The sequence below is a fragment of the Bacillus rossius genome, chromosome 3, assembly GCF_032445375.1.
Source record: "Bacillus rossius redtenbacheri isolate Brsri chromosome 3, Brsri_v3, whole genome shotgun sequence".
Taxonomy (NCBI): domain Eukaryota; kingdom Metazoa; phylum Arthropoda; class Insecta; order Phasmatodea; family Bacillidae; genus Bacillus; species Bacillus rossius.
In genome coordinates, this window is record NC_086332.1 from 113,078,544 (window position 1) to 113,150,632 (window position 72,089).

The following is a 72,089-nucleotide window of genomic DNA, read 5'->3' on the forward strand; positions in this document are numbered from 1 at the left end:
ACCCAGGTTAGGTTAGGCTAATTTTTATTTATTTCCTACAATTTTTCTCAAAGTCTATGCATTTGATGTAGTTCAGGTAGTTTCGGAACAGTAACGATGCAGTCGTGCGCACGTTGTAGGCAATGAGGGTTAAAAGAATAAAAGAAAAAATGGTGCATTTGATATTCAGCTAGTTTCGGAACAGCTATGATGCAGTTCGTCCTCACAGTGTAAGCATGTGCTTAGTCACTATTTGCTTGATTCTGGTATTCAATTCCAGGTGACAATATACTCAAACATATCACCACGGTCTAGGAAAAAAAAAGATTTATTCAAAATAGTGAAATACAGACAATGCAAACAACTGACAAGTAATTAATGTCAGAGAATAAAAGAAGGATATGTTTAAATGCATGTTACCTCATTAATAAATAATTAATTAATTGTGACACAAAAACAATACCCACATACTTTCCCAATACATAGCTTGATGGGGGGAGGAAATACATATACAGATGAATCACGCGAGTCCGCAATCTTTTCGAGATTTATGATATTTCACGTGGTTACACATTTTCGTTCATTAAACTTCCATTCAATTCACTAAATCCTCCGACCTCCTGTACCGAGAGCTAAAATGTTTACACATAAAAAATAGGCGTTGGGTTAAAATAACTGTGCTCTCCTTTGAAATGCTTGCTTGCATTCAGGAAATATTAGTTCGTAGCATGGTCTTGAAAAGTTTGTCAAAGTTAATTACTAATTAGATCACTGGCCAGCTCAAAATAAAAACATCAGAACCCTTCATTAAAATACTTCCCCATATGTCACACGACTGGTATTGCTGCACAGTACATGAGCAGGAAATCAAGCTCATGAGACAGGCAACTAGGACGTTGCTGATTCATGATTCCCATCCTTTGTTTGAATGTCTGTTCAGTTGCAGCAGGCAGGATTTATTTCTCAGTTTTATTTTTTGCACTTGTCAATCTTTGAGAACAGCATGTTACTATTTGCAGGAAAAAAATTCACTGAAATGCAGAGATTGTTGATACTTTACCAAGGAAGCCCAAAGAATTATTTGCAAGGAATAAATCCAGAGGAATGTGCATAGTCACTCAGTGGTTAACATACTTGGGCTAGAGATGTGGGCACACGCCTGCCTCTACTGGCCCACTGGCCCTGTGATCTGTGGCAGTCTGCTTTTGTATTTAGTTAGTTTGTGATGGAGCAATGTCATGTAAAAAAATATACTCAGTAGTGCAAGTGCCTTATCCTCAAAGTTAACAGTCGGAGGTCTGTAAGAGTACTATTTACACGAGATTTGGTCGAGTTAAGTGATGTTTGGCTGAAAACTATGGAAAATATGTGCAATTCTTTAGAAACACCTCAAACCGAAACTAGTCTTGACATTAAAATAATCGTAGACACCTCCCACCCTTCACAAAAATTCATACATTCATTTAAAGTAAAAATCCATTTCACTTCTGCCCCCCCCCCCCCCCCCCCCCCCCCCCGGTGCATCCTTTTATGAGTGACTCAGCATTAACTCTCCAGAATATAACATCCTATCTCTGGACTGACTTACTGGAAATACATATGCAAAATATATTGAAATTTAAATTATTGATCTCTTCAGTACTACAAAAATGTACTTTACACTGCAGCAAATTATGTATCTGGGAGTATTGGAGACATTACGTAACATTGTGTTAGTAATTATTCACTATTTATCAGGGCGTGAATCAAACAGCTGTAATTCTAGCTGTCATGAAAGTAGTTAAGCATGCTGTGCTTCCCATGAATAACAGTACACCTGAAGGTGAGACCCGTGGAACTGCAGGAAATTTAACCACTGTTACACCTCCATATCACTTTAACTGAACCAACAGATTATGGTACTCTTATTTAAGCTTGTGTGTCACCTATATTTGTACCAGATGATTTTCAGTTAATCCTTGCTGAGTGAGTTTATTTTCCATGACATTGCTCAACACTAATGAACCAAATGACATAAGGATAGGAATGGAAGAATAAGTTACGGTGAACATCTGGTGTTCCCTGCATAAGTAAACAGCCTGTGTCTCCCTGGCGCTCCTATCCAGATGAGGCTCTGGAAGAGATAAGCATGTACCTATGTTTTTTTAACTGCTAAAAAGTACAAGCTGACTGTTTCGGTGTTCTTACTTTTCATGGCAGGGAACATGATGCCATTCATAGTATACCAAGCCCCATTACGTATGTCGGGCTTATATTGAATTTTGAACATTAAATTTAAACCCACAGTTCTAAAATTTTCAAAAAATAAATATATTTTTATAAATGGTTTCACAGGTACAGGCAAGGCACTGACAATAGCTTATAATTACAATGTGTAATAATCAATGGATTCATATTTGTGGAATGATGTAAATTATGATACAAGAGGAATTTCCAAGTTTGAACAGCTATTCATCCGCTCAGAAATCCCACTGAGATTTAAAGTGAGATCCTTACTCCAAGTTCAAGTAAGCACTGTCACACTAAAAGCAGTGCCAAACTTTATGTTCTGCTCGAAACTGCTTGCGACACCTGCTAACCCCAGGTGGATGGACTGATAATACTTTCCACCTTAATTTCTAATACTTCCTAAATACTGCGACACGAAGTGCTACTAGACAGAGCCGTGCTTTGTGGTTGTTCGCACAAAATGACCATCTCTTTGGACACTATGCAATCAAGTAGACTAGCTATGTGCTGTTGCAGCGGCGTGCTTCTGTCTTTTTACCATGGTGTGATTTTACGATGGGACTCGGGCATTCATTTCAACTTGGAGTAGAGGAGAATCCCCAGAGCAACAACGGAGACCGCGCCCGCCACGCCTAACCCTATGAACTCCGGCGCTTGTCTGCTCAGGAGTGTTTGCAGACTGAACAGAGTGGACGGGACGGCCTTGCGATAAGACTCCCGCTTGCGCGCTCGCCGGTAGTACTGCGACACATGGGGCTTCTTGCCGCCCTCCCAGAAGTAGCCTGCCAGGCCCAGTCGGTCGAGACGGTCTAGTATCAGCGTGAGGTTGATGTCGGCTACTGTGAAGCGTTCACAGCACAGCCACCTGTCAGCCGCATCTAGAACGATAATGTAAAATGTTAACAGAAGAACTGCATAAAACATCACACAAACTTCATTTTAAATCAATTACATCAGTAGTACTTTGACAACAAAAAATTATGTTTCTGACTAAAATAAGGTTAACTGCTGTAATGGGTAGTGAAGTGATATGCGAGGATCTATAAACACAAGTTTCTGCATACTGTAATGAGTCAGATCAGCCTGGCTAAGACAACCTAACTCTATCACAGTCCAAATTCCCCTACACATGACCACGGCAGCAGGAAAAAAATTCTGCATTTCGAAGATTAATTTTTTTTACAAGGATTTAATGGTTGTAATTGTAACAAAGTTCTGAAGCTTCATGAAATTACTTTTTCACGAAAACAGTTGCCAAATACATTCTGAATACACAGTTCAAACAGGTTCTTCACTTACATTGTTCGTCGTCCAAAACAAAATTAATATGTAATTGTCCAGCGGCACACAAACAAAAGATGCAAATGGTTGTTAAAATAAAACTAAATATTTTGCTGTTCCTCACAAAGGTAGACAATTACCAGAAAAATACAAGTCGGGGCGACTGCAGCGTGGGAACTTCCTTGATTTCCCTGGGCCATAAACACAGATGTGGCCTGGCCCAGACCTTAATTAGTGAATTTCTCAGAACTTCACCACCTGCATTACATTAAGAGCTTGCCAAGCACCACAAAACCTACCAACAACTGACTAGACAAAACACCACTCAACTATATTGTAGGATACACAAGATGTTGTGTACATTTATCTTGCAAAACCATAAAAAGGACATAAATATCCTTCAAGAATGTAATTATCAGTTAAGTAAAACAATATTCTTACCATCATACATAAACTATTTTCAATGTTTTTTTTTTATTTTGTTCTGTATTACAGTGTGGATTATAGAGTATACTGTAATAAACTGGACAATATTAGTGTTATGCACTACTTATATGTTTTTTAATTCAAATTTTTGCTATATTGTAATAGGTACTGTATTTTGTACTTGACACGTCCTATACCTAATACACAGCATATTTTGATAGTTCAAAGGTTGCAAATAAGTAATTAAATAGGTAAAATCATTTCAAAACTTAAGTAATTAAAGAAAAACTCAATTTTTGGTTCAAATGCAATAAAACTATCCTTTGATCATAATACATTAGAAAAATATTACTTTAAAATCAAAATTATTTTTACACTACAAATTTTTTAAACTTACATTTTACATTTCAAAATAATAATAAATAGTAGTTACTAACTTCACCAAATAGTATCCACAACTTGAATACCACTTCAACATTAAATAAACTGTTCAACGTTCTCGCACCCAACAAAAATGACATTTTTTTTACATACAATATTGATGATGCACCACCGTACTGACTTAATTTTTTCTGATCATGGACGATGCCTGTTCAAGGGATCCAGCAAGCTATGGTTACATTTTGACCTCATCAAATATTGCATTGCTTCACTCTCCTCAGAAAATCTAACGAAACACTTATTGCATGATGATCCATGGTCACAAAATTCGTTATCATGTTTCATTAGCATTTGTACCGATTTTTCAGTAGGCATTCATACTCTTGAGAAGCATAAACAAGGTTTCACTCATTGTTAGTACATTTTCACCAAGTACAGTAAAATAATTGACAACTTTTTGTATTTCACAGCAGTTGTCATCTTGTTAAGTTTTGTTGGATGTGAAATACAAAATAAGAAAAAGAATTGTCATTTTTATATAAAAAAAAAAACAATTGGTAGCTTAAATATTTTACAAGTCACATCCATAGTTTAAATGCTGTTGCAGTTATTTTAAACTTGAAGCCAATATCACAAAACATTTAATAGAGAACATGCATCTCATGTAGTGAACGAGAAAAAGTTCTGTGACAGAAGCAATATGGAAATTCTGCTAAACTCCTTAGGCTGGCATTGTTTAAACCAAAATAATCCCTTTTGGCACAGCCTACACGTGCAGGTAGATTTCAAAGTACCTATTTCTTCTGGAATGTTATGGACACTTCTAGAAACTTATGGAACATTTTGAGAATTTAAAATACATAACATGTTTTTCAATATTCCAAAATAATAAATATAACATTTGCTCATATTCTATGCAGAGAAAATGTAAATGTTTTTAATTTAATGTATCGAGCATTGAATAACTTACAACCATTTTTATACAATGCCTACTACGGTATTTACGATTACCTTCAAACACTACATTTTATACTTTTCACTAACAAGTGGTTGTATAAAAATTTGTTTGGGCCAAGAGTTTAGATATTGTTTAGAAGGTTTAAAATAAGTTTGAAAGAATTTGATAGTGTACGTAGTAAGGAAGTTTTTAATTTTTTAAAAATATATTTTGTACAAGTAGTACAGAAGAAGTTTTATTTATTTTATCAATGACAAAATAAAATTTAGTATCTTATTAATATTCTTTTATAAGCAAAATTATTGTTTTTTTGAATATTAATTGTGTATAGAGAAAAAGCCACATGGTTTTACTAATCAGTTTATCTATGGCGGGAGAATTAATTTATTTTGTGTTTGTTTTTCAGCATTTTAATATTTTTAAATAGTCTTAAAAAAATGTTTCAGAAGAGAATGTTAAGAAAGAATTAAATGTTTTAACGTTTTAAGTGTAATGTAAGCAACCAGAAGTGTGATGCCATGGTAGGCTAGCATGTAAGAACATTTCAGTACATCGAATACAGCACTATTTGATGGCAGTTATCGCAGTTTTTCAGAGGTCACATCCTGTTAGAAGTTTTCAAAAAAAGTTTGGTTTTCCGGTTGGCTAAAGAAAAAAAAACACTTAAATTTCTTTCTATTGGAGATTACGAAATATGTTTTTTTATATAATTCTGCAGAAACATTAAGGCTAGGATAGCCTGAAATGTTTAAATTACATAGTACCTATATTCTTTGAAAATATTGGCCAATGAGCTAAACTATTCAGTAGAGTCATGCGAGTATAGGCTTTTTAGGTCGAGTCGAGTTCGAGCGAGTATTCAAGAAATGTTTCGAGTTCGAGTTAAATTTGAGTCGAGTAGTAAAATCCATAAATATCCAATATTTATATATAACTGTCATGTTTCAAGACCAGCAAATATCAAGGCCCTATACAAATCTCGGGTGTGAGGATTCTCATTGTTGCAAATATTTTCATGGTCTTTAATAATTTTGTTTCTTTTGAAAATGCAGAGTATTATTAAAATTTACTTGTTAACAAAAAAAAAAGTATAAAGGCATGTTTTAATCACCGACACCGAGCAAAATTTTATTCAAAACCATAGCATAAGTGGAAAATAATTTGTCAACATTCTTACCAGTCACCTAGCTGCAGGGTATATTAAGGATTTCCACTGTTCCAGGAAATTTTTGTAGCCATACAATAAATATCAACTTTTTTTTAGAATAGTTATACTGTATATATTTTAATATACATGCCTAAGCCTGAACATAACTCAATATTTAAAAAAAAGACAGCAACATTTTACTATAGAAATGATCATAATGAACATTTTTGTAAAAGTCTTTCATGGAGAAACACCAGCTGTTCAATGTGCTCTGGAGCAAGGTTTTCTCGGCGTGTGGATACAGTGTTTCCAGCACATGAAAACAGTCTTTCACTGGCCACTTGTGTGGCAGGTATAGCCAGATAATGCTTTGCTACACCTTTCAATAAATGAAATCGTTGCTGGTTGCTGTGCCACCATTGACAGACATTGTCAGTTCGGTCAGTTTTTAAGCTGATGTGCTTCCATCATAAAGTGTCCCTGTAAAAGAAACAAAATATCAAATAAAATTTATCTCTTATTTTAGTTATTTTGGATATGGGTTAAATTTTGACAAAAGGTAATTTAAAATAAGAAAATTATCTTGAGTCAGATTTTTTTGTGGGCAATTCATTGAATTTTACGTGAACAATATTTAAACTAAGATAGTGTGACTAAATGTATAGGACTTATTGGCTTATTGCACATTTAGTACCTGCTGAAGCAGATGAATGTATGTGCTTCATCGTGTCAAATGCAGACCAAAGATTGTGGTTGACTTTGTCAATGGTAGATGAAGAACTGGGCTGCTGTTCACTGACGGACTGCGTTGTATGAGCAGAATTAGTATTATTCAATTCTTGAATTTCTTTTGAAATCTCATGCAGTTCAAGAGTAACTTCATGGCTCTCGAGCAACACAGACTTAAACCTAGGGTCTAGCAGCATAGCATTTCTAGACAGCTTACAGCATTTGTAGTCTGGAAATATTGACATGGTACTGTTTTTCAGCTGTTTTGCAAACATAAGGCCTTCCCCACTTTCTCCTGCTGCAATATGCTTGTTGATTACATTCAATATTCCATGCAGGACTGGAATTCTCAGAGACATTGTAGGTTGTTTGTCGACACACATTTCATTGGTAGCATGGTTTATAGGCTGTAGTACTGCTACGATATCAGCAACCATTTTCCACTGTTTGGCAGACAAACCATCTTTTCCATGTTGTATCAGATCTGCCATTACAGGTTCTTTCTGTTCTAACAGTCTTGACAGCATTATAAACTCACTATTCCACCTTGTATCAACCATCTTAAGAAAGGTATGTTCTGGGAACCCCATTTGCCTTTGTTTGCTGTGCAGTCGCTCTCTTGCAGCATTGCTGTGGTTGTAATATGACACAATGTCACGAGCTGATGCTAAGAGTTCCACCACACCTAGTCCTTTATTAGCATCTTGAATGGCCAGTTGGAGGGTATGTGCAAAACAAAATATGTGGTTAAACTGTCCATTTGATAGAGCATTAATAATGTTTCGAGCATTGTCGGACACTACATACAAAGGAACACACAAATTGTTGAGTCCCCATGTCTCCAGAAGTAGTGTAAGTTTCTCCTTGATTGCACTTCCTGTGTGGCTGCCTGGGAAGTGTGATATATCCAAAATATGTTTCTTCATTTCAAATGACTCTGATATGTAGTGACAAGTGAGGGAAATATACCCATCACCAGCTCGAGATGACCACATGTCAGTGGTGAAAGAAACTGAATGTAAGCCACACTGTTTGTCATTAGAAAGTTCATTTTGCAAACAGCTTATCTCCTCATTATACAAGGCAGGTATTATCGACCTCGAAAATGTCGAGGCATGTGGTAGCTGATACTTAGGTTCCAGTACTGAGCACAGTTTCGTAAACCCTCGATCTTGGACAATTGAGTAGGGTTGCAAGTCCATAGCAATCATTTTTCCTACACTTTTCGTAATTTCTTGTGCACGAGGGTGATCCTTCGGGAAAACTAATGGCTTAGAAAAGGAATCACCTAAAGTCAACTGCTTCAGTCCACTTCCTGTTTTCCTCTTAACACCTTGATTTTGTTGATTTTGTTCACTTCGTTGTTTTTCTTTTTCGTGACTAAACGTTTTGTACAAAGCTAATTCGGTTTCGTGCAAACTGAGATGACGAATTAAAGCACTGGTTGATGATGATGGTGTCATCAAATTCTTTCCACAATGTTTGCACGTGGCATTTAAACTGTCCATTTTGTCATAAAAACTCCGCACGACAGTCTTTGAAGACCCACCTGGCAGTGATTCCACTGCTTGCAAACTGCTCATTATGTAAGAAATTAAGAACCTATAAAACGAAAAAACCAACGTATTTTATGCTCTTGAACTGGGTTCCAAACTTTGTAAACTATACGTGCTATGGTCACAAACCAGCGTGACCAACATACCGTATTTATTGATGTACCAATCGGCGAGCTATTGATATTGAAATTCAACTACGTGCGTGCACTCTATGCTGTCATCAACGTAACCAAACAGTAAACACGAATGGTGCCGAGTGCCAACTAGCGCTGAATACTGAGCAGATTTTGTATCGGCAAATTTATGCAGAAAGTGGTTCAACAGTTTTAAAATATTTAAAAAAGTGGACGTTCCAGTTGTAGATTGAATCAGTGGGCAAGTTTAAAGTGTAGTATTATGACGTGATTGCATGTAACAATATTGTACTTGAAACAGAACAAATTAATCTGCACGAATTCAATTAACGCGAATGTGCATAACGTGAGAACAATTTTTGTGTAAGGGTTTCAGATAGCGCGAAATAAAAATCGGCATAACACGAGGTGAGAGTAAAATTTTTGGTATAAAACTGCTGCCGCTGGGTGTCACCGCATCGTCGGATACATACACGTGAATGCTGCTCGGGCAGTGTCTAGCCGAGCTTGGCGCGTCCACTATCGCACGAAAAGCCGTCTCAGCTGTCATGTTATCTTACCCGCCCGCAAGAAAAGCCGCTTAGGTAGCTTCTGTGAGAGCGTGAGAAACTCGTCCGGCCAGGCTGGCGGTAGCGGCGGCTTTACGTCATACGTGACGTGACGCTTACCTCTCCATCCCCTGCTAATTCTTCAAGGCTCATCCCTCCCAGAGCCACAAACCATGTAAAAACACCCCCCCCCCCCCCTTTTCCTCCTAACATTTCAACACATTTCCTCCCTTATTACAACCTTCTGCGTGAGAAACTGTCAGCATCCTCCTCCCCTCCCACACCGCGTGCGACAAAAGCCAGGTTGTATTGTCCATTCTCGGTAAAATAAATATTTTTATGGGCTTATACGACTGTCCTTCGCCGTTAATAAATACTTTATAAGTTATTATGATACAATTTGTTTATTAGTCACACAGCAGTTTCTGCTGAATAATCACTAATACCTCGAATTTTATTGAATAGAAAAATTTAGCAGGGCCAGAAATACCGTATATTTATTTTACTGCATAGTAACTTTTCCATCTGCATTCCAACGTGGTTTTTTTATTACGCTGTGAAGGGACGTGGAAGAGATAATTGCTTGAGCTGTTAAAATAAACATCGCTGACGGCAAGGGCGGGAGCGCATCCTGTCTGTCTGTCGCTGTGATTATCTACTCCAAAAACATGTCACAGCATTTCAGGATAGCATTGTTCTTATATCTTTCGTTTATAGCCTAATGTTTCTACCTGATCCACACAAGTTCCTTCGCCACGTTTTGAACGAAAATAACCACGGCTAGCATAGCCGAACTCGCATGACGCGAATTCACTTAGCGCGAGTATTTATCGGTACCCATTGTTCGGGAAATGCGAGTCCGAGGTGTAATGGGTTTCTTTTATTTACATGCACAAACAAGGTTAGTTAACATGTAATTTTAAATATTTTTATACTTAGGCCTAACCAAAAAAGTCTGAAAAGACATCATTAAACTCGAACTCGACTTCCGAGCACTAATTAAAAACTCGACTCAAACTCGAAATTCGAGTACTCGCAGGTCTCTACGTATTCAGATCAGTATTCTGTGCACTGAATAGTACGAATACTCAATTTTGTGTTAAACTAACAGATATTTCTAGAACAAATACAAAACAGATATTGAAATTAGCTCCCTCTTTATAAATAAATTATATTGAGAATAATCTGGAAATGTACATCATTAATTCTGATGTTCATTAAAATATTACATATTTGAATATTTTCTATAAGTGACATTTTATTTGGAAAAACTTTGTCCAAATTCACCAACCTAGAGGTAGAGAAAACTAGTGTGTGCTTTATAATGAACTAGTCCTGGCAAAATCAGGTACATACATGGTTGCTGATATCCATGCAATTCTTACGGCTTGTAGATAGATAAATAAATAATTTATAGTTGTTATAATTACAGTAAAACCTCGCTCGTACGGCCCACGGTTTGTACGTACACCTCGGTCGTACGTACAGATTTTCAGAAACCGTGAAAAATGAGGCAAAAAATATATATGAAAAGTGTAACAAATACGTTAAAGTTTATTCAAATACAGTTGCAACCTGCAGCGTTTATAGCAAATGCGGGCTACATACACATTGCGTCACAGTAAAAAATTTTTAAAAAAAGGCCGCAATTTGATGTAAATTTACCGTCAATAGCGTGCCGTACGTGGAGAAATGTCATTGTACTCGGTCAGCTGTTGTTACGGCGCGGCGTGGCCGCCGGCTGGCTCTCATTGTTCGCTGAGCTGCGCATGCGCAGTATAACTCACTCTACACTCCGCCCAGACTCGTTCCCTTCCATCAGCAGCCAGCAAATAGAAGCGAGCTTAGCGGAAAAAAATATAAACTCCACCTCCCGTGTACCAGTTTTGTACAGTTCTAATACCAGTTTATTGGTATACGCACCAGTTTTCTCGCTGCCGTGACGTGTTCAAGTTTACGTTCATCTCGATGTCTTGACACCAATAATTAATTATTTACGATCCCCAGAAATAAATGGTTAGTTTAAAAATATGCGTCAACTGTACAATACTTCCGAAATTATAAAATACGTATAAAACAGTTACCAAGACTCCGCTTATTTTATCTTGTTAAGTTTATGTCTCGTACCAGTATTTCGGCTAAGTTGTGACATAAATACAGTATCAGAACTTAAGCAGCCACGTAATATTCCCATTTCGTTTATACATTCATGAGTTTACGTTTTTCCCTCGTGCATTTTAGATTGTCTCCTGCTATAATTACACGGACTTCTACATGCCTAGGCATAAATTATTATAAGTTTAGAAATAAAAGCAACTTTTCATGTTATAAAATATGTATATTTTGCGTTTTAAAATATTCATTGCCGACTATAAACGTTACGTTTTTCACTATGTTTTTAGGCCTACTAGCTAATCTTATCTACACTTAAAGTACCCACGGTATTTTTTTTATTTGAGCAAATATATTGTGTGTTAATTATTATTTTATTGATATAAAATATTAAAAATGTAAACACGGGGCTTACGATACTGCTTTCAGTGTCGAGTTTTTTTTTATTTTTACGTTTGATTAGCTCAAGTGTTGTTCCTGCACGAATAGGATATAATTTCGATCAAATAACATCAGCATAATATATAGACACGGCAGATCATTTCCCGTGGCAGCAGGACACGGCAACGACAATGGCAATTCATTTCCCGCGGCAGCGGTGGGAAAAATTGGTTGGAGGAGGGGGTGGGGGGAGCCACAAATGGACGTAATTTGGCCTCGCTGGTTCGTACGTACAACTCGGTCGTAAGGACAAATTTTGGAGAACCGTGAGTGTACGTAGAATCGAAGTTTCACTATATGAAAACTCAAATAGTGCATAAGAGTGTGTTACTAAAGAAATAACATTGATTCTAAGATTCTAAGAATACTAACTCTTGATATTAATATTTTTAATAAAAAAAGTTGCACCATGGTAGTGGCTACGATAGGTATTATTTCCTGGAAATATACCAAACAGAGCAAGTAGCACCATGGTTTGTGCATGCTGTTATTACTCTTTCTTTCACACAAACCTACCACAGCACCCATATACAACCACGGCAAGGCTGATGTGTGGCACACGCTGAGTAAACAACTGACACCTGAAGTTGCACGCCCAAGCAAACACAAGGTTGGCTAGTGCTTTGGAAGTATAATTTTGACTACAGATTTTTCAAGGGACTGCAAGACATCTCATCATGTCATGATGCCATCATACTACACCACTGGCATAGTACAGAGAGTGCTACCACCTTCGCAATCCACTAACAAATGGTTATATCCAGTGCTGTTGAAGCTCAGATTAAAGACCTATATAAGTTCACTGCCCAAAACCGATGCAACCTTTATTAAAGTAATGCACACAGACACTGGAGAGTGAAATTCACGAAATTCTAAAGCCACATATTGAATAACAGAAAATTTTTAGAAAATGATGGAAAATTAGCATGCCATGTGTTATGCTAATTTAATGAATGCGTAAACACACAAACCTAAAGAAAAATCCTTATAGCATAGAGCAGTTACAGAGCATTTACAATGAAGTATTGGAATGTTTTCACGTGGCCAGTGATTCAATAGTGCTTAAATAACACACACAGACTACTTATTCCTAAGTAACACAACACAGTTTTGACTTAAGGACAGGGCATTTCTGGGGTGCAGCAAGTTTTTTTGTTCACCATCAGAAGGGAACAAATATCTCATCAGAGAAAAGAACAATGACTTAGGAGCCCCGCCTGCCTGGGAACACATATGGTGTGCAGAGCTTCAGATAAAAACACACAATTAAAAAAATGTTCATCAAGATATCCAAGTGGGATCTGTTTACAAAAAGCAAATAATAATACACTGAGGGCAGATGAGTAGTTTTGTTTCTATATTCAATTTTTTAACTGTAATTTTTAGAGGAGAGAAAATGGCTAAAACTAGTGTCTTCAGAATAACTTTTAGGCATCAAACATTTGTTAAAGATCGTTGAAAGCATTCGAGGAACTTGCATTGCACCATCTTCATTTCTCTACATATGATGTTATACTACTGCTGGAGATGGACAAGTCGGAAAATTTTTAGGTCAAGTTGAGACGAGTCGAGTTGAGTCCACGCTTCCTAATTTTTTCGCTGAGTCGAGTCAAATCTATAAAAATCGAGCCCAGCTCAAGGAATTGAAGATATTTTGGAGAATAATTTTATGTTCCTGTTGTTTATGTTAATATACAATTAACAGTATATTAAAGTTTAATATATCTTCAAAAAGTTAGTTATTTGTGTCAACTGAATGAGCAAAATATAACTATCAATTATACCTATTTATGATTTATTTTAAAATTGAATATTTTATTTCCACTGGATTCTGTAAATCTCAGTGGCTGTGAAGGCCTTTGAATTCAAACAAAATTGTGTGGTTAAATTAATCAAATAATGAGAAAATATTGATAGTAACTTTAACAATTTTTTTTCCCCTCTTTTTAAATTTTGGATTGAAACATTCTTTTGAAGATCGATGAGTATTTTGCATGACTGTTTAAAAGTGTCAAAGCTTGAAATAGAAGAATTATGATGATAACGGTAGATTTAAGTACTAGTGTACTTCATCTATGAGCTTTGGCTACAATTTTTTACTTGCCAACTGGAATTCTACAAAAGACTGTATTCTGTGAGCGATGTGCCACTAATTAGTTTTGTGGCCACTACATGTATCTTTGAATTGATGACAGCTTAGTGTTGTTCTAGTAATATGATATCACATTCATGATTTTAAATTTTTTTTTGGTTTTAGTATTCTTTGGTGTTTCTACCTACTCTAGTGGCCTGTGGGCCCCAAAAATTGTCTTAGTCTCCCGCAGCCCCACCAGGCTTAAGCCCACTTCATTTCCTATCACATGAACATTCAACCTTCCCTTCAGCTAGCCCACGCCAGTTATTGTCTGCTGCACATGGCCGTAGAGCGCGGCTGCATGGCTGTATAGTCACGCCTTAGTCTACAGTGCAATGTGTCTTTTGCACATGGCATGCTCGGATTCCTCTTGGTGTGCGCACGGGGCAGCACTGATAGCAACGCCGAGAAATGAAACTGCAGCCTCGCTCCCACGCCAGGTAGCATTCCTAACTACCCTTCCCCCCCTCCTTTTCCACTTACCTGTACTTGGCAACACCGCAGGACAGCCCACTCGTATCCCTCCGCGAACTACTTCCTACGAAACCTGGTTTCCCCTCCCTGCTGGCCCATATACCACTAGAATGTACAATCCGCCCTCCGGTGCTACTTTTCCCCTCTGGCGGACAGATACAATTAAGCTCCCTAGATCCTTGGCTGTCGACGAGACGCCATGGTGCGAGAAATATATGGACCATCATAGTGTCTAAACGCGAGTTCCTTATTTCCGTCCGGTTTGTTTTTTAGTCAGAGTTTTAAGTGCTGATCTATTCACTAGCATGTAGTCGCCTACATTTGGGAGAGTTTCCCAAAGATTTTTTCCCACATTATGTAGAATTTGCTGTGATCTTTTACCTCTTTCTTTTCCATCTTTCGTGTGTGTGCCACGCAACTGGATTATGGATTCTCCAGCATTTCAGCTCCTCCCCGTGATGTTCTAAGGACATTGTTTGTACCCATATAATTGGTAAGTGAAACAGAATGTTGTCCTATGGCTATCCCCCCCCAATTGTTTGAATTAACAACCTTACATCGCATTAGTATCGAAAATTTTGATGCTAATTATTTTGTGCAGTGGGTCCCAGCTTCCACTGTGGTTCTATGCCCTCTCTGGTCAATTTGCTTCCAATGATTTACTGCACCTTCTTATCATCGGGGCTGAGGATATCTCTCTTAGTGCTGAGCTGATACAGATTCTGAGCCTTTTCCGATACTACCGATACTGCCGATTCTATTACCGATACTGCCTAAATGTTATTACTAGTGTGTTGGATAAAGCCAACATATTTTACTTTAGAAATATAATGCAATAACACAAATAAATGACCATAACTTTAAATATAACTTATAAAATGTTTAATAAATGCAGATTACTTACTACAAGAAAGAGGTAAAAACAGAACCTAGCCGCCATATTGGCTACACTACGAATACTTGTACCTTGCTAGAGCTATGGCAACGGTGGAAATGCCGTTGCATCTGGCAACGCTGTGTTTCAAATTAGCTACTATCATTTTTAATAGTGTATGCTATATATACATATACATATACATATATACACACACACACACATATATATAGACATATATATAGACACACACACACACACACACACACACTGCAAGAAGTTACGTTACGGTTTCTAATGAAAAAGAAGTTAGCTATACAGACGTGTTGCATCGCTGCAGGCCTATTAAACAAAAGGCTGTTACTATATTTATGTAATTTTTCAACGTCGTTGCTTAAACACGGGCCTATGTTTGGAAAGTCACTGCAACGCAAGCAAAGCTTATTTTGCATCACTTTTTGAATGCGTCGAGTTGAAATTTTACAATTCCCGGCATAACCCAAGTTAGTTCATAAACTACTTGTGCCTTTTTTATACTTTCGTATTTTGATTTTTTAATGCATAAACATACACTGTAGACTGTAACCATATTTTTTCTTTCTGTTTAGCGAAAATTTTGTAGAAAGGGATAAATAAACTCTGTTGGGATCATGAAATAAAACACAATGTTTATGTATTAATACGTACAAATTTATCGGTTTTAATATCGGCATTTTTTATGTGAATCGTACACGACTCCGATATTGATTATATCGGCCGGTTTCGATAAATGAAACCGGGTTCGGCTCAGCACTATTCGCTCTGTCACACGGTTTCCAGAACATATACCCAGCTACTGGTTTGAAGGAACACATCTAAATTTCTTTGATGTAACTGCACTGAAAATTTCTGATCTGATACCTCTTTCATAGTCGACGATCTAGTCACTAATTGTAATTTCTTATAATAAAAAAATTATGTTCAAGGTCCCTTTTTTTATGTTTTACTACAGTTTTGGATAATGTTGTCTGATCTATGTTTTTCAATATAAATGTAAGCAGAACAAAAGAAAAAGGAATTTCTATGTGAAAGTTTATTAAAGTATAGTTCATAAAACTTAATAGTCAATTTTGATTTATTTTCCTAGCTTTTATTCCTGGTCATTATAAAGACCCCGATCCATTAAACTAAATTACATTTGTAACTGGTCCCTCAACCTCTGTCTAAGAACTGAGCACGCATCCATGTTACTATCAGAGACGTTACAGCGATTATCAAGTCTTTGAGAATAAAACTGCATTCATAAAGACCAAGAATATTACTAACTACGAATGCAGATACTTACAAGCAGCACACACAAGAGAAAAGACTATGGTGGACTATCAATCCAATCAGTAACTTTAATTCACTAGGACGAACTGATTTAACTTCGAAACTACCAATGGTTTGTAAGATGTCCTCCAAAAATGGTAAGTACTTGATATAAGTATGTTTTGTAAATATGTAAGTATCTCAAGTGCAATTTGTTGATATGAGCAGTAACTTCAGTTTCAATTTGTGAATATTTCTTACAAATAACTTTCTATATTTCTTGTGTTCAAGTTAAGAAGATATCCAGAGGTTAATGGGATTAACTTTTAGATCTTCTTTGCTCTTGTTTGGCTGGTAATTTATTTGTTGAAATATCTTGAATTTATTTTTGATTCAAAGAATAACTCAAACATTAATGAATTATTTGACTGTTCGACTTAGTGTCCAAGTTGGAAACTATCACATCAAGATAGTAATTACTTTGATTTGCTAGCCAAAGTAATAATGGCAACCAATTAAATTCTACATGGGGTTTGAATATTTCAGGTTGTTCCATTAACCGTTAATTGACTAGTATAGGTTAAATTTTATTCTATTTGTAGTAATTAGTGATGGCCTGATGGGTCAATTCCTGTTTTTTTCCCGGTTCTCGGTTTGGTACCGGTTCCCAAAAATCGGTTCTCGGTTCTTGGTCCTCGGTTCTGATTTAAACAATAAAATAAACATTATTCACACATTATTTATGAGGTTTTTAAGTAATAAACTATTTATTTTTTTGGCTACAAAAAAAAGCACTTAAAAGCCTGTATCCAGACTTACATCTTCAACAATTTACTGTTTATAACACTGAAAATAATAATTTGTTTGTATTGTTCTGTCCTCAATGTTTTTTATTGTATGCTTACAAAGAAATGCGTTGGCATAACGTTTTAGTTTTTAAAGAGGCTATCAAAGCAAATAAAAAGGTTTAGTATAGTTTTCAAGCTACAGTAAACACACCAACCTATTACAAAAAATGTAATATGTATTAATAAAAAAAAATAATTCTAAATAATATAGAGAACACTTAATAAAACTAAAATTTACTATATTAATCTAGTAATTACCTCATGAAATCTACATACACCCTCCTTTAAAACATAGGAATATAAATAAAATATTACAATAATGGAAATAAATACAATGACGGTGAACATTCAAAGAATTAAAATAAATTGTCCATCGAACTTATTGCCTACATTGAATTCAGTTTGTTTGCACAGTCAACAGTAAATTACCGTATTTAATCGCATAATGTCCGCACATTTCTTTTTAAATACTTGAAATGGAATTTTTTTAAATCCGCATAAAGTCCGCACCAGACAAAGCAACCTTGGCCACCCCTGAAAGACACAGTAACGGGATGGAAATTTACCGACACTGTCAACAATGCTTTGACCTTGAGTTGTTCATTTCTCCGGAGTGGTCGCTGAGAGGGTTTGTAGCGTGGTGAAACTGTCCGGACTCAGAAACTCGCACTCCACTGCGCAGCTGCCTGCGACGTCACGTGAGTTGCAAGGGGATGGGCTATATATAGCACAAGCCAGTATACGTCCCACGCGCAGACGCGCGGACAAAGCAGCTGCAACTGACACTATGTCACATGTTTATCTAACATCGCGTTTGCTGAGAGGCTTTAATTTTGTTTTCATGTAAGATATGATACGCAACGGTAAAGAAAACGTCAGCTGTAACAGAATGGACATACAAAAATTCTTACATGTCAGGAAGACAAGGCTCTGCTTTGTTTTTGTTAAAAATTCCTGCTCAGCCTTTTCCACGCTCTGCACTCCTCCCCCCACTTCAGTCAAGCAGGCAGGAGGGGACTCGCATGCACAGACGTCTGCCGGTAACTTTTTTTATACACACAGTGGGCAAGGGACAGGGAGGGAGACTCACCGGTGCCGGCTAATGCAGACATTAGACATCTGCCCCGTGCCGTCAGTGGCCATCTCAATGAAAGATTAAAGAAATATCTTTTCACGCAAAGCGTTTATTTTGTGTAGGCTGGCTGCGGCTTCTGAACGTAAGAACGCACACGCGAGTGACAGAGAAGAAAAAAAAATGAGTGGCATCTTCCACTAATCGCCGGCACCCAATTATCTTGACACCTGTCACATTTCTCACGTCCGCTGCGGAGGGTCACCAGTCACCAGCGCTCTGCGAAGTAGTGTGCTGCCGTTAATATTTTTCAACTGGGCCGAGGGAAGGGTGCCAATTTTACGAAGCAGCGATTCTACTAATGCAATCCGCGGAACCGTGAGCATACGTAAAATCAGGGTACTAGTAAACTAATTATGAGAGAACAATTTTTTTACTCTACACAAAACATGTAAAATATTGAGGAAAAATTCTTTTTCCGGACTACACCTCATAATGTCCGCACCCCATTTTTCCCCCTCAAAAATGTAGCCAAATTACTGCGGACATAATGTGAGTAAATACGGTAATGCCACACTTCTGATGCCATTTCTTACACAATTAGCTTTATTTGGCCAGAATAATTATACTTTACAAGTGTCAACAAGCATTTCATTTGACCAGTCAATAGTAAAATACATCTACACATCCATACTCAACTTTACACAAAAAAAAAATCATGTGTTTGCAAGATATTCGTCAATGCTATTAACACTAAAAACAAAGACGTGCCACTTTCAAAGCAATCCCGTTTGTCTAAAAGAGAAAGTTACTAGCCATTCCGCTAGATGGCTGCAGATGCAGTGAACTTACACTCCACAGCACTGCACAAAAAGCAGAAAATTTTAAAATACCAAAAATTATTACGGAAAATTTTAAATCAAATTTTAATTCTATTAAACAAATATCCTGTGGAATTTGCCACTTTTAATTTTTCTTTATACACGAGTCACCCATACTTACGTGTCAACGACTCAATTATCAGCCTATTTTAAAAACTAATTGAAACAAACATGGTGTCTTTCTGCTCTCACATCTCTGCTGAGGCACGTTATAGAGTTGCACACATCTATGAACTACATCTATGGCACATTCAACTGTTATGTTTTGATTGTCAAACGTACTTTGTTTACAGATGTGACGAGAATATTAAATATTTTCACGTGTAATTTATTTTATAGTTAGAGATGAATATTATTCCACAGAAGTCCAAAAAAATAATTCATATGTGAATTGGACGTGATTTGAGTCATTTCATGCAGCAGTTCAGTTGTAGTGAAGGACTATTTTTGTAAGGATTTTGCTATACTGCCGGTACCGGCACCGACACCGACATTTTACCTGTGGTTCTCGGTGCCAGTTAAAATGCTGAGAACCGTAGGAACCGAGAACCGGTACCGACCCATCCCTAGTAGTGCATAATTCAAACAAGCAGATAGTTCAATGTTATCTACCTACAGGGTTCGTCCGGAAAGTAATAGGACTAATTTTCTTCCGCCGCGACTGTACTTCGGAGCGTGTACGCACCGACTGGATTCAGTAGAGGGGGTTCCTAGCTAACAAACGAGCGGCAGGTCAGTTGTCTCCAAGCAGCTGGAGAGTCAGGACAGGCTTTTTCGCGCGACATGTTTCTGTGAGTGGTACAAGCTGAAAATGCAACGTTCGTTAAACCAGAGGTACGCGATTAAATTCTGTGTGAAACTCGGTAAATCTGCGACAGAGACGTTTGATATGATCAAGCAGGCTTACCCAGATGATGCTTTAGCAAGAAGTGGTGTGTTTCGGTGGCACAAGGCCTTTTCGGAGGGCCGGGAAGAGGTCGCCGATGAAGACCGTGCTGGAAGACCTTCGACTTCGACAAACCCCGACAATGTGACTCGTGTGCGCAAAGTTTTGAACTCAGACCGTCGACTGAGTATTCGTTTAATTGCCCAGATGTTAAATTTACCAAAATCTGTGGTTCATGACATTGTGACGGAGCATTTGAACATGCGCAAGGTGTGTGCGAAGATGGTCCCAAAAGTGCTCACTGACGACCAGAAATTGCGGCGAGTGGAAGTGTGCCAAGAAACAGCTACCTGACCAAGGCCGGCATCCCAACGCTTCCGCAGCCGGCCTACAGCCCAGATGTGGCCCCCCGGACTTCTTTTTGTTTCCTCGCTTGAAAAGGCCGATGAAAGGCGAGCATTTTGAGACGACAAAGGAGATCCAAGCAGCTTGCACCGCGGCTCTCAAGGCTATTCCGGAGAAGGCCTTCCGTGACGCCTTCAATGCTTGTAAATCGCGGTGGCAGCGCTGCATCGACGCAGGAGCCTACTTTGAAAGTTTTTAAATAATTGTAACGATTGGCTCAATAAATTTTTTTAAATCGACTCAGTCCTATTAATTTCCAAACAAACCCTGTATCATTTGTTGCATTAAAATCAAGTCTTTCAAAACTATTTTGCAATTTGAACATGTTAAATTAATTTCTATATTATTTGGAAATGAACTATTATTAATAGAACGGTAATAAATTGGTAAACATTTCTGTTATACCTATCTTATAATACTAGAATTTATCTTACGGATACTTTAAGAGATTTACTTATAAGGTACCATCAAAAGTAAGTATCCACAGTTAATTCGATCACATAGTGCAGAAAGGAACCTACATTAAAAAAATTAATCTCTTTCTCTCTCTCTCTGTGTGTGTGTGTGTGTGTGTCTGCACGTATCTGCGTGTGCATGCACGCATGTATGTGTGTGTATGTGTCTATAGTGGCACGATTCCTTTTCTAGTGTTTTTATGTTCGGCTGCCAAGCACCAACCTTCTTCTCCTTTTTACTGCTGTCTATTGCGAGGCCAAGTAAAAGCTCTTTAATTCAGCATTTTCTGGATGGATTAGCAATTTTGCCAGATTATTGAATGTCAATATATTTTAAACAAGAACACTAGAGAAAAATTAATAATATCAATACACAGTAGAATACACTAATCTGGACCCCTGAAAGACAGTTATTTCAAACTGGAATTTAAAAAAAAAAGCAGACTTTACTAGTTTTTTGACAGTAAAAATTGAGGTCTGCGTATACAGTAGTATTAAAACAAAACTTTAGTTGCTAAAAAAACTTTAATTTATAAAATTAGATTTTTATAGTTTTACTCTTTTTTTTTATGGTTTTACCCTTCTAAACCTTGTACTACCTGCATTTTAAGGCAAATTCCATTTAATCCAGACTTTCGGTGATCCGGACAGGGTCCAGTCCCATCGTCCGGATCAGCAGGTCTCTACTGCTCAGTGTAATGACAGTTAAAACAAGTTGCAATAAGCTGTTCTATGGCTGAACACTAAGTACACAGTTGTAATAATGTGCTTATGTATCCCAAAAGAAAACAGGAATCCATCTCTATTCACGCCAGACTACAGAACGTGGTGGATGAAAGAGCTCTGTTCTGTCCACCTGCGGAGGCGTCCGCCAGCTCGCGCTCCACGGCCGTGAGGACGGTGTCTGCGTGGTCCAGCACCTTCTGGAACTCCTCCCGATCCTCGAGAGCCGAGAGCTTCGAGTCCTGGCTGTCTGCCTTCCTCAGCAGCACCTCGCGAGCCTCCGCGCTCCGGCCCGCCTGCTCGCGCAGGGCCGCGCTGCTGCTCTTCTCCGCCGCTGCAACAGCGCCGGTCCTCTCCTGGCACTCTCCCTTCCTCCCAACAGTGCACAACTGTGGAGCAGCATTACAGACCACCCGGGTTTCAAGCCCTGATTTATGTGTTACTTGGCCTCAGCAGTTTCCTTTGTGGAGTCTATCTGTCACTAACAACCATGCTGTCTGAAAGCCATTAGGTCCAAGTACTAAAATAAAAATTACTCTCAGATATTCCATTTATAATTATTATAAATGGTGAAATATAAATTAAGGTGGTTCTGCTAATTTAATTAATATCAAACAAAACATTAAACATTTTATTTTTATAAACGGGTTTTATTCTAAATTTGCTTTTTAAACTCTCAATAATTTGGGTTCAAATTTTTTTCCCCGACTATTTCTGCATCATCATTTACCGAAATCAAAAATATTAAAAAAATTCTTCCAATAATATTTTGATTAAATTCATATGTAACATTGTTTTGGTGTCATATTTAATCTGCGGTTAATTTAGATTCTTGAATGTTAAGCACCCAAATAAAAGAAGGCATGTAATGTAAGACACCCCTGAGTTTAAGACAGTTTCTAAAACTTTAAGGAGACCTCAAATAAAAATAATAATTTAGAAGTTGAATATAGAATGCTTAACAATTAAGACCCCATTTTCATCTTAAATATATAAAATATCCTCTTATTACAGCAAGGCTTTACTGATTATTCATCTAAGTGGCATGTGTTACAAATGAGGCGGTTAGAATCAAAGGGATGTATGTGACAGAATACAGATTTATGTTAGTTGAATGTTAATAGAAAACTGTAGGCAAAGGGCAATTGTTTGGTCCCAAAGGGATACATGTATACTATAAGATTTGTGCTGCCATTAAACAATTTTTCGTAAATTAGCCTACTTAACAAAATGTTTATTGTTTTGAGAAAAAAAGTCTGAAAGCCGTTCGCTTCTGGCCAACTCAAAATTTTTTTGGTCAGAAAGAAATAAATAATCACAATAATTTATGTTTTTTTACCATAATTAACTATTGCAGTACTCCCAAGTACCACAAATTTTCTGTAATTAATACTGGTTTGGATGTGCCGTTATGGAACTACAGAGTGTTATTTATTACGTAAACAGAGAAGCATAAAAAAATTGTGTTTATCAGCATTTTGTACTATAAATATAGCTAGCTCATATAGCTCATAAAGCTCATGTAATAATAATTTGTAACGAAATTTAAAAAAATATAATTCCTGAAACTCATTTGAGCTTACCAAAAATAAATTTATTTGTAAACCTGTGTTATTATTAAATTATGTAATGAATAGATCAGCTTGTTACTGTATAAAAGTGAGTGTTAATCATTTTGTAGAATCTGTTATTTGGCATAAACTTAATAGCATTTGTTTATATGTGTTTTATTGTATGCACAAATGTGACTACTGATGGATGTGCTTGGACATTAGCAGCACTGCGATACGAGCTTTGCACAGTTCTAATTAACGTGAACGGCTGACAGTCTGCTGTAGCAGTGGTAACTGATAAGGACTGCAATAAAGTACTGATCTGACAACTCGCCTACCATCAAGGACAACCATTTTCGTATCCCTTCAGATGCGCACTCTATTTCCTCAAGTGGGGAATGCTGCAGACATAACCCCTCACTCCTCCACACAGGCAGCACTGACATGTCTGTCCCTTGGACAGGACAGCCAACACTAGAGTGTGTGTGACTCTGCTCTTCTTCTCCTCTCATCCAAGTCCACTTTGCCAAGGCCATGATGTCACTCGTGAAAAATTATAAAAACAAAAACTAACCAATGCTTTACAAAGAATCATCATAATGTACTTAAAGAATAAAAATAATTATTCATAGAATATGTGGCAATAGTAAGTCAGTATGCCAACTTGCTTCGCCGCCATGTCAAAATTACAGAATCGTCATGGTGAGTCCAGGAGACTGCTGCGGTTTCCATGCAAGTTTTGGTGATTGGTAGCACATAAGTTTCTGAGGAGAGTTTTATAAAAAGTGGAAATATTAAAAAGTTTGTTACCGGTTCACTCTTGCTTCAGGAATCATTTTCATTTGACCCCTAATCGGCACGCGGATACCACCCACCACACTCTGGACAAACTCCGCCTGTGCGCCGCTCCACCTGGCTTCACATCAAATAGTCTGGGCATTGCCAGCCACGAGGAAGCTACCCAGCCTAGAAGTGGAACCTCGGCTGGAAGAGAGGGAGAGAGGAGGACAGCAACAGGCACAGATGTGCTGCCTCGCCCTCCACTGCCCGTGTTGACGTCACCACACCCACCGCCCACCTCGTGGACTTCGAAGTTTGGTAAGCTCGCTGCTTTTCGGAAATGTTTAAAGACTTGGGCTTTTTCCTATGTCAAGACATTTACATCTGGAGTAAAGTCATAAAGAGAAATAGGTTGAACACTGAGTGAGTGTTGTGCTGAGCGAGCAAGCAAGCAAGCAAGTAACACAGTGAGTTAATTTGTGAATGCGCTCTTTGATTTATAAGAGTTTGGTACGATTTGGGTCAGAGATTCGTCCACGAGTGTCTGTCAGAAGCCCGGACTAGCACGAGGCGAGGCGAGCAAGGTGGCAAGGCAGGTGTTGTGCTGCGCAAAAACAGCATTGCTGTTAATACTCATGAACATTACAGTACTGTGTCTGCTTGACTGTGGTTACATGACGGACATTTCTACCCGGAGTTACTTAGGTCCCATCTCTGACACTTTTTGTGCGATAGGAAGAGCGAGACTGAACACTCAACTTGTGTTTCTCGCTAGTCTATTTGTATAGTTAATGGACAAGGGACTTCCCAGTGCTTGCTGAAGAAGGCATCATGGACTCCGCGGGGAGAGGCAATGACCATAATTCCCCGTGTTTGCAGTAGGAGCGAGCAGTTGCCACTAGGTTGTCTTACTTGTTGACGTGTTCACTGCACTCCATGTGCGAGTGGCTACCAGCTACTCGGCCACCATGCTCCTGCACCCTTCAAGGCCAGTAACACAATTAATCGCTACTGCATTCCCAGGCGGTGGAATTCATCTGAATTCATCGAACTGTCTCTTTTTTCGACAGTCATTAATGACGGCGGACATTTAATTTTTTTATCTACCTATTTTGTAACGTTATTAGTTATGGCTTCATATTCTAGTCATAATAGAATTCCTTGGTGAGAGGTTTCATTTGTAATGTTAATGGTTTTAATCACCTTGCCTTGGCTTAATTTTAATGGCTTTTGAAGATGGGTATTTTCAATTTAAATGGCCAAAGTTATTTTAGAGAGCCAAGTAATAACTAGTTATTTTGATATTGTATTTTAATTGTAATGGCTTGCTTTTTTGACCTGGCTATCTTCGAGTAACGTAAACACATGCAGCCATTTTTATCAACCCCCCTTTTAAATATATTTTATTTCATATGTTTTTGGAACATTACTGTAGTCACATAGTTTTGTCATCACAGATTTCCCATGATACAAAGAATACGGAATATCATTCCATCCAAGCTATAATTATTCTATCGCCGTGCATTTAATTGCCTTGTAAAGTTAACCTTTTGCTGAATAAAAATCAGTCACTATGTACGCCTTGTTTAATGTAAGACATTTGAGCACCTATCCTTAGTGGGGATTGTTTTAAGTTTAATGGCATTGGTCATTATAAAGACACTAAAAGTACCAGCTGGTTTCTGAATAACACAAAAATGTAAAATACATTTTGAAAATTTAAAATTGTTATGGAAAAGATACAGAACATTATATTTCTTTGTATAATAGTCAAAAGCCGAATAACCACAATAAAACAGTTCTGCTTTGTGCATTGCTATTTCATGCATCCTCTATACCTGCTTGGTTGTATCAGAGCTCCCCACAACATTCATGTGGCAAGGGTCGTGGATTCGATACCATCACCCCGGCACTACTCTTATTTGTGAGCACTAAGACCTTGGAGGTTCCATTGTGACAACTCTTTTGATGCGGAAAAAGGAAATGTAATTTTTACACAGAAAGTGTAGCAGTGAGCAGTTGCTGTAAAGAACAACAGAGAGAAATAACACACAATATGAAAATATGAATTTCTATGAGAGAAAAAAAACACACCACTTTGAAGTACATATTTAGTTTACAAATGGCAGCACCAAATACAAACTAGTCCACCACAGCAATGCATCGCAGCGTAGGAAAAACCCCTTTCTACAAAAGTTGCATGCCACAAGTAAGCATTTCAAGCATTTGAGATAAGTGGAATGACACAGTTATGCAAATCTCTTACATTTATAAGCTGGACTCCCAATCATCCGTTTCATCCGTCCGTCACCTGTCCGTCCGTCAATCACGTGACCTGCAGCCAATCAGATGGCCCGAAAAATTCCATCCGTCCGTCCGTCAAAACCTTGCCAAACTTTAGCTTTTGACGGACCAACGATGGTCCACCGCCTTGTTAAGTCGATCGTCTTCAATACGACTTTCCGAAAACAGTGTTTGATTTTTTTAATTTGCAATATATAGAAGGCTGTGTCATATTGACAGATTATTATTCTCATAAAAACGGTAAAGATTGCTTATGAGAATGAGCTTTTCGGAAGAAATGCTGATAAATTACTTCCGGGAAAGGGAGCATTTGTATAATATATATAGCAAAGACTATCGGAATAAGCAACTGAGGGAAAAAGCCTAGATAGAAATAGCTTCTTTCTGTTTCCTTTGACACAGTAATAAAAGAAAAATAATTTTATTTATTGCTGGCATGACTAATGTTATTTTTAAGACGGCACCCATTTAATCCACTTGTCAAAGCACGGTTCCCGCCAGTCAACTTATTATCACATTCAAAAAAAACAAAAGTTAATTATTCCAAGTAAATTGTTTTCACCAAAAGTTTACCTACAATTGAGAATGTATGTGGCGGAAAGTTGTAGCACTGATATTTTAGAATAGTGACGGACGGACGGATGGCGGATGGTTGAGAGTCGGTAATAATTGCCGAAAGAAATAATGGACCGAAATTGATGGACTGACGGGTGACGGACGGATGAAACGGATGATTTGGAGTCCAGCTTTACAGTGGTATCAGAGTGTCGCCTCACCCAGAAGCAGCCTCCGGATTGGCTGGATGAAGGGCAGTCGTGGGTTGTGAATGTACTCTGGGTGCAGGAAGGAGCCCATGGTGATGATGCCGGCCGGGATGTGCTCCAGAGCAGCACGGTACTGCGCTACTTTCTGCCGCACCTCGGCGCCCAGGTCGGTGGCTTTCAGGCTCGGGGAGACACCTTCACAAACACCATTACATCGTGCATTCCAATATACTGCCATTTTACTACACACAGACAATCAACTGTCGAGTTGCAAAGCACAAGGCTCAAACTGCCAGTCATGTAGCAGACAGCAAAGTCGATAAGTTTTGCTGCACCATGCAGTCAGCTTGGTTGGTTGCTTGGTTGTCTCCCTGTTGAAGGTTGTTCCAAGTCAACCAATCCTGTCAGATATATTCTAAACTAATTATAGTTTCCGCAATTTCGTCGTAACAATTGAGGTAGCCTCTTGTGGAGCCAGCTAGTGTCTAAAATGAAATTATCTAATTTATTTAATAATTTCCTTAATTCTAGCCCAACTCTTCCAGTATCAAGAATTGTGTTACGATACTTGAGTGTAAAAGTCAAGGTAAGGTGTTTCAAAGGTACGTTAAATAATAATATCGTAATTTTAGACCTTGGAATAAAGTGTAATCAAAATCCAAATGTACTGTTTATATTCATGTGCAGTGCGTGTTATGACGGTGACAATACACTTTGACATATATAAAACAACACATAACATAAATATTACCTTAAACTAACTTATTCTAAGCTACAGATGGAATTTGATATGACTATCAACTTCCAGCATCCAACAATTCTACTAACACTTGAGTGAGTTGTTTTCACTATCAAATGTTAAATATTTAAGTGTAATTTAAAGTATTTCGTACCATTAAAGTCACACATTAAAATGAAAGGTAAAATTAGTAAGTTATCAATTCTTAACTAAAATCAGTCCTGTAGAGCGTGGACCACTGGGTACGTTCAAGCAGTACTTGTCAGCAAAAGATAACAACACATTATTATACTACCAAATTCTATCTGTACTGAGTCATACTATCATGATCGGGATCGCGATTCCGGGATTTGATTCTAAATCTAAAGATGAACACGTTAAGAATGTTTTCTTTACAGAGGATATCCATTATAATACTAAAGAGTCTAGATCGGTCAAAACAATGTTCGTTGCGCTTAAACTGAAATTATTTCAGGGATTTCTATATGGCGAGTCTTCGGTTGATGGAGTAAGAGACCAAACCTTGAAGTAGGATAACCACGAGACGTGTGGGCTCTCGGAGACTCCTTGGTTCAACACGTCAAGGACTGCGGTAGTGGTGCAGCTTCTCCGTCCTCTAGCGAGCGGCAGGAATACGCACAGTAACACCTCCGTCCTTCCGGATATGGGCGGCGACAGGACTGGACTGCGCGACGTTCATCCTTCCTGGGCTCGAACTGTGACTTCTCATTTTGACAGGATTCTTTTTTCTTCGTATTACAAACGGTGTTTAATCTTCGTAGTAGTCATAGAATATCAAGTGAATTTGGCGATCTCTTGAAGACGGATTTCCTGCGATTTCTCTTCTTAGAAATAATTATTTAAAATCTTGGTATTTGAGTATAATCTTCCGTAGATTAAATATTGTTATTCTCTTACAAACTCAACTACTATTTGTAGTAGTGGTTTTTTCCTATCTTCGAATAAATGTATTAAATTATATATAAATTAAAAAATGCATTGCGTTTTAGCTGCTGTCTCAATAAATTCTCCATTAGTTCTAAAATAATATTTTTTCCTCACTAATAATTTTCTTTTGTTTTAAAACAAAAATAATAAAATTACTGATAATTTCTGACGTGTTCATCTTTAAATTAATTGTTAATTCAAAATACTACTGCTATACTAACTTTGACAATATTTAAAAATAAAATAAACATAGAGTTATACATAGACAAACAATAACGAAAGAAATTTACTGTCTGGGTTGATCACAGAGTCCAAATAAACATAAGAAATGAAATATAAAGAAAACTAAATAAATATTACATAAAATTAAATATTTACTTTCTATAAAGCGTAAATATTGCCTTTATACTCTCTACCAATAGAAATTACTCACAATGATTTGATCAGCAAACTGGGAACGTCACGGGCCTCTGTTGTCAAATACTATAAGATGTATACCTAATTGCCAGACCTTCAAATAGTGGCAAGACATGTATTTTATTGTCGCCGATTCAGCATCCTAATGGAGTAAATTTTGAAAATATTTATATTCGAAGATATTTAAATATCTGGAACAGCCAAAGTATTAACATTTAGCATAGGTGCTGCCTAATGTCGAGGGAAATTTTTTTTTCATTTTCGCAAAAATGAAGAAGTTATTCCACCAAGAAATGTTCTAGCAAATTCAATCATCGTGTTTGATGACATTAGGCGTGAAAAACAGAAAATAATGCAGCAGTTTTTTTTCTTCCCATGGGGCAATATGTATCGTGTGACTGTTTTTATTTAATTCAGACGTAGAGTCAAACTCGCAAACAGTTGGTTTGCGATAACGCTAATTTGATAATTTTTTTTTAAATGGATTTTAGAAACCTCCAGCTTGTTTACCAAGAGCACATCGCCTCCGACATGTCATTCGATAAATTTAAAGATATCTGTGCTCGTTGTTGGAATAGCAATGATGGGTACGGTTTTATAGTCTAGCTAAGGATTTTCCTCTACAAAAAGCACGTTACCGCTGTGGCTGCGATAACTTCATTGTGTTCCATTCGTGAAGAATGAAATTGACCATCTCCACTTTTGGATGCGGCGGAAATAAATGTTAGCAAGAGTTATGCTAGACTTTTACTGAAGATTGCCACGTTAGCGGGAAACGTCTGTGTGGTATAGGAGTTCTTCGTGACACAACAGATGCAGCCACAAAGATTTACGTAGATGTCGTTTCTGGCGCCAACACACACTCACTGAGTGCACTGGCGGATATTTTAGAACGGGAGATGAATGTGCTAAAAAATGGGCTAGCTGCCACTCATGATTTGCCCAGCACTGTGGTCACATACCTACGAGAAGCGGAATCTAGCAACCGAGACCCTTTCACTAATATTCTAGAAAAATTTGTAACATTGCAGAACCCTGCCCTCCAATATAAATAATTTTCTTTTAAACTTCTTTTATGTGTAAGCAGTAATAAGTCAAATGTTTTTTGAGTGATGTATAAGTTAGGAAACAGTATATTCAGAAATTATGGATACTAGTATATGTTATTTTCACCTGCTATGTTTTTAAGAAGGTATTGATTATTTTATTAGACATTTTCTATCAGTAATTTTTATGTAATTATTCACAAATGAGCCGTTGTACTAGATTTTTACCTGTTTAGGCCTACTTTTTCAGGTTTTTTCTCAATAAGTTTAATTTTGTAAAGTAATTCGTATTATAATTATTGTTCTTAAATTTTATTAACGTGTTGTAATATAATTATAAATCACGGGACTGTGTCTGGGCTTGTGTGATGGTTAGAAAGAGAGGCATGAGAGGCCTGTAAGTGGGAGTGAGAAAGGAACAGTGCTTCCCCGCCAACCGAGATAAAGACGGTAATTCCCCCCCTGCATGGGAACTGAGTGATAACTGCTCTCTCACGGTGTAGGAGAGAGAACGAGAATGGAAGTCCCCGATTTCGATGTGAAATTGAAAAGAGACTGATCAGGGGAAGCCCAGAGTTCTGTGTGTAAAAGGTTTTTTCATGTATTGTAACTTGTTCTGTGATTGGCTTGTATCTGTAAGAGTGAATGAAGCGTGCGTGTGATTGGTCGGTGAGGTCATGTGACGTCTACTCCCTGCGTGGAGGAGACGAGTTCATGAGATCACCAGTCGTCTGTCGATCGCTGCCCCAGTAGGTCGCGTTCGATGGCTTCTCGCTAAATTATAATGTAATTTACGAAGAGATAATTTCACGTTGGTGGTCGGAGCCAGGCCTATTATTAAATCAACCTAATTTTTTATATATTTCGTTTTCGGGTATAATTAGAAATTACGGCCACCTTCGTAGGCGTTTTGGCTCGGGGCGAGATTCATTTTCGCTGGGTGCGGCCCTGTTCCAGGTCGCACCATCTTCGTATACTTGCAGTAAAACATTACTGAAGGACTATATTTTTTCCGGTAAATTCTCATCACGTGAACTACGAGCATCTGTTCGACGGGCATATGTATGTGGAATGAATGAGCAGCCTCTTTTTGAAGTGTTTGACTTCGTCGGTATATTCTATTTGAAAAAATAAAAAACAACAAAAATTACAATCTGCGTTGAACTGTTTATTTTGTACATAACGAACCGTTATATTTGGCGCCCGGCCGCGCGGCTTGAATTTGGACACGACCCTGAGGTTAAGACGGACATTTTCGGCAGTAAATAAAAAATATAAACATTCTCAAAACAAGTTTGCGACTACGATAACCTTAAATAACAACAATCTACGATAAATAGTGAACAGTTTAGAAGAAAACGGCAAAGTGTTTCCAGAATTATCGGCGCAGCTGAGCGGCGAAGGCGGTTTTTCTTCGCGACGAGAGTTACGAGCTGTTTCAGTGAGTGAAGTGTTCCAGAGAGACGACGGAAAACGGTACTTCGAGGGACAGAGCGACCCAAGGCACCGTGGGACTTCAGGCCTGTCGCATCGCGGGACTTCGAGATCGTCACTTCGCGGGACACCGTGGGATGAATCGCCGATGATAGCAAGTGGAAAATTTAAGAAAACTGTATTTTTTGTATTGGTTTAGAGGATTTAATTTGTATTTGTGTAAAATTTTGTAATTTGTGTATGTCAACATGGATAACTCTAGTACCAACAGTAGCGAATCAGATTTTATGGGTTTTCAGGAAAATGTAGAAAATTCCGAACAGTCAAATCCAAATTTGGAGACAAGTTTAATTGAACAGGATTTTCCATGTCAAAAGGAAAAACCTGTAAACATGGAGCATCCTGCCGAACTAGGTCAGGATATGGAATCTCGCACAATTAGCAGCCCAGTTGAGGTTATGGGGGGGTCGGTTTCAATTGATCAATTGTTATTGAATATGATGAGGGAAATGAAACAGGGACAACAGGAAATGACACAAAAAATTGAACAGGGTTTTACATGTCAACAGGAATTAAAACAGGATCTTACTAATAAAATTGAACAGGGACAAAAGGATCTTACTCTAAAACTAGAACAGGGTCTAGCACAAAACACGCAGGAAATAAGGCAGGAAATTTCACAGGTGAAATCCGAAATGATAAAACAAATGCAACAGGAACTGGTCAAGATGGAGGTTAAAATTGACCATGTACAAACAGAAATGAAAGAACAATTGGGTACATGCGAACAAAGGGTTGAGATATGTGAGTCGGTAATTGATAACCTACAGACTGGCCTGGAAAGCTGTAATGGGGAGGTGGGCAGTGTGAAGGAAAGTGTAGGAATAATGAAACATAAAGTACAAAAGCATGTAGAAAAAATATCTGCATTACAGGAAAATTTCAGTCAAATTCAAATTAGCATGGATAGGGACCACAATGAGCTCGTTGAGGTGCATGGTAAAGCGAATGAGAATGCCAGAGGTATTTTATTGAATGAAAGGGAGATTGAGGAAGTCAAAAGCAATTTTGAGGTTAATGTTGAAAAAGTTTTGATGGAAAATAGGAGAATTAGTAACCAATTGGAAAAGTTTAGAGACGAGGTTGGACATGAGTGTTTGAAAAAAGTAGAAGAAAAATTGGGGAAAATTAAGGGCGATTCTAATGGAGGGATTAGGAGTACAGTGCTTACTGTGGATGAAGTTAACATTTTTGAAAAAAGTGTACCAAAATTCTACGGGGATGACCGAGGGGCAACCCCAATACAGTTCATCACAAAGTGTGAAAAAGTTTTTGGATATTTGAAAGGTTCAGATGAACAGCAAGTAGAATTGTTTGTATCAAAATTAGATGGGGCAGCATTGCAATGGGCGATGCATAAAGAGAGTGAGTGGAAAACTTTTGAACAAGTTAAAACAGCCTTTTTAGACAAGTATTGGGGAATTTATGTTCAGGACGATTTCTTGCAGTACTTGTTTACGGGAAAATATAGGCATAGGGATGGTCACATGGCTCCATATGTACAAAGGTTGTATCTACAATCAAAATTTTTGAACAACCCTATAACTGATGAACGTTTTATCTCCCATATTGTTCATCATTTTTTCCAGCAAGTACAGAACTGCATTCTAGGGGCCAGGGCAAAAACTGTGGACGAGGTCATCGATTTGTTGGAAACGTTGGACAGGAGAAATGAGAGGGAGGAAGGACTGAGGGGCCGAGATCCAGACCATCGGGACCCAAGAGGACCACCCAGAGATAGGGGTCACCATCCTGAGGGTCAACAGCAGGAGGTAAGACCACTGCGAGTACAGGAACGTCGGGGGGACCATCAGCTACCCAGGTGGAGACCGGAGCCCCGTCTGCAGGAGCAAAGGCAGGGTGAGGACAGGCAAGACAGACAGGGAAATGGACCGAGGAGGCAGGAAAACCGTAATTTAAACAGGTAAGCGGGAAGGATCGAGCCCCAAATCCCTCCCAGGAGTGTGACCTAGGGGTCAAATCAAAATGACATACAATACAAACAAATGAGTCTGGAATAATCTCACACGAGCTGGAAGAGCTATTAAAAGAAGCAGAAGGGCCTACCAACATTGTTCAAGGTAAAATAGGTATATGCCCATACATTTATGGTAAAATTGTCTGTGCCAGTAAGGAAGCAAATATGTTAGTTGATTCAGGTAGTGAGGTGACTGCCATGTCAGAAGAATTTTTTATGTCTTTAGGTAATGAAATTTCAAAATCCGCAGCAGTATTTCCAGTTTCAAATGTAACCATTATTGGAGCCACAGGGATTAGGAATAAAAATGTCAAAAAACAGGTACTACTAGAGATAAAATTTGGAGAGGTAACGATGTGGGTAGTGTTCCTAATTGTTAAAGGGCTCAGTATTGATATTGTTTTGGGGGCAGACTGGCTGCAGCGAAATAATGTGATAATAGACTATTCTATGCAGTGGATACATGTGGCAGGAACCCTCATTGATTTCGGAGCAGAAATAAAAGCAAAATCATTTAATTTAAGGATAATACGAGGAGAAAATTTTGAAGAAACAGAATTGAAGTGTAATTTGTTGGAAAAACAATACATTACAAAAAATGATGTAGATCAGATAACCTTTCATAGTGGTACTGTAGAACAACAGGAAAAATTAAGGGGAATTTTACATGTAGAAAACAAAGCTTTTGCAAACTTTCCAGGGTTAAATAATAAGTATGAATGTAAGTTAAATTTGAGAGAGCACCAACCATTCGTTCAAAAACCATATCCAGTAGCTTATCAGTTGAGACCAGCTGTGGAGCAAGAAATTCAGAATATGATAGATACAGACATTATCGAGAGACGCAGTTCTGAATATTTGAATCCTATGGTAGTGGTCAAAAAGAAAAATGGGGGGGGTGAGATTGTGTTTGGATGCTAGGAAAGTCAATCAAATTATAATCCCAGACAGAGAAGCACCAGAACCAATGGACGAATTGTTACAAAAATTTGAGGGTTGTGCGTATTTTTCGAAAATCGATTTGGTTGCATCGTATTGGCAAATTTCTTTAGCACTTGAATCTAGGCTTTGTACTGCATTTCCCTATCAAGTAAAAACATATTGTTTTAAAAGGCTACCTTTTGGACTAAATGTTTCGGTCAGTCATTTCATTAGGGGGCTCGAGGCAGTTTTAGGACCTGAAATTCTAAATTTGGTGACAATTTATGTAGATGACATCATGATTGCCACTGCTACATTTGAAGAACACTGTGACATTATTGAAAGGGTTTTGAGAAAACTGCAAGAGGGGGGAATGACAGCAAATTTACAAAAATCTGAATTTCTGAAGGATGAGATAACGTTTCTCGGTAATGTAGTTAATGCAGAGGGCATCCATATTGACCCTGAGAAACTGAAAGCAGTAAGGGAATTTCCTCCCCTAAAAACCGTAAACAGTTAGAACGCTTCATTGGCTTTTTCAATTTTTTTAGGAAATATATACAAAATTTCAGTGGAATCTGTGGACCGTTGAGAAAGCTTATGCAGAAGGGGCAGAGTTGGGAGTGGGGACCTGAACAAGAGGAAGCAGTAGAAAGACTCAAACAGGAGTTAGAGAAGGAAGTGTTGTTGCATCATCCGAAGTTAGACGAAAAGTTCTACATTGCTTGCGATGCATCAAACGAGGCTGTAGGGGCCATGTTGTTCCAAGTGAATGAGGAGGGGGAGCAGGTACCCATCAGTTTTGCAAGCAGGGCACTCAACACTGCAGAAATAAACTACACCACCACAGAAAAGGAATTACTCAGTATTGTGTTTTCATGTTCTAAATTTCGCACTTACATTTATGGCAGGGAAACAGTAGTGTTAACAGATCACAAGGCTTTGTGCCACATAAATTCATGTAAATTGTTACACGGTAGAATCACCAGGTGGATTTTGGCATTACAGGAATACACTTTAGACATACAACATGTTCCAGGAAAAACGCAGGTAGTAGCTGATGCTCTTTCAAGGGGAATTGCAGACGTGGAGGCCACTCAGGCACAGGAGTTTCAGATTCGGAGAATTTGTAAACAAATGCAGGAAGTTAGTGAAGGACTGAAGGAATTTTCAGGGCAACTTAAGGATGAAGTTAATAAAGATCCTCGATTACAAATTGTAATTAAAGAGTTGGAATCTACAAATTGTAGAGGTATTATCAAGGAAAAGTTTGTGGTTAAAGAGGGCTATTTATTTCAAAATGTAAACAATGAATTGTCGCAATGGGTTTTATGTATTCCGAATAATTTAAGTACTGAAATTTGTAAACTTATGCATGCAGAGTGTGGACATTTTGGTGTAAGAAAAACTGTACAGTATGTAAAAGGATTTTGTATATTTAGAGACATGTACCGAACTGTGGCTAAGGTAGTCAGGCAGTGTTTACCATGTGCACAGACAAAAGTAATGAACAGTAAGTGCAAAGGAGTCATGCAACATGTGTTGGCAACTAAGCCATTAGAGGTAGTATGTGTCGATTTGTTTGGTCTGCTACCACGGGGAAGGAGTGGAGTAAAATACATTTTTGTTGTTCTTGATGTATTCACAAAATATGTTAAATTGTACCCGATCAAACGAGCAACAGCTCAAGTGGTAACAGAGAAAATTCTGGATGTGTATGTAAAGGAAATAGGTGTGCCACAAAAGATTATTTCAGATAATGGACCTCAGTTTCGGGGAGAGGTATGGAAAACATTAACTGGTATTCTTGGTATTGAACTAGGCCATACAGCAGTGTACCATCCAGCTGCTAATCCAGTGGAGAGAGTGATGAGGGAACTGGGTAGGTTATTTCGATTGTACTGTAGTGAAAACCATAGCCAATGGGCTAATATTGTGAGTGAAGTGGAAGCTATTATAAACAATGTTTGGCATGAAAGCACAGGTTTTTCGCCAATAGAATTAATGCAACAAAAGTTACCTACTTCAAAACTGCAAGAACTAATTGGTTATCCAGACAATGATACGGTGAGGGTAAAAGACAAATTGGAAAAGGCAGGGAAAAGACTGTTGTATAAGGCAGAGGAAAGGAAAAGTAGATTTGACAAAGGAGTTAAACCTTGTGTTTTTAAAGTAGGGGATGAAGTACTTATAGCATCCCATAAATTGTCTTCACTGTATGAACAAAAAATTCATAAGTTTTTTCACTTGTACGATGGACCTTTTGCAATAGAATCTATTGTAGGCCATAATGTTTATAAGGTAAATGGTGTAAATTGGCATGTATCACTACTTAAACCTTGGAAAATCCAGTGAAATGTTAAGGACAGAATATGTAAATTAATGTAGATAAGTGATAAGGATAAACAATTACATGTTTTTTGATGTATAATCTTACGCAGTGTGGAAATTCTTGTGGTAATAAGCTTAACATGTTTATGTTTTGTGTAATTTTTGGTATAACTTTGTATAATTTTGTGTGTAATTTGGAAAAAAGTTAGCCGAGCTGACTAGCAGCTAAAAGGGTTGTAATTGAGCGTCCCTTACCTTTCGGCTAGCTCAGGAGTTAGGAAGGAAAGAGAAGGAAGTTGGTAAAACTTTGTGTATTTTTTATGTGTAATAAGGTTAGCCGAGCTGACTAGCAGCTAAAAGGGTTGTAGTTGGGCGCCCCTTACCTTTCGGCTAGCTCGGGAGTTAGGCATGATGGAGGAAAGGAACTGTGTGTATTTTTATGTCTGATGATAACAATGTTTTTGTTTGTTTTTTATATTATAGTTAATGATACTAGCAAATGTAAGTGAATAATGTAAACAAATGAAAATGCAGTATGGATAAACAATTAAGTTTGGGTGTATTTTGGTGTAAATGCTAGGCTGTGTAACATTTTAACAAGAAAATTTGAATATAATGAGTGATAATCTAGTGTGTTGTATAAAAGTTTTTGAAGTTTCAAATAACTAATTTAATGTTTTCTGGAGTTGTATTTGTTGTGGAAGATTTATTATGTGAGTTTCTGTGTGTTAGGAAGTTGAGGCATTTAGTAGAAGTTGTAGTTCATGGGTTATCAATGCGGAGCAGTCTAGTCCTAATTTGGAAATAAGTGTTGTCCAGTGGTTGAAGTTATGATAGAGGTATTGGTAAGATTCTTAAAATATTAGAAGTTGGTTTTTTGGAGGGAATTTAGGAAAATTTGGTGTCAACAGTTTTGAAGCGATAGTGTTGTCAAGGTTTTGTAAGTGCAGATATGAAGAGTGGAGATATTGGTTAATTTGTGGGTTAGAGTGGTTGTTCCATGAGATTTGAGGAGTTTAGAAGCAGCAGAGAATCAGAGTAACAGCGGTTTTTTAAGGGATTTTAAAGGAAATAATGTGTTTTGAGGTTTTTTATTGTCGTCGTCGAGGTTTCTGCCGAGGTGTAAGTGTTTGAGAAGTTGAAGTTATTGTTTTTATCGTCGTTGTTGTTAAGGTGGTCATGGAGACGTAATTCCTGGAGCTTAAGATTTTCATCGTCGTTGAGGTAGTTATGGAGTTTATTGCAGCTGGTGTTGAGGTTTCCACAGTTGTAAAAGTAAGTTGTTCAGAGTTTTTTGTTATGGAAGATTCTTTGTTGACCAGGGGGTGTCTGCTTGAAGTTTATAGAGAGACCAGTTTCAAAGTAACTTGTATTATGCACTGATGAGAGGGAGATGACCATTTGTGAAGAGTTGTTGACACTTTGTAGTAAGAGGTATGTTTTCAAATTTTTGGCTTTTTAACAAAAGAATTGAGGTTGTTGCAGTTTTTAACAACATTTTGTATTTCGATATAAACAAGGGTAGTAACGACTGGATACATTTATTTCTAAGGATGTTTTTGTATATATTTTGTACAAGTTAGTTTTTCACTTTTGTAACTTTTCAATTAAATGTAGTGTTAATTTAATTGAAAAGTTGGGGGGGTTATGTAACATTGCAGAACCCTGCCCTTCAATATAAATAATTTTCTTTTAAACTTCTTTTATGTGTAAGCAGTAATAAGTCAAATGTTTTTTGAGTGATGTATAAGTTAGGAAACAGTATATTCAGAAATTATGGAAAGTAGTATATGTTATTTTCACCTGCTATGTTTTTAAGAAGGTAGTGATTATTTTATTAGACATTTTCTATCAGTAATTTTTATGTAATTATTCACAAATGAGCCGTTGTACTAGATTTTTACCTGTTTAGGCCTACTTTTTCAGGTTTTTTCTCAATAAGTTTAATTTTGTAAAGTAATTCGTATTATAATTATTGTTCTTAAATTTTATTAACGTGTTGTAATATAATTATAAATCACGGGACTGTGTCTGGGCTTGTGTGATGGTTAGAAAGAGAGGCATGAGAGGCCTGTAAGTGGGAGTGAGAAAGGAACAGTGCTTCCCCGCCAACCGAGATAAAGACGGTAATTCCCCCCCTGCATGGAAACTGAGTGATAACTGCTCTCTCACGGTGTAGGAGAGAGAACGAGAATGGAAGTCCCCGATTTCGATGTGAAATTGAAAAGAGACTGATCAGGGGAAGCCCAGAGTTCTGTGTGTAAAAGGTTTTTTCATGTATTGTAACTTGTTCTGTGATTGGCTTGTATCTGTAAGAGTGAATGAAGTGTGCGTGTGATTGGTCGGTGAGGTCATGTGACGTCTACTCCCTGCGTGGAGGAGACGAGTTCATGAGATCACCAGTCGTCTGTCGATCGCTGCCCCAGTAGGTCGCGTTCGATGGCTTCTCGCTAAATTATAATGTAATTTACGAAGAGATAATTTCACGTTGGTGGTCGGAGCCAGGCCTATTATTAAATCAACCTAATTTTTTATATATTTCGTTTTCGGGTATAATTGCGTTTTGGCTCGGGGCGAGATTAATTTTCGCTGGGTGCGGCCCTGTTCCAGGTCGCACCATCTTCGTATACTTGCAGTAAAACATTACTGAAGGACTATATTTTTTCCGGTAAATTCTCATCACGTGAACTACGAGCATCTGTTCGACGGGCATATGTATGTGGAATGAATGAGCAGCCTCTTTTTGAAGTGTTTGACTTCGTCGGTATATTCTATTTGAAAAAATAAAAAACAACAAAAATTACAATCTGCGTTGAACTGTTTATTTTGTATATAACGAACCGTTATAAATTACATCAGGCCGATATGAAGCAAGACATTGTTGAAGTGAAAACTCTGTTATATGCTAGTTACGATGTGATGTCTGATGAGGTAAAAAAAGTTTTTAATGAGCTGAAAGATATTGTAAGCGCATCACATGATGTGCAAAGGGATGTGGGCAGTTACCTACGTCAAGCAGAGTGCGATACATGCAAATATTTTGCCAGAATTCTAGAGCTGTTGGCGACTCCATACTGGCGGGCCCAAATAGAATGTTGCTGAGGTGATGGAACTTTTGGTGACTGAACTTAGTGAAACTGCGGACGCGCAAAGATGTGACTACGATGCACCGAAAAATGCTTTGGTTGCTGCACGCGATAAACACTGCGCGATATAACTGCATACCTTAGGCAGGTAGAGGCCACAACCTGGGATTCTTTTACCGAGCTATATATATATACACACACACACACAGAAGTCAAAATCTTTGTTTGATATACTCTTTATATAAGCCACCACTATTACAAAGCTATAGGCATTATTATAGTGATATCTTTATAAGTATGCTTATTTTTTATAGTGCCAGGTTACAGCCATAATTTTTTAACTGTGTGTACTCAGGTTTTTATTTTTTAATATATGTTATATAATTTAATGTATCAAAACTGTATATTAATTACTACTGTATATGATTTGCTGGTAGCACCATGACAAAATATCCGCTGTACTGAATTTGAGTTCTGTATGTGAGTGTCCTATGTGTTTTGTATTAACAACTCCCCTTCAGGCTGCCTGGAGAAATGGAGGCTTATAAATAAATAAATTAAAAAAAAAAAAAAAATAAATAATTGTATATAGTTATTAAAAACAAATGTATTATTTATTTTACTGCAATCCTTTATACTTATTGCATATTTATAAAATATTGTATATAGTATTTAAATATATATATATATATATATATATAGTTTAAATTTGGCAGCACTATAATAAAGATGGCGGCCTCTGGTGTTTGAATTCACTAGCAGACAATAAATTTGTTGGCACCCTCTGGTGCCTGGATTTGCATCCGCTACACAAGATGGCGGCCTTCAGCAGACGACTGTATTTTAAGAATTCTTTTAAATTTGGCTGCAATATAAAAAAAGTGGCTTTGGAGTTTAAACTTGGCTCAGCTCTGACTCACTAGCAGATGAAAAAGTCTTTGATGCCCTCTGGTGGTTTGAATTTGGCACCAGGACACAAGATGGCGGCTACAGCAAACAACTGTATTTTTTTAAGATTAGGCGCCACCAGTACCAAAGAAAAGTTGGCGGTGTTTAAACTTGGCACCAGTACACAATATGGTGATCCCTAACAGACGACTGTATTTTTTAATTTGGCGCCTCCAACCATAGTATATATTCCTTATTTAATTCTTTCTCTCCCAACAATCACCCTGGTATAGTGGCTACCATTGCGGCCTACAAATTGGAATCCCCGGGTTTGCAGCAATACTGAATTTTCTTTTTAAAAATAACACCTGTGCTCCCTAGCTTGGAAAATATGAACCAACATGGCCGCCGGCTGTGACGCCAACAGCAGACATGACAAACCACCTGAAGAGACGCCACGTGACCTGACGGTCATACGCCCCTCGCAGTCATGTGGTGCCATGCCCACCTCTGGAGCCCTGATGCAAAACACTTGTTTTGTTTACGTTTGGTCGCCAGACTTTAGCGCTACCCCTACTGACAATGCACATGTAAGTAGTAGGCTTTAATTTTAAGATTACTCTCATTCCTTATTGCTTGAGATAATAATCTCTGCATGAAATAAAATCTGAAGGTAATGGATGGTATTTGTGAATGTTAGAAGTTGATACTGAATCTATCCTTCTAAAGACCTTTCCTAACTACATGTACACTAACCACGGTTGCTTGTATTCACAAGCAATAGATACCCATATAAAGTAATGAACCACTGTAAACTGCTGCCACCAATCAGTTTTTCTTTTATTAATGTCAAAAAACACTTGGTAAGTTTTTAATTTTTGGCAAGGGAAATTTAAATACAGTGCCAATGTTGATGTCACTATAATTAAACAGCTGTTCAAATCTTTTTAAGTATCAGTGTTCTATTTACACGGATTTCTATATTAGAATACTTTTGAAATTTACTCCCTTCTAAATTACATTCAGCAAAACCATAAAGTTATTGGTGGGTCATGGTCTGAACAGCGTACAGGGGTTGCAGAATGGCTCAAGCAGCCAAACACATCACTGGTTTTATATAAACAAAACTGCTAAACTGGGCACAAGCCTTTCTCCTGAATTGAACCATTGCCATCACACACTCCTCATCAAAGACATTCCAATCCCTTCATTCTCATTACCATTGAATTTTTCCCTTTTTTCTTTTCTCGTGCTCTCCTTACTAAACCCTCCTAGAGTTAGTTCTACCTCCTATTTATAGGCTTCCCGTTGCACCTCGTTGCCACACTCTTACCCCACCCTCCTTCCCCACTCATTGCTTGATACTTAATACACGCTGTGCCAACAACTCCAAGTCTGTAACAGGAGGTTGAAAAAGGCTACTCATCTTTTGTTTGGAACTCTTCTGCATGGTAACATATTTTGTTAATTACTTTATCCAGTTAATTTACTGCTCAAAATCTGACTAAGTAACACTGTAACAGATGCTGAGCAGCAATGTCCTGTGTGAGACATTCTTTTACAATTACCACACTTGAGAGTTTAATTTTCTCGCCTTTCTTGTAATAAGGATTAATAATTTTTTGTGCAGGACCAAAAGTATCCTTGAAAGTCATCCTACACAACAAAAGTATAGTTTTTCGTATGATCACAGAAAACTGATCTTTAAGCTGCTTTCCTATTTTTTGTAACATGCTAACTATTGATTGTCCAGAAAAGATTGTCATTTTAAATATTTCAATTTTATGATAAAAAAAAATACAGAAACTTCTCAGGATTTTATAACAGTTTTCAGCGATCTGATTACACACAGATGCTTGCAATGCTATTCTTGAAGGTTTTTATTGGCCTATTGTCAGTCACTGTCAATTGAGCAACTTCACAGTGTTACGAACATACTGTGGTGAAAGCCAGTGAGCCCACTAGCAGTGGGTGGCCCCGGGTGGGGCGTGGCCTATTGACGTAACACATTCTTTCTTGGATTAGCGCTGCCGGTCTCTCCACCTTCCTGCCCCCTCCACTTGCTTCATTTTTCCTCAGTGCTTTGTCATCCATCCCTCATCATCCATCTGGAGTGTTCTACGGGCTTCCAGAGGCCACCACGTGGAGTGGTGTGACTAGTACACCACTGTTCTGGGAGCTTCGGAAGTCGGGTCGACCCTCATGACGCATCACATCAGGAGTGCGAGACCATTCCAGAAAGACGGTCGAGGGATACAAAAGCAGCGACGCCAGCCTCTGAAGCAGCGGTGTGGTAGAGTGACCCCTCGGTGAGCGATAACGGAACGACAAGTGACGGGCTCCGTGTGCAGTGACTGGTGTATCGGGGACTGTGTCGTGGTGTTGGGACAGAGGCGAGAGGCAAGAGATGAGCATTAGGGAGAGCCACTGTGGAGAGGAGCTCCACTGGGGAGAGTGAACTGTGAACTGAACGAAGGAGTAATTAATTTGTGAACATACATTTCAAGTGTTTGATCTAACTAATAGTATAAATATTAGTATTAAATAAAACTGTATTTAATTAATAAGGCTATCCTTTATGAACCTGTTTTTCTTGCAAGTTCAAGTACCATAGGTAAGAGAAGTATGGATGATCTTAATTCAAGGATTTAGAAATAATTAATATTGAATTTTAAAAAATAAAAATTAAATAATCATTTTAAAAATTTATAATTTTGATTTCTTAAAAAAAAAAAATTACTTAGTTGTGAATGCAGTAAAGTTAACATGAAACTTGTTCAGCACTTAAGATATGAGTAAATCCAAATCCTCTATAAGTACAAATTTGTTTTTATTGTATATTGTACATCAATGCATTCCTCATACATAGTAATGACTCATCAGAAAAATGTGAGAAATGTTTTTGATGTGTTAGTATTTATCAATACCACATGCACAGTTAATTTACAATAAATCTTCAAAGATAATGTTGTTGTCAGGGTTTACTGATTTAAATCACAATTATAGTTTAAACACTTTAAACCATGGTTTCAACCATGATTTAAATCAAGTGTTTTTTTTAATAAATGTATTTTTAAATAGAATATATTAATAAATTTTAATGAAAGATCTAATTCCACTCTAATAACAACAATGGTTTGCTCATTAATGTTTCATTGTGATAAAAGAACATATAATAATATACATCAAGATCTTATCATTTAAATAATTATCTGATTATTTGTAAATTATACCCAGCTAAATACTCCTCTAAAATTAAATTAATTATTAAATTGTAGTCAAAAGTATAAAAAAAAAAGGAAATAAATAAGTTTATCATTTTTAAAAATTATATTTTGTAGGAAATCCTTGACAGTACTGTAAATTCCATTTTTGTGAGAACACCCATTCTATGGAGAATCCTGTTTAATGTAGCTAGCCTTACCTAATCAACCATTCACAATATTTGAATTTCTTCAGAGCAAATGCACAAGACACAGGTAAACAATTAATGGCGGCGGCAGCGGCAATGCACAGATATTGAAATGTGAAACTGGAATATCTCAGAAACTAGCAGGAATTTACAAACACTGTTTTAAGGGTAAATACAGGAACATCTCGTGTGTTGAAATATGTTATCTTCGTAATTTAATTTTTACTTTGCAGAAAAGCCGCGCTGTAAGATATTTACCGAAATACCTTTTTTGTGGTTGTCACAGTCAGGTGTGCAGATTTGCTGGACTTCATTTCTTTAATGTTATAACTTTCATTGTTCAAAATAAGTGGTAAAAAACGGGATGTTGTATGGCTTTCATTTGAACATGGTGGGAAACAAAATAACCAATGTAATAAAAAAAACTGGTTCAAACGAAAAAAAAAAAATTGTTTGGTTTTTAAAAAAAAAACTATTTTCTTTTCCAACCCTGGTTGTGGTAATTCATGACATGGAATGATGCATAAGGTGCAGCAAAATGTCAGCGAACATGACGCGGCCAAACTCAAAAGCCAAGACTGGATTGACAACGACCGCCAAAGCCTGAGATCATGTTTTTCTTTTGAATAGCAAACCAAGTTTTACTAATGTTATTACAATACTCACCATTACTGAAGTTGTCTTCCAAGTAATCTATTATCCTGGCAGACTCCGGGATAACTTTGACACCATCCTTGAGAACAGGCACTTCGGCCTTTGGGTTGAGCTGCAGATACCATGGCTGGTACTGCTCGCCTTTCGCCAGGTTCATAGCGTGGCTCTGGAAGGGAAGCTTCTTCTCATACAGCGCCATTAACACCTAGTAGCACATGCATGGCTTTCAGTTGGGGGCTCACACCCCTTTTTTTTTTCAATTTCCAATCATTACTATTAGTTAAGGGTTATGTCTACCAATTTAACTCTATATCTCTCTTATAGTTCTGTCACAAATATTTTCATGAGATATATACTAAGTGTGAGATGATTACTGTAAAATAATCATGACTTTTTATATTACCATTAGTAAATATCTATCGAAAATATTTGTAAATTAACAAATGAAAGGTGGTATAGCGTTCAATTTAGATAAATAGCCTTTATTAATAATAATGCTGAGAAAATGAAAAAATATCAACATGGCATATGAAACCCCACCTTAACAGGAAATTCCAATGGACAATATTTTATTTTCACTGAGCCCAACATCTCACCAACAATTAGCACATTCCAGAAAAAATAAAACACACAACACATGTCTTTAAAATATATATAAAAAAAATCACTCTTGAACAGCATTTGCCTGGAGTCATTTTGGAAAACCATAGAAAACAGAAATTAAGATGGCTGGACCGGAAAGCCAACAGAATGAAAGTCCAGTTCTGACCACTGCACCAACTCACCCTGTTCAACAGACTAAATGCAAGTAGATAAAACTAAGGGCCTGGCCTGCTGATTTTGGAGTACTGCAACATCAGTAAAAAACACACGTGCACGCCACACACACACACTCACACACACATACCCACACACAAATACACATACTCACACACACCCCCACACAAATGCCCACATTCACACCCACACACACAGACCCACACCACAATTACACATACTCACACACACCCACACCACAATTACACATACTCACACACACCCACACAATTACACATACACACACACCCACACCACAATTACACATACACTCTCACACCCACACATAACTCCACACCTATTCACATACACTCCTATAACCCCCCCCCCCCCCCGCACACACACACACCAAATGTTTCTAAAGTCCACTAGGGGTTTTGAAAAATTGTAACTAGATAAATAATTGAGCTAGCTACACACGGTCTTTGATTGATCAAAGTTAAACACTGAATTTTTTTTTTACCATTTTAGTAGACCTCGTGAGCCCCCTTGGTAGCTCGGAGAATGTCCAGACGATATTCTAGGTCTTGCCAGGTTCTGCAAAGCATGTCCGCTGGACATTCCTGATAAGGGTCTTCAGGACATCACTGTTTGGGACCCAGTCTCCTAACGTGGTCACTAGGAGGTTGCTTTAACTGTTTTTGGCAATTACGTTGAGTCTGGGTGACTGATTTTGTTGCAAAAAGCCATGCCACACAACTGCATGCTCTTCAATAGTACCCATATCAAATCAATTGACGGACACAAATAAAGAACGCAACTTATGCTATGTGCTGGTGCAAAGAACAAACTTTCAATCTTTTACTTCAATTTGCTTCAAACAGCATGTAGCAAACTCAATTAATTCTCTCATGATACATTTTCAAAACTCTTAGTGGACTTTAGACACATTGTTTTACTAACTATTGCCACTCATTGAAATTATGTCAACTCTAATGAGTACTTTGCTCTCGCAATAATAGCAAATATTTAAATGCTGATAAGTGTAAACGATATATAGGAAATTTAATGAGTGCCAGCATAAGAATCTCATGACTTTCATGACAACTAGTATTTTGTTTACAATTTGAAAAGCTTTAGAAATCTTAAAATAAAGATGTCCTAGTATGATTTTTTTTTTCCCAGTTCAAAAGTAGCCACCGAACTTCACAATATTAAACCTACGTAAGCTCTGCAGAACTATACTCCATTAAAACTATAAACACTATTTTAATGTCTAATAGACAGCCCATTATTATTTTGCTGTGTCCAGTCAATCAAATATTACCATTCATAAAAAACCTAACCACTATTTGTAAAAAGTTAAAAAATAAATAAAAAATAACAGAAAATGTAGATTTTTAATTGACTTAGCATAACTAAAGCTGTGTCACATGTTATCTGCTGAGGGCTCTACATGGTTTCATGACCTTGAAAACTGTATCAAAGCTGTGACATTTAAAGGCAACCATCACTTTGTCTAGGCATGGTAGAAGAGACATCACGGTAGCCACAAAGGGTGTTTGTTTGGGTGGGGAGTAGTTGTAACAGATCCGGAAAACTAGATGGATATGAGCTCATAATTCTGAATTGTTTGTGTATGTAGGAGATACTGCATTTTGAGCGAAAATCATTTGAGAATTCAAAGCATGATTATGAATAATGGACACATTACCAGGAATTGAATGTGCCATGCCAGCCAACAGTACAATATATATTTACTTCTTGATTCCTAAAGTAATGATTCTTAAACAAACAAGGATATTACAATTCAGAAAATGTCCACTTCTTAAAAATCAAGGAGTTAAAAGAGAAAGGCTTAAAAGGCATTAAAACTTAACAATACAATTGCAGTTGTTTTAACTGTTTCACTGCATCCCTCTATACACAACAGAAAATGCCTCCCATTTTAAGGTTTTAGAATGCAAAAGGAATGAAAAATGCTCTAGGGGACATTTAAATTAATGCTCTATTCACTAGTAAAAATACTACTACTTTTAACTTAAATTGAAACAATCAGTTGACATTTTATTACATTTGGGTGTGGCTGGTTACAAAAAAAAATGCATCCAAACAGAAACTAACAAGGATTTTTATTTTACTTGTCCCTATTTTAATCTCATCCTTACAAGTCGTACATAAAATATATTTATTACTCCAGATTTGCTGTGTAAACAGGTGACAAGCAAGAAGCAAAGCAAAGATATTTTTACTATTTCAAAGCAGATATCGTTAACGGAAAAACAAACTCAATTACTACCTTTTGTGAATAAAATGAAAAGTGATGATGATATAGTAGCAGCCCATTTCCAATATTGTTTCCAGTATTTTTAATATATGTATCTCTTTCTGTTCCAGCCATTTTCAGTCTTACGTCCTTCAACTGTGCACAGAAGCATAAACACTCCGAAATTGCACATATCAGCTGTTGCTAGGCTAATTTCATAAACAAATAACCTACACACCCGAGAGCCAATCAACAGAAAATGGTAATTAGTTATTGTTTTGTTGGTTTACATGATTGTATCCTGAAACGTTCCGTTACCTATTTATAATACTAGTTATTAATTCCAATTTTTGATACTGCTACCAGAACGAAGACAACCGGTATATTGGTGGACTTCATAAAATTACTTAAAAGATGCACGGGTACTTTGGAAAACCTAGTAAAAGTTCCGTATCATATCTTTTTGAATTTCTAAATCCTGCTGCAGTTTGGCACAAGTCCAATGGCATGCAGTAATGTATATTTTCCCTTTACCATCTTACTGAACTACACCACATTCCTTTAAGTCACCCCCTCTTCCAAACTATTCCAGTCACCCATCGTTCTTATGATCATAGTTTTTCCCCTCTTTCTGTTCTCATTCTCTCTTTAAAGCAAGCTGTCCTCTGCACTCCCTATAATTCTCTCTCAAGAACCACTGCATAAGGTTCCCACGCCACCAGCGCATACTCAATCATGGGGTGCAACAAGGCGGTGTAAGTATTCTCTTTCTCCCCTTAGTGCCCTTCCCAGCACACACATTAAGGTCTGCCTGCTTTTCTTTACAACTTTCTCCACCTGTTCCCAACACCCCAGAATTCCTTGGATCATTATCACCAGATAGGTACTTATAACTTTCTTTCACCCTTATCACCTCTCCTCTCAAATGATAATCCCTCTTATCGCCATTCATTTCTTGGTGAATCTGACCACCCTTGACTTACCCACATTAATCCTTATATCAATCATTTCTACCCATTCTTTCAATCTATACTAGTCTTCCTGCAATCCTCCCACCTCTGCATCCGTATACACCACACAGTCAACTACATAGAGTCGCATGTCCCCATTCATGTTTCGCTATCAATAAAAGCCGACAATTCTATACATACGTTTATTGTACCACGTGTTTCACCATTCTACCCTTTACAATATCCTCATTCCCCGATCTTCTCTTGTCTCTCTTCCACCACTACCAACTTCACCTTCTCACTTCCTCATGCAACAAATCTTCCTCTCTTTGGGCAATGTTAACACATTTGACACTGTTACAAATTAAGTTTGTTTCTAGGCCTCACTTCCCTTCCACTTCTTGTCCGCACTAGTGACTTCTCTTGTTTCTGATTATGTCTCTTTCCTGCGTCTGGCCACCCTTTCCATCCTTCCTCTTCCTCCTCAATGTCCTCAGCCTCTTCTCCCATCGGTTCTTCCATCCTCTCTTTTGAGTTCTGTTTTGTTTCGTTGCATGATGACCAATTTCTCTTGTGGATGACTTTGAGTTAGTGCCTGTTTCTTCTCAGTATTCTTCCATCTACCTTGACGAGATATGAACGTGGAGTACAACCTTCTGAACATACTGTGCCATACCTCTGTATGTCTGTAATCCATACTGTGTCCAGAGAATAGATTGGACTATGTTCTTTAACTCTATGTGATTTGTCGAAATTTCTCTTTTGATGAATGGTTTGGAAGTCTTCCCTTCTAACTGTCTTCGGGCACAACTTCGATGGCAACACTGGTAAGCGGAGTGATCGTCCCATGAGAAGTTGTGCCGGACTATAATGAAGGTCTGAGAGTGGTATGATCCTGTATGCCAGCAGACCTAGATGCGGGTCTGCCAACTGCTTGATGACATTTTTCAGATTCTTGACCGCTGCTTCTACTTCCCCATTACTTTGTGGATACCGTAGGCTGCTGGTAACATGTGTGAAGCCATACTCTGTTGCAAAATCTTTAAAAGCTTGCGACACATACTGGGGTCCATTGTCCGACCTTACTTCTCGCGGGATTCCTTGACGTGAAAAATCAGCTTTGCATCTTGTTATCGTGGCTTCAGATGTAATGGCCGGCATTTCAAATATGTCTGGGTATCTGGAGTAGTAATCAACAATAATAAGGTAATGCTTTCCGTTCCTCTCCGCTAGGTCCGTATCGACCCCTTCCCATGGCACTTGTGGTAAAGGCGACGGAATCAGGGGTTACGGTCTGTTTGGTTTTTCTCTTATGCATGGTACATAGCTGGTGACGAGTGCTTTAATGTCATTTGTAATCCCAGGCCACCACACTGTAGCCTTGGCTCTTTCGATACACTTCTTTATCCCCAGATGTCCGACATGGATCCTGTTCAATATTTCAATGCGTAACTTGCCAGGTATCACTATGGTAACTCCTTTCATCAATATGCCTTTCACCATAGACAATTCCCTCTGCACAGCCCAATATTCCCGACAGTTCAGAGCTACATCTGTGGGTTTGCGAGGCCATCCATTTCGAACCAGTTTTATTAGTTCTTGGCATGTCGTGACCGACGCCTGCACTTGACGTACCTCCTCCGTTCTGGTGTCCGATGCCGGAAACGATGCCATAAATTGGAATTCCCTTTCTCAACCTCCTCAAATGACAGGCTCTCATTCTCACCCGGTGCTACAAGGGGAGCTCGGGACTATGTATCTGGGGCGTAGAACCTTTTTTCCTGCTACGTGCTGTATGGTATATGAATAACGCATCAACCTCATCCTATACCTCTGCAACCTTGGGGGCAGTTCGTCGATGTTTTTCTTCCCCAATATCGTGACGAGTGGCTGATGATCCGTCTGGAGGAGAATATGTTTACCAAGGATGTAGATGTAGAATCGAACAAGGCTGAACAGAAATGTTTTCTTGTTTTTCTAGCTGCTGGATAGCTGTTGACTCGTACTTTCTTCCATATGACACTGATGGAACGTTGAGAATGTCAGGAGAATATATAATATTCTTCACCAAACTTCGGCAACTGGTAGTCGGGCGTCGGCGACATATTCTTCCAAACTTCGATGCTGTTAGCATTTTACGCAAACCTTTAAAACCAATAGTAGGAACTGGCACTCTGAATTACATCCGCTATCCCACAAAACCAGATTCACGCGCACTCAGTGCCGTGCACAGCCTTAAAAAGTGGGGGGGTGGGGTTATAAAATTTCGCCCCCCCCCCCCCAACCCCGTCATTATTAGGCGATTGAAGAAAAAAAATCAATAATAAACAAAAAGTTTTATTTTTAATATCAATACCTCAGTAATTTGACCATGTTGTTTGGTGTAAATTTTAAACATACACGTGTTGACAATTTTCCAATTTCTCCAATTGAAAAAGTAAATTTTAAATATATTTTACAACGTTTAACCCTTTCTCAATAGTGCTAATAGTCCCAAAAGCAGAAATAGTATACTTTTAGCATATAATAATATTCTTCAAGAAAATAAATTTATTTTAAACAAATCCAACTTAACATTCTTCACTGTACTTATTTTTAAATCTTACAATGAAAATATTTTATGTATCATACCACAAAATAAGATATAAATAAAAATTTCTTTTTGCAGAAGAACTGTATACATAAACTGAGAAATTTTTCAGTGCAGGCGACGTGCCTTAATAGCGGCAAATTGCTCTATAACTTTATCAGAAGATAGGTTGCGAGCATTGTCACTTTCTATTGAGAGTATTGCCAGTCCAGATAACCTTTCTTGAGCAATGGTGGATCGCAAGTAGTTTTTGATGAGTTTCAGCTTGCTGAAACTTCTTTCGCATGAGGCTATTGAAACTGGAATAGTCAATAACAATTTATATGCCGTAAAGGATTCTGTGAAAGCTTCCTGCAAGTCATTGTTTACAATTATTTGAATTACATCTTTGGGTTTAGATTTTGGTGGAAGTTTGTCAGCCAGGATGTTTCTTAAAGAAAGAAGCTCGGAATAGAGGCCACTGTCCAAGTCCCGCTCGTAATGTCTCGTCAGCTGTTCACAGGATTTCTGTAAATCATTGCTACTTAGTTTCATGAGTCGGCAGGGATACATGAATGAAAACATGTTTGCTACGTCTATAAGGCCTTCAAAACTTTCGGAAAGGCTTGCAATTTTCCTGTCCAACATTCTGTTGTAGATATTAACTTCGAAAGCTTTATTCTTGTCTGTAATTGGCTCATATTTAGTTAACTCATCCGAAAATGATACCTTTCTTCTTTGTCGTTTTTCAGAGAGTTGTACGGATACTCCCAATTTACTTGCAAGTTGTATGGCTTCATCCATGAAACTGCTGAACTCATTTGCTCTCATATTCTGTATATTCTTGGTCGAAGACTGGAGAAGATCAGCTGCAGTCAAAATATCACAATCTGCCTTTTGCAAGTATTTGCTTGTTATATTCAGCAACAATACGATGTTATCCTATATAACAAGCATCACAATGAAATCAAATTTTGATATATGACTCAAAAGACCATCACAGTCACATTTATCACTGACATCTTTACTTTCTGACTTGATGCACTTGAGAACATCAAAGATTTTTGGCAGGGCTTTTCGGAGATTGCGAATTGGAGCAAGTCGGCCTTCCCAACGTGTGTGGTGCAGACTTGCTTAACTATGACTGACCTTTTTGGCAGGCTATTGTCTTGTTGATTTTCAGGTATTTCATCATTTGTGTTTTGCAGTACCTATATCTTCAGTTGGGTCACATTCATGAATTCTTTCAGAAGCCATAGCTGAGTCTGAAGCTTTTATGAGCATTTCCCACCGACGGTTACTTGAAGAGAAGAATGTGTAAAACTTCTGTACTACTCCAAAGAAAGTTACTATCTCGGGATCAACTTTAGCCGAATCTGCTATGACGAGATTAAGAGTGTGGGGTGCACAGTGAACATAAACAGCCAACGGATTTTGTTCTTTGATACGTGTTTGTACTCCAGAAGAATAGCCCTTCATTACTGATGCACCATCATAGCTTTGCCCTCTACAGTTAGCAATATCCAGTCCCAGATTTTCCAAGAAAGAGAGCATTTTAACCACGAAGTCAGTGGCTCTTGCTTCATCTCCTGGTATACAGATGAATCCAAGGAATGACTCGGTGACTTTAACTTGGTCATCAATTTGGACATAACGAATTATGAAGGATAACTGATCAGTGTGGGAAGTGTCAGTGGTTGTATCTACCATAACAGAGTAATATATTGCATTTTTGATAGCGTCAATGATGGCCTATTGAACTTGTTTGCCAAGAACAATTAACTCATTCTAAATTCTGTTGCTGAGATACTTTACTCCTTCCTTCTTGTTTATGTGGTTATGTAAAACCGGATCATATTTAGCTAGCAAGTACACTAGAGCCAAGAAATTCCCACTGTGTCTATGGCCAATTTGTTCAACTGACCCACGAAATGCCATATTCTGTGCATAAAGAAGCAGAATTACATCAATGATTCGTTTTAAAATATTATTCCAATTAGCAACCTCGTGTTCATATTGTTGCTGTAGATGGCGATCAATTAAGGCATTGCTACTGACCATTTTCAAAGAAATCAGAGCATTTCTATGCAAATATGATTTTTCATGTTTTGCCACCTTGTCATGTATCTTACGCCAGTTACAAACACCTACTCTGCTAAATGCTGGATCGTAGTTAGGATCACTAGTTTTGGAGAACAGCCAGCAACAGAAACAATAAAGTCTGTCATGTTTCACTGAGTAATGGATCCAGCCAGTTTTTGAATGCCTTTGTTGGTAAATAGCAGGGGTAAAATGGCCTCCATACTTATTTTTGGGAAACTGGCATTGGTCCTTTGTTGGCTGACAAGGCCCTACTTTGAGTAGAAATTTCTTGGTCTCAAAATTAAGTTCACTGCCAGATCTGCCACCATAATATATTGGATCACTTGGCCACTTTTGACTGAGCAGATTTTCAAGTTCTGTGTCGTTGCCTATCTCATTAGTTTGGTTCGGTAGAAATTCTATTAGTACTTTTGGAGATGAATCCAAATTCTTCAGAGAGGTCAACGGAGTGTCATCTTGAACTGCACAATTCCTTAATGAGTTATCTAGATTTTTTTCAGGGTAAGTTGTTTCCCTGAAATAAAATCAAATTGATAAAAATTGAACAATTAACAATGAACATGTTTCGTCTAAACAAAAATCCTGAAACAATACTTACACAGAAATGAGCCCAGATTTCCCAGTAATTGAACTGCTTGCTAGTTCTGGTATTGTAGATACTATTACTGCTTCAGAAAAACCTTTGGAACTCTTCAATGTTTTTATTTGTGGGAAGTCTGTTAAAGTTTGAGCTGGATCAAAATCCATCACAGAGTTCAAAGGAGTATAATCTTGAACTGCGCAATTCTTTAATGAGTTATCAAAAAAAATTTCAAGGTAAGTTGATTCCCTGAAATAAATTCAAATTGATAAAAATTGAACAATTAACAATGAACATGTGTCGTATAAACAAAAATCCTGAAACAATAATCACACAGAAATGAGCCCAGATTGCCCAGTATTTGAACTGCTTGTTTGTTTCGGTATTGAAGTTGGAGATATTTCTTCAGATAAATTCTCAGAACTTCTTACATGACTTTGTAACAACTTTTCACTTAAAATTGAACCTGAAGTTTCCACAGATGTAGATGGAGCAGGGTCTGAGCCTGGATTTAAAAAATTTAGCAAAGAAGCTCGTGTATTTTATCTTCTTCGTCGTGCAGTCGCTTTTGCAACTTTCGCTAAGCTCCAGAAAGTTTAGCATATTTCCGCTTTGCAAGAGGGTGTGAGTCCATATCTGTAAAATTAGGTAATTTACTATACTGACGCAATCACTGTGTAACACATAGGCTACATATACATACTTTCCGAGCCAATAAAAATAAGTTACTTTCTAAAATGTTTAGGCAACATAGATTTTTTAATATAAAAATATAAGCTCATCACTTTTTATTTTAATATCAAATTGTATAATCATGATTGTTTGATTGAGATATTGAGATGGGTCAGGTGTATGTTGTGATTTATTTACTATTGAATTTTATAATTGAGCCACGAATACTTCAACGCTGATGGCCTAAGCTTTTATTTTTTGGTACGTTGATTTCGCATTTACATAATATTATGTACCTATCTCAAAAATGTATTTTTGCGAATTAGTAGCCAACGTTTTTTAATGTTTCATGTAATCTCGATGCCATTAAGAAAATATTGTTCAATTTTAATGCATCTGTTTTTAAGATATAAAAATCAGCACTCGAACAATTAATTATAATACAAGTAACTAACTAGAGCTGTACCGATTCACAAATTTTTGCCGATACGCCGATATGCCGATACACACATACAGATGTTGCCGATACGTCTATTCCAAACCGATACAAGGGAAAACACTTTTTTTTCCCGCCACATGATCGTACAGCACCACAAATTACACGTGCTTTACTTTAATTATCTTGCATAATTTCATACAGTTTTTTATTTTAAATTTTGTTTGGACGTATTTGTGGTAACTTAAGTTAGTGCATTGCCATCCTAATTTTGTTTACATTAACCTTTGGCCTACTACAAACCAAAATTAGGTGTAACTACTGTGCAAGCACCATACTCTAATTTTGTAGAATAAGCAGTTTCTTAAAATACTTTTAAATATCCTCTCTCACATAAATAATATTCAAACCATGTATAACTGAGAAGCAATAATAAGAAACATCTGTCTATTTAACTGTCCAAAACAATAATGGTGCACGTAAATGTGAAGACAAATGAATAGCAACTTACGAAGAATTATAGAATATTTACCATAACTACAGCACAAAACCCAATATTTACCTTAAGATAATTATCTTAAAAAGAACAAGATTCTGTGAAAATACCGTAATTACTGCAGAAGCATGATAAGCTACCACATTTGCACTATAGTTACCGTGACACAGTTTTACAAAACTAATTAATTATCAAATTTATTATGAAAAGAAATAAAAAAGATAGCCGTATGTACATACCTCCTCGATATTTCGCCTCCTGTAGAAAATTTCGCCCCCTCTGGCGATTTGTGTGGGGGGAGAAAACACCCCCCAACCCCCCCACTAAGCACGGCACTGCGCGCACTGCAGGATACAGGAACGTGGCTCCGTTTTCCTAGGATCGCGCATGCGCGATGCGTGGTGCGTGATGCGTCATTGTGTGACCACGCAGCACTCGAGTCTGTGCGTTGATACGGGGCTGGTTTTCAAGGACGCGCAAGCGGGGTTTCCCCATTCAGGCGACTGCGTGTCGCGCGTGCGTATCGCGCAGCAGTTGCCTGGCCGCCGTGATCATGCGTGCGTTTTATAATGGAGGCAAAGTGTTTCACTGCAGAACAGAATGAATAAATGATTGATTTAGTGAAAGCAATTTTCTCAACAACTAATTGCGGAAACTAGACTAAAGGTGTGCCAAGTTGTGTCTGAGATGGAACTGAAATCGTTGATGGAGCAGCAGAAACCAATCCATATCACGAACAACAACCTTATCAACACGTGGATACTGACATTAGTTTTCCTGTATTTGCCATACACCCCACTCAAGTCTGCATATCTTCAGACAGAAATAGCAGTAACGATGCTAATGTAGAAGGAGGCTTTGTGAGACTCATTTAGAATATAACCAGTATAATTTCACAGAGTGAATGAATGCAGAGACATATCAATTAATACTAGTAGTATAGGAAAGTATTTCCGAGGACAGGCCTCAGGCGGTGGATTGAGATTGTCGGTCCGCCATCTTGGATTGTGACGTCACGGCGGCCATCTTGGATTGTGACGTCACTGCGGCCATCTTGGATAAGCGTAACGTGACACTTTTTCGTGCGTGCAGCAGGCGTAACGGGACACAGCGTAATGGGACAAGTAGATCACGGCGGCCATTTTGGATCCGCCATCTTGGATCCGCCATTTTGGATGACGTAATTGTGTTTTCTCGAAAATTCCGGTGATGTGTTTTCCGCCATAATGGATGATGACGTCACCGTTGCAATTTTCGTTACGGCCGCCATCTTTAACTTTTTTATTTATTATCCGATTTTAACGAATTTTTTTCTGTTCAACTGGAGGCCGCCATCTTGGATACCGACGACTCTGTTTCTGTTGTTTGTTCCTAGATAGCGCCAGCGTCGCTCTTGATTTTTTTCTGTTCCACTGGGGGCCGCCATCTTGGATACCGTCGACTTTGTTTCTGTTGTTTGTTCCTAGATAGCACCAGCGTCGCTCTTGACTTTTTTCTGTTCCACCGAGGGCCGCCATCTTGAATACCGTCGACTTTGTTTATGTTGTTTGTTCCTAGATAGCGCCAGCGTCGCTCTGTCTCATCACATAAGGTCGATGTTCCATTACCTACCATAGCTATTATGAACCTTATCGACATTTTAAATTTAATTTTTTATGAAAAATATATTGGAAACGCTGTGATTCGAACCATCGCAGCTCTGATCTCTAGGTTGGAAAACATACGCCTTTAACCGCTCGGCCATCGAGACATTTACCAGACCGAAGATTAAATAAGGTATATATAAAAATAACATGCATATTTGGACGTGTAATTTTTTTTAAATTTAAAGTAATAATAGCACCACCTGTTCGAGACAGACCTACCATCTTGTCATTTGGCCGCCATCTTGAAAAACCATAATTTTTATGCTAGAGATGCGGGAAAAAGTTCAAAATTCATTAAATAAATTGACAATAAATATAATGATTGATTATATCGATTCCCGTTCTTGGTTCGAAACCGGTGAGGGTAAAAAATAAAAAAACATCAGATCCTTCCTCCACAGAAGCCACCTACAGACCGATCTACCGTCACCAATACCAAGGTTCATATATCGTCAGCTGATATGACGTCATGTCCGCCATCTTGTCTTCATCCGCTGGAGACCACCATCTTGTTTTCGTCTGCTAGAGTGTGCCGATACCATGTTAGTATAATTATCTGGTCACCACACCATTGACCTTGACCTTTGACCTTGACCTTGAAATTTGACCCTGACCTTGAAATTTGACCTTGACCTTGAAATTTGACCTTGACCTTGAAATTTGATCTTGACCTTGAAATTTGACCTTGAAATTTGACCTTGACCTTGAAATTTGACCTTGACCTTGAAATTTTACCTTGACCTTAAAAATCTGACCTTGACCTTGAAATTTGACCTTGACCTTGAAATTTGACCCTGACCTTGAAATTTGACCTTGACCTTGAAATTTGACCTTGACCTTGGAATTTGACCTTGACATTTGGAATTTGACCTTGACCTTGAAATTTGACCTTGACTTTGAAATTTGACCTTCACCTTGAAATTTGACCTTGACTTTGAAATTGGACCTTGACTTTGAAAATTGACCTTCACCTTGAAATTTTACCTTGACTTTGAAGTTTGACTTTGTTCTTGTCGACCATCATGGACCCGACATTTAATGTTCAGTAGATGCTACCAGGAGCTACCACCTGCTGGAGTACGTCATCTTGTGTGTGTACTCATATTATAGAGTACATTTCCATCTGGATAATTTCATTCTAACCCGCTACAGTGCAGTAAACATTTATTACCGAGGTGCCCCCCGCCATCTTGAAATTCCGACGCCATCTTGAAATCATGTAATAATGTAGCTAGAAAAGCGGGAAAAAATCCAAAATTCATCAAAAAAATCACTCATCAATTTACATATCGATTCGATCCGCTCCAGTCCTTGGTTCGATCCTCGATCGTTGCAATAATGTTTAATTTTATGAAAAAATAATAACTTCAATAAGCCACGTTCAACATTCTTAAAGAGACTTTAAAACCTCTACTACCATCATCCTATAAGCCATCAAGACCACCATATTGAAAATTCGTAATAATTAAACTAAAAATTCAGGAAAAAGTTAAAAACTCATTAAATAAATTGGCAAACAATATACTGATTAATTAGGTCGTCTAAGGTCCTTGGCACGATCCTGGACGAAGCTAAAATAAATTTAATTTAAATACCAGAAAAGCGTAAGGTTCGAGAAATAAAACACCACAAAGTCGTTTACAAACATAATATTTATTACACAATTTCTATCCTACTACAGAATCACTTGCGAAAGCCAGCAAACTTATAAACATTTAGCTTTGCATAGACGTGCAACGACTACTTCTTAGCTCCAAATGCTCCAGCAGCTCCAAATGCTCCAACAGCCTCCAAATGCTCCAACAGCCTTCAAATGGCTCCAACAGCTCCAAATGCCCCAACTACCTTTTCTTTCAACAGCTCCAATGATATTGGACCACAATGCTACGAGTCTAAGAGACTACGAGGCTACAAGGCTACGAGTCTAAAAGGATCTAGCTGGTTCCGAGTTAAACATGGCTGAGAGACTGCATGACTAAAAGACCGCATGGCTACGAAACTAAATGTCTATGAAGCTACATGGATACAAGTCTACTCGGCTCCAACACGCAATGTACACACAGTACACACAGGAAAACGTAATGTACACACAGGAAAACGTAATGTACACACAGGAAAACGAAAAGTACACACAGGAAAACGAAAAGTACAAACAGGAAAACGAAATGTACAAACAGGAAAACGAAATGTACAAACAGGAAAACGAAATATACACACAGGAATACGAAATGTACAAACAGGAAAACGAAATGTACAAACAGGAAAACGAAATGTACAAACAGGAAAACGAAATGTACACACAGGAAAACGAAATGTACAAACAGGAAAACGAAATGTAGAAACAGGAAAACGAAATGTACAAACAGGAAAACGAAATGTACAAACAGGAAAACGAAATGTACAAACAGGAAAACGAAATGTACAAACAGGAAAACGAAATGTACACACAGGAAAACGGAACGTACACACAGGAAACGGAACGTACACACAGTACACACAGGAAACGGAATGATCACACATACAGTAGCGGAAACACAGGCTTATTTGGAAATCAGGATACAAGAAATAAATCATACTTTTTTTAAATATAAATAATTCATTTTATTTTTCATTAGTACACACATGACAGTTAATCAAATGATTATTGTATGTAGCCAGCGTTCCGAAGTTCTTACAGTATGGGCGATACTTCCACGATATGCAAGTAGTTTCCTCTACGAACAGATGCCACCATCAGTCTTAGCCGGTCAACCAATATTTTTGGATCTTTCCATGATGTGGAATCAATCTCTTCTGCCACCATCTTCATTGCTTGTTTATTATAAATATTATGATCTCTGGTGTCTTCCGTTTTAACACCATCCTCAGGGTTACTTTCATCATCTAGCCAGCGATCATCACAAGCTTGATCAGATTTATTTATTATAACACGACGTTTCCATCGCTTCGGTCTCAGGACACCACCACATTCTTCGATCTTGTCAGCTTTAGGTTCTGCATCACAGTCTATGCCTTTGTAAACAGCCTCAGAGTCACTGTAGCAATCACCGTAGAAGACAACGTCTTCACCCAGATTACTGCAAGAACTCAATATCGTTGATGTCGAAGTGTCTTCATCGCCTGTATGCTTCCTTTTCAGGAGTCCACCATTTATACAAAGTATGGAGGATCTGCTAAATATAGGCTTGAATGTATTCTCACTTTTCACAGTGTTGATACCTTCATTAGTTTCAGTCTTCCCGATACCATCAACATCCTTCAATATTTGTTTCTCGTCACGATCAGCGTGCTAAGGCTTCCATCTTTTCTATATTCATAATATTATTTGTCTTTAAATCTCCGCGTCCGTGTCACTATCACATATGTAAATCATCATCATAGCTGTCATCTATATTGTCATGAGCTGCATCAATATAACTCATTTTATGATATCGTTTCCACATTTCAGTTGTCAGTGATTTACCACAATCTATGATCTTGTGAGCTCCATTCTCATTTTCTGTAAAAGCCTATGAGTCCAGTTTTATTATTTAATCCTTCAACCCATCATCACAAACTCAATTAAATATTATCAAAGCTCCTTTCATTTAATCTTGGAAACCGTATCATCCTTTCCACCTATAGTAGGTATAGTTTCTTGAGCCCAAGAGCCTTTCATTATATATACCATGCAGTGTTCTTCAAGAGATGTAGTATACCACCATTTCTACATACAAATTCATCCTATCATTAATTTGTTTACACATTAGAAAAACCTTCACGCTATTTTTACGTGTTTTATTAAATTACCACTTCGACTAAAATAATTACCACACATAGTAATTTCTACAAAGGACACTTTGTCCAAGACATTTTAACCATAATCTGTCTGAAAACAGCCATGTCCCATCTATATCACAAAGTAAACGAGGGTTAGTGGAGATAGGTCAAACAAGTGCTAGTCACTCATAGGGTAAGAACCTTGTGTTCGATACCTATCTCAGTCAATGTAGCATCTATGTATTTTTATTACCTCATGTAGAAAAATATGTTCCAATGCATACGAATTTAAACTTATTCACGTACGACTAGCAAAAGTACATAAATTCAAGCACGCCAACCGCAAAAAAAAATTCTCAATGATAGAGGCAGAGACTTCTCGATCGAGACACGCCTACCATCACCTGCAAATGAACATTGACCCCTCGCGCGGGAATTGCAAGCTTGCAGAATGCTGCGACACTCATATGTTTTGCTCAAGACATGCATACATCTCATCACTAGCCTTCCAACTCAGTACACGTAAAACTCCAGTGAAATCATAATCCAGCATACGTAAAGTACTTGCTGGAACCACTTCAAAGTATACATCACCGAACCAGAGCAGAAAATCAGCCTACGAATGTATATCTTGCTACCTACAAAAATAAATGTGTAGCACATACACGAGAGGAGTCGAACTTTACATACCATACTCAATACTCTGATAATTATAAGCGGCAAAATATTTTATTTCATGACCCCGGCTAGTATACATTTTTTTCATGAACCCTGAATTCATGTTAGTAATCAGTACGAATGTGTGAGTAATTCGGACGAATAATCGCTTACCAAGTATCCAGAATCTTACTGTTACAGCCCAGCCAGTGCACCAGATTACTTCGAAGTGTACGCAATTGATTAACATTATTCAATTTTTTAATATCACCTCCGTAGTGTACACCAATATATGACAGGTTACGATTTAAGACCATAGATTTCCCACAAGTATGTTATGTTTATTTCGGGAGAGTAATAAATTATTATTTTAGAAATAATAAATCAAGTTCCTATCAGATTTGCTCTAATGTTACGGCATTACCTGTACCTGCACTTTACCAAAACATCTCCCATAAAAATCTTAAGAATGCAGATGGCATACTCAGACTGAAATAATTTTAACAAAAAAAAAACTGTCGTCAGCATTATTGGTAAACAAAATAATACTCACAAACAAGACAAAACGGACATTACAAATCCGACCTAAATTACGTGCCACATGTAGTTTATTACATTAAGATAAACGATGTAGGTTAAGAAATATTAATAAAAAAATTCTTTAATTCAATAATTTATTTTAAATTGTACATGCATAAACAATAAAATCTGACACTGTATGTATATATATCGTATACATTTTCTCAGTCCTTGCAACATTCATTTCTATTAAAATAAATTATTATATTTCGTTTTAAGAGTGACAAAATACAACTAATTCATACAGATCACGATACATCAGATCAGGAGTGTAACACCTTAGAGGACCAGAGATGATGCTAGAAACCCATCTTTACAAAATTTATAATGTTTTTTCAAGTAAAATTTTCGTGTAACCTGTACACCGCACTTCTCACACAGAAATTTTACACGGTCAAGATTTCTTCTGCATCCATGCTTTTCATGGATGCGTGTACTTCGTAGTCGCTCAAATCGTTTACCACAGTAGCGGCACTGATACAGATATTCATCGCAATTATCATCGCTTCCTCGATGTTCAACTTGCAAATGAACTTTGCTTTTACAATGCCTAATCAAATTACTTTTGTTTGTGAAATGTACACCACATGGGTCACACGGAAATGTCACACGATTAGCGTTTCTTCTACAGACATGATTTTCATGTCTTCTTGCATGTTGACGGTATTTAAAACTTTTGTCACAGTAACAGCACCGATGTTCGTTAGTCGTTCTTGAATCACCATCCATTGAAGTTTCCATCGAGGACGAAACGAAGTTCGTAGAGTTTTCCTGTGTAGCCAGCACCACCGGCATTAAAGTCTCTCCTGCTGACGGTATCACGACTGTTGAAGTCTCCTCTTGTGATGACGTCGTCGTCGTTGCCGACGGGATCTGCACCTTCTCCGCCATAGCTGACGTCAGGGTTCCCGTAGTCGATGGTACAACATCCATCAAGTTCGTCGTTTTAGATGGTAAAGATGCCATCGAGTTCACAAGAACAGGTAATTACGCGTCTTATGCACCAGAAGAATCAAACTAGGTGATCCTTACACCGTCGTCGTCGCCAGTAACAAACTGAGCGACCTGCTGTCTAGGACTCGCTTATATACATGCACCGGTTGGAATAATACGCTAGTCAAATCAAGAACTATTTACTATAATACTCGAGTCAATACATCATCCAATGTTATTACTAAAAAAAATTAGGAATTTCAAGAAATAAAAGTTTAAATTATATATTGAAACAACTAATCTCTCATCCTACATACACGGTTCATTTAGACTTACTAGAAGGATAAAGAGTCTCTGAACAATGGAACTTTCAGAAACCAAACATAGTTTCAACTACTCAAATTTAAATTTTATTATGTACAGCTACACATAACCTCCAACTGACTCCAAATGTCTACAACACATTTCTAAAATAATTTATACGATACCGGGCTAGGTCCAAAGTCAATTATTTTTGTACCTCTCATCTACAGTTCAGGAGTCCTTCAGTGTTGATATAGCTACAGACAAGACATGTCCAGTACCATACATCTTCAAAGCCTTCAGAGTCGATCCTTGTTAAGCCTTATGACAAAAGTCTCCGAAACAAGAGTCCTACTCTATAAGTTTACTATACACTTTTATGCTTTTCATAGCACACATCGATAAATATCTTCGTAAATAACCCAACATATTATCAGACCACTAGCATTCGATTTATGCACATACAGTAGGACACCAACATATCCATCAACACAAGTCCATTCTACATTAAGCTCCTCACTTATTTTCTTCAGTCTACACTCAGCACACAAAAACTAAATGAAGTCAATTAACAACCTAGTATTTATATACATCCAGTCATTTAACAGCATACCGATGGCTAGTTAAATAATATTGACAGTGATCATGTTAGCTAAGTTTAAATTTATATAGGACCAGGGACCCATTGAACCTTCAGAACCGAGCTACACATACTCAGTGCTGGATGCAAGTTAATACTACACTCATTTGCCATCACTCATTTTCCATAATCGACTCTCTATTCGACACCCATTTTACATAATCGAAACACATTTTCCATCATCGACACACAATTCAACACTCATTTTCCATCACCGACACACAATTCAACACTCATTTTCCATCATCGAAACTCAATTTGTCACTCATTTTCCGTCATCGACACTCAATTCAACACTCATTTTCCGTCATCGACACTCAATTCAACACTCATTTTCCGTCATCGACACTCAATTCTACATACTCTTTCCTTCTTCAACACTCATTTTCCTTCATCTACATAAAATAAAATGTAAACTTTCCAACACCCACACACACACACACATAGATATTAAAATAGTCATCCGCAACTCAATTATTTAATGTAGAAAACACATGAACTTTATTAGGATATGAATAACGACACATTTTAATATCAATTTTTAAAATTATATTTATATCAAAAATACAAAAGTATAAAATTTCATCAGTCAATACACATTACTAACTTATTATATATACCCTGAAATTCTAAGTTCATCAAGAATAGTCCACGTTTCTTTGATAACTGATACAATTTCGTCATCTTGCGAAACAAGTAAAAGTCGCAACCTGTTCGTTAACACGTTCGGGTCTTTCCACGATATATAATCAATTTCACTTGATGCCACCATCTTCTTCGAATGTTTGCTGAACATATTCTGAAAATCGTTGTAATAATGATTATGATAATTTGTATCATCATCATCGGTGCTGTTCACATCTTTATCAAACACACTGACATCTTCATCTTGCATATCCCAGTATTTCGAATTTTTTGACATTGGAGTACCATCCTTGGTATCAAGCTTACTTGCTAATTTTCCAAAAAAATATTCCAAAGTCCGTAGAAGTCTACTATAAGACGACTTGTCACTTTTTCTGGAGATGTTACTTTCATTATCTTCTACCTTACTTATATCTTCAACACCAGTTAAGCTATTTCCTTCCTCAAGACCTGGAGATATTTTAACACAATCGCTTTTAAGACTAGGTAGATCAATTTCATTGTAAGACATACTGTCCCCGAGCATAGCGTCTCCATCTACGTACTTTATCTCCTGCGCGAGCTTGGCTTTACAAGTTTTATCGTGTCGTTTTAAATTCTCTCTTCGTGTCAACCGTCTTCCACACTTGCCACAAATTAGTATTTGACGGTATGGGCTTTTAACACATTCGTTCTTTTCATGTCTACGAGCATTATAGATGTTATCAAAGTATTTGCTACAGTATGTACAATGTCCTCCAGATCGAGATCGATATTTGTGTATCGTACCTTCACTAGTCTGTACGTACTCCATAATGGTTGAATAGCAACTAAAGGTATTTTTTAGGTACTTCGTATTTTCATGTATGAACATTCATCAATTATTTACGAAAAAATATTTTTTTTTTTCTCATTTTGAAGAAAAAATCATGTTCCACGTAGTTTTACTACCCACCTTCATATTTCCTCATATGTTATGTTGTAAAAGCAACCAAAGTTGGTTGTAGGTTATGGAATGCTCACTCACGATCTCTTGAAAAAGGTGTACCTCCCTAGATCTCAAGAGGAAGAACATTGACCTTATTTAAAAATTAGTGAATAATATCATGGTCTAGCAAGAATCACAAGATAATCTATTCTCATATTAGCAACCATCATGTATCAGTTGTCTGTATAAGCAGTCAATGTTTTGTGTGGGATGCAGGATGCTCCCTTACGATCGCAACAGAAGGAGGGCTTCGCTAGAACACAAGGGGAAGGGAAATCTTCGTGTGTGATAGCGTTTCTCAGTTTTTTCATGACGTAGTAATCGTCTGATTAATGAACTTTTGTTTTTGCCTGATTTCCACCTGTTAAAATTCTTTTTTAAGTGTTGATTTGATAATATGACTTCGGAAATTTATACGAAACTCTGAATAAAATTACCTGTCTTAGACACCAAGAACAATACAGTTTGTCCTTCATGTTAATGCTTATCAGCTGTCTCAAAGCATATTATTTGTCTGAGTAAGGTTATTATTTTTTAAATCCACCTGATAAAAATATTGTAAGTGGTGATTTATTGACAGAATTTCACTAATTAAATGTAACTCTGAATAGAAATGACATGACTCATTAAGTAAAAAATTCTTCATGCAGAGATAGATTTCTCACAAATAATCAGGAGCACTCGGAGAAAACCATCAGATGTCTAGCCAGGAATAATCAGAAACACTTGGAGAAAGCCATCAATATATTAACAAGAATAATCAGAAGCACTCGGAGAAAACCATAAGATGTCTAGTCAGGTATAATCTGGAGCACACGGAGAAACCACCATAATATTGTCAAGAATAATCGGAAGCACACGGAGAAAAACACCATAATATTGACAAGAATAATCGGAAGCACACGGAGAAAACCGCCACAAGTTTTCTTTCATATCATAAAATTTCAGGAAAAAATAATAATAAATAAAAATTAATTAATAAAAAATTAAAAATAAAATACAAAAAATACATAAACAGATTCTGCTAGCTCGTAAACTTCTCATTGTTGAGCAAAGATATAGTTCTAGTACAAGCCAGAATTTTATGTATTTTTTGTATTTTATTTTTAATTTTTTATTAATTAATTTTTATTTATTATTATTTTTTCCTGAAATTTTATGATATAAAAGAAAACTTGTGGCGGTTTTCTCCGTGTGCTTCCGATTATTCTTGTCAATATTATGGTGTTTTTCTCCGTGTGCTTCCGATTATTCTTGACAATATTATGGTGGTTTCTCCGTGTGCTCCAGATTATACCTGACTAGACATCTTATGGTTTTCTCCGAGTGCTTCTGATTATTCTTGTTAATATATTGATGGCTTTCTCCAAGTGTTTCTGATTATTCCTGGCTAGACATCTGATGGTTTTCTCCGAGTGCTCCTGATTATTTGTGAGAAATCTATCTCTGCATGAAGAATTTTTTACTTAATGAGTCATGTCATTTCTATTCAGAGTTACATTTAATTAGTGAAATTCTGTCAATAAATCACCACTTACAATATTTTTATCAGGTGGATTTAAAAAATAATAACCTTACTCAGACAAATAATATGCTTTGAGACAGCTGATAAGCATTAACATGAAGGACAAACTGTATTGTTCTTGGTGTCTAAGACAGGTAATTTTATTCAGAGTTTCGTATAAATTTCCGAAGTCATATTATCAAATCAACACTTAAAAAAGAATTTTAACAGGTGGAAATCAGGCAAAAACAAAAGTTCATTAATCAGACGATTACTACGTCATGAAAAAACTGAGAAACGCTATCACACACGAAGATTTCCCTTCCCCTTGTGTTCTAGCGAAGCCCTCCTTCTGTTGCGATCGTAAGGGAGCATCCTGCATCCCACACAAAACATTGACTGCTTATACAGACAACTGATACATGATGGTTGCTAATATGAGAATAGATTATCTTGTGATTCTTGCTAGACCATGATATTATTCACTAATTTTTAAATAAGGTCAATGTTCTTCCTCTTGAGATCTAGGGAGGTACACCTTTTTCAAGAGATCGTGAGTGAGCATTCCATAACCTACAACCAACTTTGGTTGCTTTTACAACATAACATATGAGGAAATATGAAGGTGGGTAGTAAAACTACGTGGAACATGATTTTTTCTTCAAAATGAGAAAAAAAAAATATTTTTTCGTAAATAATTGATGAATGTTCATACATGAAAATACGAAGTACCTAAAAAATACCTTTAGTTGCTATTCAACCATTATGGAGTACGTACAGACTAGTGAAGGTACGATACACAAATATCGATCTCGATCTGGAGGACATTGTACATACTGTAGCAAATACTTTGATAACATCTATAATGCTCGTAGACATGAAAAGAACGAATGTGTTAAAAGCCCATACCGTCAAATACTAATTTGTGGCAAGTGTGGAAGACGGTTGACACGAAGAGAGAATTTAAAACGACACGATAAAACTTGTAAAGCCAAGCTCGCGCAGGAGATAAAGTACGTAGATGGAGACGCTATGCTCGGGGACAGTATGTCTTACAATGAAATTGATCTACCTAGTCTTAAAAGCGATTGTGTTAAAATATCTCCAGGTCTTGAGGAAGGAAATAGCTTAACTGGTGTTGAAGATATAAGTAAGGTAGAAGATAATGAAAGTAACATCTCCAGAAAAAGTGACAAGTCGTCTTATAGTAGACTTCTACGGACTTTGGAATATTTTTTTGGAAAATTAGCAAGTAAGCTTGATACCAAGGATGGTACTCCAATGTCAAAAAATTCGAAATACTGGGATATGCAAGATGAAGATGTCAGTGTGTTTGATAAAGATGTGAACAGCACCGATGATGATGATACAAATTATCATAATCATTATTACAACGATTTTCAGAATATGTTCAGCAAACATTCGAAGAAGATGGTGGCATCAAGTGAAATTGATTATATATCGTGGAAAGACCCGAACGTGTTAACGAACAGGTTGCGACTTTTACTTGTTTCGCAAGATGACGAAATTGTATCAGTTATCAAAGAAACGTGGACTATTCTTGATGAACTTAGAATTTCAGGGTATATATAATAAGTTAGTAATGTGTATTGACTGATGAAATTTTATACTTTTGTATTTTTGATATAAATATAATTTTAAAAATTGATATTAAAATGTGTCGTTATTCATATCCTAATAAAGTTCATGTGTTTTCTACATTAAATAATTGAGTTGCGGATGACTATTTTAATATCTATGTGTGTGTGTGTGTGGGTGTTGGAAAGTTTACATTTTATTTTATGTAGATGAAGGAAAATGAGTGTTGAAGAAGGAAAGAGTATGTAGAATTGAGTGTCGATGACGGAAAATGAGTGTTGAATTGAGTGTCGATGACGGAAAATGAGTGTTGAATTGAGTGTCGATGACGGAAAATGAGTGACAAATTGAGTTTCGATGATGGAAAATGAGTGTTGAATTGTGTGTCGGTGATGGAAAATGAGTGTTGAATTGTGTGTCGATGATGGAAAATGTGTTTCGATTATGTAAAATGGGTGTCGAATAGAGAGTCGATTATGGAAAATGAGTGATGGCAAATGAGTGTAGTATTAACTTGCATCCAGCACTGAGTATGTGTAGCTCGGTTCTGAAGGTTCAATGGGTCCCTGGTCCTATATAAATTTAAACTTAGCTAACATGATCACTGTCAATATTATTTAACTAGCCATCGGTATGCTGTTAAATGACTGGATGTATATAAATACTAGGTTGTTAATTGACTTCATTTAGTTTTTGTGTGCTGAGTGTAGACTGAAGAAAATAAGTGAGGAGCTTAATGTAGAATGGACTTGTGTTGATGGATATGTTGGTGTCCTACTGTATGTGCATAAATCGAATGCTAGTGGTCTGATAATATGTTGGGTTATTTACGAAGATATTTATCGATGTGTGCTATGAAAAGCATAAAAGTGTATAGTAAACTTATAGAGTAGGACTCTTGTTTCGGAGACTTTTGTCATAAGGCTTAACAAGGATCGACTCTGAAGGCTTTGAAGATGTATGGTACTGGACATGTCTTGTCTGTAGCTATATCAACACTGAAGGACTCCTGAACTGTAGATGAGAGGTACAAAAATAATTGACTTTGGACCTAGCCCGGTATCGTATAAATTATTTTAGAAATGTGTTGTAGACATTTGGAGTCAGTTGGAGGTTATGTGTAGCTGTACATAATAAAATTTAAATTTGAGTAGTTGAAACTATGTTTGGTTTCTGAAAGTTCCATTGTTCAGAGACTCTTTATCCTTCTAGTAAGTCTAAATGAACCGTGTATGTAGGATGAGAGATTAGTTGTTTCAATATATAATTTAAACTTTTATTTCTTGAAATTCCTAATTTTTTTTAGTAATAACATTGGATGATGTATTGACTCGAGTATTATAGTAAATAGTTCTTGATTTGACTAGCGTATTATTCCAACCGGTGCATGTATATAAGCGAGTCCTAGACAGCAGGTCGCTCAGTTTGTTACTGGCGACGACGACGGTGTAAGGATCACCTAGTTTGATTCTTCTGGTGCATAAGACGCGTAATTACCTGTTCTTGTGAACTCGATGGCATCTTTACCATCTAAAACGACGAACTTGATGGATGTTGTACCATCGACTACGGGAACCCTGACGTCAGCTATGGCGGAGAAGGTGCAGATCCCGTCGGCAACGACGACGACGTCATCACAAGAGGAGACTTCAACAGTCGTGATACCGTCAGCAGGAGAGACTTTAATGCCGGTGGTGCTGGCTACACAGGAAAACTCTACGAACTTCGTTTCGTCCTCGATGGAAACTTCAATGGATGGTGATTCAAGAACGACTAACGAACATCGGTGCTGTTACTGTGACAAAAGTTTTAAATACCGTCAACATGCAAGAAGACATGAAAATCATGTCTGTAGAAGAAACGCTAATCGTGTGACATTTCCGTGTGACCCATGTGGTGTACATTTCACAAACAAAAGTAATTTGATTAGGCATTGTAAAAGCAAAGTTCATTTGCAAGTTGAACATCGAGGAAGCGATGATAATTGCGATGAATATCTGTATCAGTGCCGCTACTGTGGTAAACGATTTGAGCGACTACGAAGTACACGCATCCATGAAAAGCATGGATGCAGAAGAAATCTTGACCGTGTAAAATTTCTGTGTGAGAAGTGCGGTGTACAGGTTACACGAAAATTTTACTTGAAAAAACATTATAAATTTTGTAAAGATGGGTTTCTAGCATCATCTCTGGTCCTCTAAGGTGTTACACTCCTGATCTGATGTATCGTGATCTGTATGAATTAGTTGTATTTTGTCACTCTTAAAACGAAATATATAATAATTTATTTTAATAGAAATGAATGTTGCAAGGACTGAGAAAATGTATACGATATATATACATACAGTGTCAGATTTTATTGTGTATGCATGTACAATTTAAAATAAATTATTGAATTAAAGAATTTTTTTATTAATATTTCTTAACCTACATCGTTTATCTTAATGTAATAAACTACATGTGGCACGTAATTTAGGTCGGATTTGTAATGTCCGTTTTGTCTTGTTTGTGAGTATTATTTTGTTTACCAATAATGCTGACGACAGTTTTTTTTTTTTTGCTAAAATTATTTCAGTCTGAGTATGCCATCTGCATTCTTAAGATTTTTATGGGAGATGTTTTGGTAAAGTGCAGGTACAGGTAATGCCGTAACATTAGAGCAAATCTGATAGGAACTTGATTTATTATTTCTAAAATAATAATTTATTACTCTCCCGAAATAAACATAACATACTTGTGGGAAATCTATGG

General features: G+C 37.4%; 1 protein-coding gene across 2 annotated transcripts; it reads right to left on the reverse strand.

The window, feature by feature from the left end:
- Positions 1–291: 291 nt before the first annotated feature.
- Positions 292–48,548, reverse strand: LOC134531155 (ganglioside-induced differentiation-associated protein 1). Of its 2 annotated transcripts, none has more exons than XM_063366775.1 (5): positions 48,334–48,548; positions 45,291–45,444; positions 27,377–27,559; positions 22,097–22,297; positions 292–3,086 (listed from the first exon to the last, which is right to left on the reverse strand). In XM_063366775.1, exons 1-5 carry the CDS (start codon positions 48,433–48,435, stop codon positions 2,779–2,781), a joined length of 948 nt encoding a protein of 315 aa, XP_063222845.1. In that variant the 5' UTR covers positions 48,436–48,548; the 3' UTR covers positions 292–2,778. The 2 variants fall into 2 exon arrangements, with proteins under 2 accessions (XP_063222845.1, XP_063222844.1); XM_063366774.1 differs by having other exon boundaries at positions 45,291–45,483.
- Positions 48,549–72,089: the final 23,541 nt, after the last annotated feature.

What these genes read in the sequence shown, in the direction of transcription:
- LOC134531155 (XM_063366774.1), bottom strand. Translation starts at nt 48,435, where the DNA reads ATGGCTGGAACAGAAAGAGATACATATATTAAAAATACTGGAAACAAT. An exon ending in TTTCATTTTATTCACAAAAG is followed by an intron (nt 45,484 to 48,333) that starts GTAGTAATTGAG and finishes ATGTGCTACTAG; the next exon opens with GTGTTAATGGCGCTGTATGA. An exon ending in GGAAGACAACTTCAGTAATG is followed by an intron (nt 27,560 to 45,290) that starts GTGAGTATTGTA and finishes GTGTTTGTGAAG; the next exon opens with GTGTCTCCCCGAGCCTGAAA.